The sequence below is a fragment of the Syngnathus acus genome, chromosome 5 (genome assembly GCF_901709675.1).
Source record: "Syngnathus acus chromosome 5, fSynAcu1.2, whole genome shotgun sequence".
In the NCBI taxonomy this organism is placed as follows: Eukaryota; Metazoa; Chordata; class Actinopteri; order Syngnathiformes; family Syngnathidae; genus Syngnathus; species Syngnathus acus.
The window spans coordinates 13,691,299-13,748,291 of NC_051091.1; the positions used below are offsets into that span (position 1 = coordinate 13,691,299).

General features: G+C 47.6%; 1 protein-coding gene and 1 long non-coding RNA gene across 4 annotated transcripts; both read left to right on the forward strand.

The window, feature by feature from the left end:
• Positions 1-19,721: 19,721 nt before the first annotated feature.
• LOC119123402 (E3 ubiquitin-protein ligase RNF123) lies at positions 19,722-35,138 on the forward strand. Of its 3 annotated transcripts, XM_037252482.1 has the most exons (41): positions 19,723-19,891; positions 22,406-22,518; positions 22,805-22,889; positions 23,879-23,961; positions 24,377-24,474; positions 24,550-24,604; positions 24,710-24,795; positions 24,869-24,955; positions 25,027-25,094; positions 25,305-25,431; positions 25,510-25,623; positions 25,714-25,818; positions 25,887-26,012; positions 26,105-26,197; positions 26,343-26,416; positions 26,488-26,605; positions 26,679-26,778; positions 27,056-27,117; positions 27,199-27,270; positions 27,664-27,784; positions 28,208-28,309; positions 28,449-28,549; positions 29,398-29,575; positions 29,681-29,829; positions 29,932-30,015; positions 30,086-30,193; positions 30,262-30,439; positions 30,859-30,933; positions 31,074-31,161; positions 31,240-31,327; positions 31,410-31,494; positions 31,710-31,736; positions 32,133-32,272; positions 32,351-32,407; positions 32,754-32,885; positions 32,956-33,031; positions 33,095-33,179; positions 33,729-33,931; positions 34,000-34,094; positions 34,667-34,752; positions 34,875-35,138. In XM_037252482.1, the coding sequence occupies exons 2-41, from the start codon at positions 22,434-22,436 to the stop codon at positions 34,978-34,980; spliced, it is 4,002 nt and encodes a 1,333-aa protein (XP_037108377.1). In that variant the 5' UTR covers positions 19,723-19,891; positions 22,406-22,433; the 3' UTR covers positions 34,981-35,138. The 3 variants fall into 3 exon arrangements, 2 of the variants coding, with proteins under 2 accessions (XP_037108377.1, XP_037108378.1); XM_037252483.1 differs by lacking the exon at positions 31,710-31,736 and having other exon boundaries at positions 19,724-19,891; positions 25,305-25,430; positions 25,509-25,623; XR_005098050.1 differs by lacking the exon at positions 34,875-35,138 and having other exon boundaries at positions 19,722-19,891; positions 25,305-25,430; positions 25,509-25,623; positions 33,729-34,094; positions 34,667-34,720.
• Positions 35,139-37,623: 2,485 nt separating this feature from the next.
• LOC119123499 lies at positions 37,624-46,637 on the forward strand. The gene is made up of 3 exons (XR_005098090.1): positions 37,624-37,870; positions 46,562-46,566; positions 46,627-46,637. It is a non-coding gene; the product is annotated as an uncharacterized LOC119123499 (long non-coding RNA).
• The last annotated feature ends 10,356 nt before the right edge of the window (positions 46,638-56,993 follow it).

A 56,993-nucleotide genomic window follows, 5' to 3' on the forward strand; every position in this document is an offset into this window, starting at 1 on the left:
AGCATACAGCAAGAACAGGACGCTACGCTGAAAGGGGGAGCGAGTTCAGGATCCTAACAGCCTGGAGTACGAAGCTGTTGGAAAGTCTGGTGGTGCGGGAGCGCAGGCTCCTGTACCGCCTCCCAGAGGGCAGAAGTTCAAACAAAGAGTGAGCGGGGTGACTCACATCACTCACAATCTTGGTCGCCTTGCGGGTGAGATGGGAGGTGTAAATGTCCTTCAAGGAGGGGAGAGAAGCACCAATAGTCTTACTAGCCGTTTTCACAATGCGCTGCAGGGCCTTCAAGTCTTGGTCAGTGCAGCTGCCACCCCAGACAGCAATACAGCTGGAGAGGACGCTCTCAATGGTGCCGCGGTAAAAAGTAGTCATGACGGCCGGAGGAGTCCCCGCTCGCCTGAGTTTCCGAAGGAAGTACAGGCGGCGCTGGGCCTTCTTCGCCAGCGACGCGGTGTTGGTGGACCAGGAGAGATCCTCACTGATGTGCACCCCCAGGAACCTGGCGCTGCTCACTCTCTCCACCACAGCACCGTCGATGGACAGCGGCAGGTGTTGGGCGTGACCCTTCCGGAAGTCAACGACAATCTCCTTGGTCTTGTCGACGTTCAGCAGGAGGTTGTTGTCCCTGCACCACGCGGTCAGAAGGTCAACCTCCAGCCTGTATTGAGTCTCGTCTCCCTTGGTGATGAGACCCACCAGAGTCGTGTCGTCAGCAAACTTCACTATGCGGTTGCCGCTGCAGGTGGCAGCGCAGTCATGCGTCAGGAGGGTGAAGAGCAGCGGACTGAGCACGCAGCCTTGGGGGGCCCCTGTGCTCAGCGTGATGCTGGCGGAGATCTTGTCGCCAACACGTACCACCTGTGGCCTCTGACAGAGGAAGTCCAGTAGCCAGTTGCAGAGGCCGGTACTGAGGCCCAGCTTGTCAAGTTTGCTGATGAGACGCTGCGGCACAATGGTGTTGAAGGCAGAACTGAAGTCCACAAACAGCAACCTCACATACGAGTCCTTCCCCTCCAGGTGGGTGAGGGCCGAGTGGAGGGCAGAGCAGATGGCATCCTCAGAGGACCGTTTGGCTCGGTACGCAAACTGGAAGATCTTTGTGCAACTGTATGTTGCATTGTCCATGCCATTTAACAATTGGGTTAAGTACATGCTTTCTTGAGTGGTAGTCGCTAAAGCAATGTATTCGGCTTCACAAGTCGAAAGAGCCACTGTCGGTTGTTTCTTTGATTTCCAGGATATTGCAAGTCCATGTTTGGCCATGCCAAAACAGTAGCCTGTTGTGCTGCGTCTATCTTCTACTGATGATGCCCAATCGGCGTCACTGAAAGCCACTAGATGTAATCCTTTGTCATTTTTCTTTAAAATTAATTCATAATCCAATGTATCTTTTAGGTATCTTAAAACATGTTTGGCAGCCACTAGGTTGTTAGCTTTTGTGACAATTTGCTCACAATCCATCTGATATCTGGTCTTGTGCAAGTCAAGGCATAAATTAGGCTGCCTACAATTTCCCGGTACTCTTTAGGATTGTCAACCTCTTTTCCGTCCCTTTCTTCATCCACATCTAGTTTTGCTTTACACGGTGTGTACCTTGGTTTACACTCTGACATTCCAAATCTTTCAAGCATCTTTAGAATGTAATTTTTCTGGCTCATTCTGATTTTCTCATCCTCTTGTTCAAACTGGATGCCCAGGAAATGTGATATTTTTCCTAGATCTTTCATGTTAAACCTGGATTTCATGGTGTCTTTGAATCGATTGAGTAAAAGAGTGTTGCTTGCTGCAATGATTAGGTCGTCCACCCAAATGATGACAATGACCAGATCATTTTCCACCTGTTTTCGATATACACAGTGATCTGAGAGATTTCTCACAAAATTGTCTTGTTCTAAGTTGTCATTCAGAAGTTTGTACCAGTTTTTCCCAGACTGTTTGAGACCATAGAGGGATTTCTTCAGCTTATACACTAACTTTGTACCTTTCTGTGTCTCTTCAAAACCCTCTGGTTGCTCCAAAAAAACTTCTTCCTCTATTGGCGCATGTAAATATATTGTCTTTACATCCATTTGATGGACAATGAGTTTGTTTTGAACAGCTATTTGCATCAACGCCCGTATCGACGTGATGTTTGCTGTTGGAGCAAACGTCTTATGATAGTCTATGCCTTCTGTTTGATTGTAACCTTTGGCTACATATCTAGCTTGATATACTTTTCCTCTTCCAGCATTTTAATTTTAAGGCATATACCCATTTCCCCCCTATTGTGCTTTTACCTTTGGGTAAAGCGACCAGTTCAAATGTTTCGTTTTCTTGAAGTGATAGGATTTCTTCTTTCATTGCTTGCATCCATTTGGTTGCCTCATCAGACCTCAGGGCTTCACTGTAGGTCTGGGGAATTCCACATATGGCTCTGTAACAATAATCAATGTTGGTATTGGCTATATTGTTATCTCTGCTGTGTGTTACATAATCGTCTAAATATTTTGACCTCTTGCTTTCCCTTCTTGGATCGCGGTGATGCTCAGTGTCTACATCAGTCTGGTTCTCGTGTTGCACTTCTGCCTCATTATGCTGTGATGCATCTGTATTTATCCATCTCTTGTTCTCAATCATGTCACCATTATCTTCACTATGTGATGTCTCCTCACCAACCCTAGTTTCAGTGGTTCTACTCCTGATGTCCATGGTTTCCCAATCATAGTCGTCATCTGTTTGTATTTGACTGTCAACGCTGATGTTTTTGATGAATTTCACGAGCCTGTGTTTTGATACTTTTCCTGTCTGTGAGTTGTAGACCAGATATGCTGGGCTACTTCTACTATACCCAACAAATATCCCTTTCTCACCTCTAGCATCTAGTTTCTTGTGATCATGCTTGTATATATAGAATTCTGATCCAAACACCCACATTTTGGAAAGATCTGGCATTCTTCTTGTTGGCATATAATATGGGGTGTTTTTGGTCCTGTCATTGTAACATCTGTTACGGATATGGGCAGCATTTTGGACCGCATAAGGCCACAGCACCTTCGGTAACCCCTTTTCTAATAACATACAGCGAGCCATTTCGAAAAGCGTTCTCCACTGTCGTTCAGCGGTACCATTTTGGTGTGGAGAGTATGGTGATGATGTTTCGTGTCTAATTAGTCTATTTCTGAAGAGCGACTGAAAGGCATTACTGGTGTACTCTGTGCCATTATCTGACCGCATACGTTTGACATTACCATATGGGGCGCTGTCAGCTAGGAATTTTTCGGTTGCCAGTAATACATCACTTTTGCTCTTGAGGAAATAGACAGACACAGCTCCTGAAAAGTCATCTGTGAATGATATGGCATACCTATAACCATCTCGACTAGTTGGCTCAATGGGACCTGACAAGTCAGTGTGTACCAGCTAAAGAGGGGCATTCGCTTTTTTATCTGATTTCTTATTTCTTGTGTTTATGAATTTTCCTTCTGCGCACACATTACAATCTCCTCTTGTTTTACCGGTAATTTTCATACCCTTTACCACACTTGGCAATTTCAACACATCATCAACATTACAATGTCCCAAAATCTCATGCCATGTTTGGATATCACAAGTTAACATCACATCATCTTTGGTCGTCATGTCACTGATTCATCAATACATTGTTCGTTTGGATTTACCATGCTCACGTAGTATAGTCGTTCTGGTTCCTCAATGCTGAAGACTGTTCCATCCTTGGTCATCAGTTCGTTTCGTCCTTCTTCAAATGTTACTTTGGCTCCATCACTCGTAACTGCTTTTACAGAGATGATGCTTTGAGGGTACGTTGGTATGTATAAGGCTTTCTTCAAAGTGACACCAACGCATCTTCCTTTCTTGTCCTGAAGGAATACCTTTGCATCTCCTCTCCTCAATGCCACGTTGTTTTCCCTGGTTCCATCAGCTAGTTCCATGTAGTGCTTTGCAGGGTTAAAAATCTCGTCGAATGTTGTGAATTTGTTTTCTTCATTCATGATGTGTGATGTGGCTCCACAATCAACCATTATTCCCTATCTTTTGATGTCCTCTGGTAGGTGTTGTAGATTGATCTTGAAGAGAAATGTCTTTTCCGCCTCGTGGTTGATGACTGCTCCGATGTGCACCATCACGTCTTCCTCCAGCTGCTCGTCACCGGTTTGTTCAAGGGGCCCTCTTGACAGTGCGTCCGCCACTGCCAATGTCTTGCCGGGTGCGTATACTGCTTCTGCATTAAAACGCATCAGTCTCATCAAGAGTCTCTGGCACCTTAGTGGGACGTTATCCAAGTCCTTATTGTTCATCAAAGGCACCAATGGTTTGTGGTCCGTGACCAATGTAAATGTCTCTAGTCCGATCAGGTATTTCTCAAAGCGCTCACATGCCCAGACGCTCGCTAGGCACTCCTTCTCTATTTGTGCGTATCTTGTTTCAGGATCACGAAGCCTCCTTGAGCAATAAGCGATTGGCCTCCAATCTTCACCATGTCGCTGAAGTAGGACTCCTCCGAGCCCATAGCTACTGGCGTCAGCGGACACCATTGTGGGTTTATTGGCATCATAGAAAGTGAGAACCGGTGCAGATGCCAAAGCTGATTTCAGTCTCTGAAAGGAGGATTCCTGTGCCGGACCCCACTGCCATTTCACACTGGTTTTTAGAAGTTCATAGAGTGGTTGTCCAACTGTCGCCATTTCAGGCACAAACTTTGCTAGGTAGTTGACCATTCCAATAAACCGTCTCAGCTCAGCGACGTTCTGGGGTTTAGGGAACTTCTCAATCCCCTCAACCTTTGCTGGGTCTGGCCTCACCCCGTTCTCATCAATGATGTGTCCCAAGAATTTAATCTGCCTCCGTCTGAACTTACACTTGCCTTTGTTTAGTTTCAGTCCGGCTTCCTCAATGACTCTGAGGACCTGCTCCAAGCGTTTGTCGTGCTCCCCCTCCGTCTCTCCGTGGACCAATATATCGTCCATGTACACCTCTGCACCTTCCAGCCCCTGTAGTGTCTCTGCCATCTTGCGCTGAAAAATCTCGGGGGCACTCGATATTCCAAATGGAAGTCTGCAAAAAGCATATCTCCCGAAGGGAGTAATGAAGGTGGTTAGTTTGCGACTGTCTTTATGCAGCGGGATCTGGTAGAACCCACTCGCAGCGTCCAGGGATGTGAACAGTTTGGATCCTGAGAGTCTTGGCATTATCTCTTCCATTGTCGGCAACACATATTTCTCCCGTGCTACGGCCTTGTTTAGTTTTCTCAAGTCTGCACAGCACCTTATTTCAACTTTGTTGGGCTTTAAGACTGGCACCATTGCTGCACACCACTCAGTAGGTTCGGTTAGTTTTTCAACTATGCCTTCGGTTTCTAGTCTTTGTAACTCCTTCCTAACGAGTGGCATGAGTGGGAGTGGGACTCTTCTGGCCACGTGGACTGCGTATGGTTGTGCATTTTCTTTGAGAAGGATCTTTACTGGTTCTGTCTTTAACAATCCAGTAGTTCCGAACACAGCACTGATTTCCTCTACTCTTTTCACCAAACCCATCCTGACCGCCTCTGTGCGACTGAGCAAGCAGCTGTTCCCTTTTATCACGTACACTGGAAAGGTGTAGTTTTCTCCTTTGTACTCTGTGTTTGCCTCGAACATCCCAAAGCACTGGAGTGGACCTCCGGGTCCTGAGAAGGGTGTTGTGGTAGGGGTTAGTTTGTACTTTTTATTGAGTAGACTGAATGTTTTGTCTCCAATGACGCTTGCATCAGCTCCTGTATCTATTTTGAAGGTCAGAGGCATCTCTGCAATGTCCAGTGTGACGGTCCATTTCTCGGGGTCTGCTGAGCCAGTGACTTCACCTAGAAAGTGGTACTGGGTGGCTTCACTGAGTTCGTTCACAACCTTGGTACGGCATACACGAGCCCAGTGCCCCTTTTTGTTGCACTTTTTACTTACACTTCTTGCTGCCGGGCATTTGTTCTTTTCATAGTGCTGTGTGTGTCACGAACGGGGTGGAGTGATGGAGCGAGGACGACCAAATGCAGCTTGGACCAGGGTTTATTGCAGAAACCAAAGGACAAACCCGGCAAACTGACGTGACTAAGCAAAACCAAAAGGACTGACCGCCAAAGCGTGAAACAAAAGACAGGAACAAAACAAACCACGTGACAGTGAGACAGGCATGGTCCGCACATCTCGTGCAATGCTCCGACGGCGAGTGACACGCAAACAGAACTTAAATAAGACACAGGTAACGAGAGGCAGGTGCGTGTGATTACACAAATCAAGGGCACACAGGAAGGGAGGGGCGAGCACACAAACACAGAACTGGGGACGAGGCATGACAGAACCCCCCCCACAAGGGACGGCACCCGACGTCCCAAAAAACCAACCCCCCACGGCGGTACGCGGGGGGGAAGCGCACCAGTCCAAATGGCCCTACTGGCTCTCGAAGTGGTTCGAACGGCGCACGGCGGCGACTGGGGGAACAGAACTGCACGCAGCGGAAACTCGGGGATACAGAACCGCACTCTGGCGGAAACTCGGGGATACAGAACCGCACTCGGGCGGAAACTCGGGGATACAGAACCGCACTCGGGCGGAAACTCGGGGACACAGAACCGCAATCGGCGGCGATCTCAGGGACAGAACCGCAAACGGCGGCAGTTGAGTCCGATCACGCTGGAACCGGCTCGGACGATGGACGAGGATCGGGCGTCGCTGGAGCGAAGTCCGATGGCGCCGGAACCTTCTCGGACGATGGACGAGGATCGGGCGTCGCTGGAGCAAAGTCCGATGGCGCCGGAACCGTCACGGACGATGGAGGTCGATCGGGCGTCGCGGACGGGAGCTGATGGCGGAGGGTCCAAGCGCTGGTCGCTGTGTTGGTCGGAGCATTCTGTCACGAACGGGGTGGAGTGATGGAGCGAGGACGACCAAATGCAGCTTGGACCAGGGTTTATTGCAGAAACCAAAGGACAAACCCGGCAAACTGACGTGACTAAGCAAAACCAAAAGGACTGACCGCCAAAGCGTGAAACAAAAGACAGGAACAAAACAAACCGCGTGACAGTGAGACATGCATGGTCCGCACATCTCGTGCAATGCTCCGACGGCGAGTGACACGCAAACAGAACTTAAATAAGACACAGGTAACGAGAGGCAGGTGCGTGTGATTAAACAAATCAAGGGCACACAGGAAGGGAGGGGCGAGCACACAAACACAGAACTGGGGACGAGGCATGACAGTGTGCCGCATCTACCACAGCTTGTGGACTCTCTTTGAGTATGTTGTGTGGACTTTTTGTGTGGTCCTTTCCGACGTCCTTCTGCGGAAACACTTGCGACCTGGAGCTCCGGTGGGAGACCGCTAGCTTGCATGCTAATTTGCTTGGTGACCTCTTCAGACTGTCGTACCTGCTGTATAACATGCGTCAGGTCTACTGTGAGCTGTAGTTTCAGCGACAACTCCTTGTCCCTTATGCCCACAACGAGCCTATCACGAATGTGCTCGTCCCTCTTGTCCCCAAAGTCACAGTTCTCTGCTAATTCATACAGGACTCGTATGTACGCTTCCGCTTTTTCCCCTTGTAGTTGGTTGCGTTGGTAGAAGCACGCCCTTTCGTGTATTATATTTCATCTGGGTATAAAGTATTTGTTAGAAAAATGTATATATATGTTATCATGCGTTCTCTAATCAATGCTTTACCGCAATATTACTGCAATATATGCTTGCTGTTTTGCCTTGCTGTTTTTATGATGTACCACAGAAGAGAAAAGGTACGGCTGGGCCAGGAGAGAGGTTACAGCTGGGTCAGACAGGACGCAGCTGATAACTCAGCAAAAAGAAGACATCTACCGAGACAGTACCTTCTTAACAAAGACCGCTTTGTTAGACAACATGCCTCATTGCTGTCTTGCACCTCAGATGAACCTACAAGTGACCATCAAAGTCTGGGTTTTCCAAACTATCTTGATCGTTAGATTATGTTAGTGCGTATCCAGTAATTAATAACCTAGCTTGTCTCATCCTACACAAGGTCGTAAAACATCCCTTGCTATGTTTTGGCTAGAGCTCAAGGACTTTCTCTTCTCAACTCAAACTCCTTTTTATCACGTTCTTATTATTTTGCTTACGAGGCAAGGCCCACGGGCTCCCCCCTTCCTTTAGGGGCTTTCGTCTCATAATTGTGGGCAGGGCAAATCCAAATAAAAAGAGCGGGAGTGTACACAGATATTTAGTGTTGTGAGATTGTTGTAAACTATCTGTACTGCACTCCTCGCGAGAAAAGACTTGATATTCTGTCTCACTTGTGGTTTGTTTGCTAATGCTCTTCTCTTAATAGTTGTTCAGTCAGCGATTTAAACCTGACAGAAATTGGGGGCTCGTCCGGGATCTCGACACACCTTGAACGGTTCCAGCGAAAATCCTCGGCCGAGGTAAACAAAAGCCCTTTGACGGGACTGTCTCGATCAGTCCGGCTGGACACCGGGAGGGTTGACGAGGCTATCCGAGGAGGAGAATCAGCAGACCGTGAGTAGGAATATTAATTCTACTAAAAAGAAATGGATGAGCGGTGACAAGAGGTCACCTAATGAATGAGCGGTGACGAGGTCACTTAAAACGAGCAGTGACAAGAAGTCACTTAAAGACCTTGAGAATTCTAGACCCTATCAAGTGCAATAGGAGCAGTTAAATTCCGCAGGGGCGTTGTGGAGCCCCCTAACTTGTACGTTAGTTAAATTCCGCAGTGGGAGGGGCGGACTCCTCTGTTATTCCTAAAAAAACGCGCGTGGTGTGTTTGTGTTTGTGTACGGTTTGACTGAGAGTGATCTCATTTGAGCGCTCCTCTATATAAACACACAGGATTGTAAACAGTGGCTTTGTGTGGGGGCAGAGGCAAAAACTCTCCGCTCCCTTCGGGGAGGTGAAAGGAGACTTACCACACATCGAACTTTTAACCACTGTCCTGTGAATAAAGTTGGTTTTAGGACACTGTAGGTGCCATTCAAACTACCAACTCCAAAATTTAGAAAGATAAACCATGGGAAACTTAAATAGTAAACGAAAGTCCCTACCCCGACATGAACTAAAATGCAAAGATTGGAAAATAATTGAAAGGCAGGATCCCGACCGACTTAAAAAAGATTTCGATAAATGGGTTAAAAAATATAAATTTGAGGGAGAACTAGAAGAAGTACAAGAGCGGGAAGAGAAAACACATGCTACAAATTCAAAACTAAAGATCATAGCGAAGTTGTATCCGCAAATACATGACACACACAAAATTGAGGAATCACCTCCTCCTTATGGGTTGATGGACAGAGCCACTAGGCAGAAAAGCCCGCTAGAAATGGATTGGTCAAAGGAAATCAGAGCAAATTATACAGAAATAGGGAGAACAAAGCAAAATGATAATGAAACCTTTGATGAGTATCGAGTGCGAATGACAAAAGTGTTTAAAACACACAGTGGACTGGTGGAAGATAATGCGCCTCAAGGTGCTTATCAACAGCAATTAAAAAATGCCATCCACGCAGGGTCCAGACCAGCAATACAAGGCTGGGTGATCAAACATTATATAGGCATGAACACCGGAACTTTGGAGGAATACATAAATCATGCCCTCCATGCGGAAAAAGTAGTAATAGACAAACAAAAACGAAAACGAATGAAAGCTACAAAAGACACTTTTCTGGTAGACCAGGATAGTGACACTTTTTACCAAAATGCAGGCAGAGGACAGAAAGGCCAGAGAGGGCGAGCAATGTCTAACAGAGAAGGCTTTAGAGGCCGAGGAAGAGGAGTTGTGCAACCTCCAATAGAATGCTGGAATTGCGGAGAAAACGGTCACATGGCACGTGACTGCACAAATTAACAAAGACAGTTATGGCTAGGCCAAAACCAAATCAAATCAGGTTTCCATGTAATGAAGTGGGAACCTGGCTGCCAAAATTAAAGAGAAATTAGCTTAAATATACAGGAGATATTTGTGTTAAAAGGATAAAGTAAGATAAAGAAACACTGAAGTTAAAATTGGCTAAATAAATGGAAAAGAATTACAAATAGCTTCTAAAAGTAAAATAAAGAATAAATCTGACAAGTAAGACGAGCAAAAAGGTGTTCTTCGTGGGATCTATGTGGTCTTATACGTATGTTGTGCGTCATCCTTTTGTGTTGGTGTGTGTGCGTGTGCGCGCAGAGGATCCTCATGAATGGGCGTGTATATATGTGCGCGAGTGAGATGTGTGTCCTATGGAAGACATCAGTAATGGAGAATGTTCAGGAAGCTGTTTAGGAATAATAGGAAAATTGAGAAGTAGGCGATAATGTGTTTAAGTTGGTTGGAGAAATTGAGATGAGCAGTGTGTGGCAGAAAGTGACTAGAACGGTGGCTTGATAGGACGAGAATAAGAGACAGCAAATGTTGTGTAGAAGACAGTGAAAGATGTCGAATGTGAACATGACGAAGGGCGCAACAGCAAAGCTGGCCTGCCCTTTGAGAGGGCGAGACTGATAAGCGTGCCCACGCTCGCGCGTAGTCGCGGGGCGGGGCTGTGCACGTGGGCCTTTGCTATGCTCGTGTGGGCGGTGGGCCGGCATCATGGTTGTTGCAGGAAATGGCCAGCCTGTGACCAATCAACATTGATGCTGCGCCCCCCCCTCGCACGAGGGGTGCTATGGCTGCGGGCGAAGCAGGGAAAGTGTGAGTTTCTCAGAGTATGTTTGAATATTTGTAACAGGGTGATGCTTAAGGAAGATGTGACAATATTTGCATGAAGGATAATAGACACTGATGAGAAAAAAGTATAACCAAAAACGTCAAAACAGAGGATGATGTTGGCGCAGCGTTGTTTGTTGGTATTGTTTGTGAGCTGTGGCTGCTGTTTTTGTGTTGTCTGTGTGCTGTCAGTGTTATGTGTTAAAATTGGCTAATGTAGGTGCACAAAAGAATTTGCTAGACTGTAGTCTATCTGATTTGCACCGCAAAACAAAAGCAATTTTGTGAAAATAAGAAGAAAAGAAAGGCGAGCAATTTTTTGTGGGCAGAAACTGGTCCACACTGCATTAATGCCTAGCCCTGATGAAACAAAATTTGAGAGATGGAAAGAACTTGCTTTCTGGAATTGGATGACATTATTAAATAACAACATTTCAAAGCTAAATTTAGAAGAAATAGTCGATTGGTTGTGTCAAGACTACACAAGTTTTTACATTTGAGAATAAGAGAGTGATTGAGTTAGTTAAAGTTAAGAAACAACAACAATTGACTATTATATTAATTTACTGGCGGTTATTTTGTTGGTTTTTATCTTGATTGGTTTGACACCTTGAGGGAGAAAAGATTAGGATGTGGAACACGGGTTGAGACAACCAGTTACACACGCAAAGCATGTGTGCACTGGGACACTGAGAAGCATTTTGAAAGGTGTGTCAAATTAAATGAAGATGAAATCATATGTAGTAATACAACACTTTACTACATATGGATGCTCTAAATCATACAATTGACTAAAATAAAACATACATTTTGATTTTCATTCAAATTGCTAAGATTCTTGTGATAAACGATAAGAGAATGATTGAAAAGAAACTACAAGAAACTACAACTAAGCTAGTTGTGGAAGCAGTCCAATCGCCACGAAAAATAGCTATATGCACGTGTGCAGGGCACACATGAGACTGATAAGGTGCCAAGAGGTAACAAGCTTGCGGACGGAACCGCATAGCTGTAGTGCAAAAGACGCTTCAAATTTTGTACACACAAGAAGCACATTAAATTACTGAAACGTTTTTAAAAATGTGCAGCGACAAAGTCCATAGACTGAAATTCGATTATGGACGAAAAGAGGGGCAAGAGTGGAGAATGGTATCTATAAATGACCAGAAGACTGACCTATCCTACAAAAAACCTATACAAGTGGGCAGCAATATGAACCATGGTTGTGTGTCGCATGGCTCAAGAGGGGGGATAATGGGGCAGTTCAGTCAGCTTTATACAACATATGATTTGATTCATATTCAAAACATTTATAAAACAAAATTTTTGTAGAGTTTAACATGTGCTAAACACAATCCACAGGGTTATAATGCCTGGTCATAATAGATGCATTCTCAAAATGGTTTGAATTGGCTTCAACAAAAACACTGAATGCCTTAACAGTGGCAAAAAACGTTATGTAAAGAAATAATGCCGAGATATGAGATTTCAGAAATTAATTCTCATGACAGGACATAAAGTGTGAAAATGTGCATGGAAAAAACTGGAAGATCATGGACAAAATGTTTAGACCCGGTCAAACTGTTCATAAATATTACAATTACTGTGGGTTTAACCCCGTATAAAATTGTTTGGGCGACAATATAGATTACCATGTTTTGGAACCAAGTGGGAAACTAAGGATGATTAAAATTTGGTAGAAATAAAAAAGAAAAAGGAAACAATGTTGTTTAAAAGATCAATTTGACCTTTGCAGGATGATCTGCTGTGTCGGATCTGGACTGCAATGAAAATATGATGTTTATATGTGTACTTTGTCAACAACCACTGTAGATGTTAAAGAATGGGATGATTATATCTAAAATTAATGTGGATATTTTGTTTCAGGTAACTATAAGAGTTACTGAAAAACGAAACAATTGATTGCTAATGGCAAAACAAGCTGTAAAGACAAGAAGCAAAAATTGAATATGTCATATGTATGGATTTGCGACCGATTCTTTATGTTGTATCGTTGCCATTGACCAAAGATTGTGTGAAATCTGTCACATCTACTGATTGTGAAATGTGTGACAGAGCATTCTATATAGTAATATCCATTGAAAAAAGAAAAAAGAAGCCATTGCTTTCAGAGAATGTAGTCAAGCTAAATTGTATATGTATCAACATGCCAAGATCTGGGAAAAAGCTGGAAAAACAAACAAACAAAATGTCTTTAAATTTGAGAGGCGACGATGATCTGACTGAAATTGATGCAATCAGAGTCCCCAGAGGAGTTCCTGATTAATAAGAATTAATTGACCAAATTGTAGCAGGATGGGAGTCTTCCATTTGCTGGTGGTGTACGATGAACAAGAACGTCGACATGATACATTACAACCATTGCAACATGCAGAAATTGGGCAAAGGACACAAGCGGGACTTGAGGCAGTGCACGAACAGCTAGCCACGCCTTCCCTAATGTCAATCCAGAACCGCAATGCTCTTGTTATGTTGTTGTCTGAGAAAGGAAGGGTCTGCGCAATGTTCAGGGAACAATGCTGCACCTTCATCCAGAATGACACCGCCCCTGATGGGAGCCTGACGAAGGCGATTGCAAGCTTGCAATCCCTCAAGACGAGGATGAAAGAGCACAACAAGTGGATGACTGCTTTTGGGAAGTATAAAGCCCTTGTGTCCTCAATTACTGCTATACTCACCTTGTGTGGTTGTTGTTGTATTCCATGTCTCCGTGCTCTGTTTAATCGTCTCATCACTACAGCAATATCGCCCATGGAAGACAAGATGGCCGGGGTATGCCTCTAATGTCTGAATGCCAGCATGTTGATGATAACGATGATGATGATGGAATTTTTGCACTTGGGTCTACAGACTTCTTCCCAGATCTGGGTGTTTCCGAATGATAATATCGCAACGTTTATCCTTTCTTGGTGTAAACTTATTTGTGCTCATACTTGTGATCCTACGGCTGAAAATCTTTTTGAAGTGGCCGGTTTTAGGTGATAAGATGGTCTCTGAGAACTTATGATAATCAGGAGGGAATTGTTAGAAAAATGTATATATATGTTATCATGCGTTCTCTAATCAATGCTTTACCGCAATATTACTGCAATATATGCTTGCTGTTTTGCCTTGCTGTTTTTATGATGTACCACAGAAGAGAAAAGGTACGGCTGGGCCAGGAGAGAGGTTACAGCTGGGTCAGACAGGACGCAGCTGATAACTCAGCAAAAAGAAGACATCTACCGAGACAGTTCCTTCTTAACAAAGACCGCTTTGTTAGACAACATGCCTCATTGCTGTCTTGCACCTCAGATGAACCTACAAGTGACCATCAAAGTCTGGGTTTTCCAAACTATCTTGATCGTTAGATTATGTTAGTGCGTATCCAGTAATTAATAACCTAGCTTGTCTCATCCTACACAAGGTCGTAAAACATCCCTTGCTATGTTTTGGCTAGACCTCAAGGACTTTCTCTTCTCAACTCAAACTCCTTTTTATCACGTTCTTATTATTTTGCTTACGAGGCAAAGCCCACGTGCTCCCCCCTTCCTTTAGGGGCTTTCGTCTCATAATTGTGGGCAGGGCAAATCCAAATAAAAAGAGCGGGAGTGTACACAGATATTTAGTGTTGTGAGATTGTTGTAAACTATCTGTACTGCACTCCTCGCGAGAAAAGACTTGATATTCTGTCTCACTTGTGGTTTGTTTGCTGATGCTCTTCTCTTAATAGTTGTTCAGTCAGCGATTTAAACCTGACAGTATTCATCAAATTTTCCAAGAACAACTCCATAGTCCTTCTTATCGTCTTCCCCCGCGAACTCAAACGAGGCGAAGATTTTCTCTGCTTCACTACCCATCGCGTAAATCAGTGAGCAAACTTGGACCTCACCGCTTTCTGCGTTCAGTTTCGTAGCCAGCCTGTAGCGTGCGAATCTCTGCTTCCACTCCGGCCATTCACTCGGGCGAGCGAAGTTAAACTCAGACGGAAGGTTAAACTTGGACATCTCGGTTCGGTAAAGGCTGATCCCACTTCTGACACCATGTAATGTCGTCCTGACATAAAACAGGCCACGCCGTATGCTGAACAGAAAACTGGTTGTTCTTTATTCCTCAACTCCCGAGTCCCGACTCCAGAAACACACTTAAGCTCTCGCGATAGAGTATGGGCCGTTCAAAGACCAGCTAGTGTGGGAAATTACAATATTCGTTCGTTCATTACAGTGGTCCTCCTGTTTTTCTGCTATTTGTTTTGCATCGTCTTTCCACTTAACTTTTCGCCTGCATGTCTCATCACTGTGTGAGGCACTTTTGTGATAGTTGCACCACTTCTTAAGCCCTTTTTGGGGGCAATCTCTCACAATATGTCCACGATTTCCGCATCCATAGCAGGTTGCTGATGACACATCCACTTTCATCACATTGTCCGTTTTGATATTAGAGTCAAATTTCTCTGTCTCCTCAAAGCTTCGCAGTTTACTCTTAAACTGGGAAAACGTTAAGTTGTTGCTGCTTTGCGTTGTGTGAATGCTGAAAGGCTTGTATGACTCCGGGAGTCCCTTCAGAATCATAGCTATTATCAGCCCATCACTTATTGTCTCTCTTGCATTTCTCAGTGATGTTACTGCTTTTTCAGCACGAATTATATATTCAGTGATAGTTTCTTCCGGCTCTTTCTTTAGGGAAGTCAGTTCCGTGTACAGGGCGATAATTCTGGGCCTACCCTGACTTGCGTAATGGCCGCGGAGTATGTCCAGCGCCTTTCTGCCGTCGTCCGCCGCTTCTCTTATTACCAGGGACAAGCTTGTGTCATCGAGGAACTGAATTAGCTCCGCGTAGCACTCTTAAATCTTCTCTGGGTCCAGTGCGATGGTGGATAGGACAGTGGCTTTCAATCCAAGCATTCGTAAGTGGCCGAGGAATTTTACCTCCCGAAGTTCAGTTGTTTTCGTTTCCATCGAAAACTAACCGCTGCCATTTCCCCGCTTGGTTGCCGCGTCTGGGCCCATAACCTGTTGGGTTTGCAGCTTCGTAGTCCATTTTCTCTCCGACACAACACGACACGATGTTTGGTATTCACTTCTTTATTGTTCCTCGCTCACTCTCATCTCAACACCTGTGCTTCTTGGCGCACTTCCTTATATTCACTTCCTACTTCCCGTTGCCGCAAACAAGGTAAAAGCCAACGTAAAGTGTCCACAGTACATAAAAAAAGAAAAACGTCACGTCACTCCAGTCCGCACAAAATACGACATAAGACACAGAAGAAATAACACATTGACATAAATAATAATACTATTAAAGCACAAATAACTCAACAGTTTCATTGCCTTGTTAGCTAGCCTGTCGCCACATATTATGCAGAGTGGGTTTGGTGCGTCAGAGTCACATGTGGTGATAAATCCATATTTTAAGTTGGACCCCAGGAATTTTCTTTTAAATACAGCTTTCCTTTTTGTAGAAGTCGTAGCCTCTTCTTTTTCCGTCTCCTCATTGGTTTTTTTTCCCTTTCTGAAGAAGCTTTCCAAACATCTGTTTCTTGCTCATTTTTGCTTGCTTCACTAGATCGACTGGGGTGACATGTCACGTGACCGGGACAAGCGTCTTCACCTGAATTAACCTGTGACACGAGACACAGCTGCACCGACGAATGTAATTGAGAGAGAATCGCCACATTTTGTTTTTACATTTTTCAGATTAAATTCTTACTCATTTTTGTTAGCTTTGTGGGCTCGACCGGGGAAACATGTCACGTGACCTGGACGAGCGTCTTGACCTGAGTTAATTGATCGTCGATAAAAAAATAAAATAAAATTCTGTGCGGCTTGACGGCCCGGTACCAAGTGACCCGCGGACCGGTGGTTGGGGACCACTGCCCTAATGTACACCCAACATCACATTGTGAAACGTACCGCTTTTAACATGAACTTCATAACGTATTTTTTGTATGATTTTTTTCTGGCGTGGCAGCAATGCGGTCATGACTCATGACAGGAACGTTCCCTTGCCACAGTTGGTGTTTTTGACCTGCGTGAACCTGCCCCCCCCCCCCCCTACGCAAAATTTAAAGAAAATAGTCTGTTTCATTTGTGCTTCGTTTGTGCTGGTTTGTGCAGCAAAAATTTTCGTTTGTGCTGCTATGGTTTTTTAGTTATGAAAGATTATTTTATAGGTCATCCAGAGTTCACCCAGCCCCCCATCTGCTCAAAATGAACCCAAAATGGTACCGTTCGTTTGTGCTTCGTTAGTGCTGGTTTGTGCCACAAAAACCTTCGTTTGTGCTGCTTCGGTTTCGTAGATATTACACATTTATCTTATAGCGATGACGTCACCCAGCCCCCCATTTTCCTCCAAATGGACCCAAAATGGTACCGTTCGTTTGTGCTGGTTTGTGCAGCAAAAATTTTCGTTTGTGCTGCTTCCGTTTCGTAGATATTACACATTTATTTTATAGCGATGACGTCACCCAGCCCCCCATTTTCCTCCAAATGGACCCAAAATGGTACCGTTCGTTTGTGCTTCGTTTGTGCTGGTTTGTGCAGCAAAAATTTTGGTTTGTGCTGCTATGGTTTCGTAGATATTACACATTTATTTTATAGCGATGACGTCACGTAGCCCCGCCCCCCTATTTACTTCCAAATGGACCCAAAATAGTGCCGTTCGTTTGTGCTTCGTTTGTGCTGGTTTGTGCTGCTCATTTTTCTATGACATGGCCTTTAACTAACCTGTAGTGGCCGATTCGGCCGGAGTTTGTTTTGTTTTCTCTCCCCCCCCCTCCCCGGCTGGGGAGGTGGTTAGGTGGCACCCAAGCTGACAGCGGCTATCTGGATTCTCGTGGGCCAATTCAGGTTGGGGGATCTGCAGCTCAACCTCCACTGCCAGGATAGTAGAGGGCTCCTCCGGCAGCCCTTCGCTCTGACTTGGACATCCACTTTTTTTATTTTGATATTATGTATTATTTGTGCCCTCTCTGCATCCATTACAACCTGGTGATCCTGAAAGGGGGATCCTTCCATCTGTGGTCCCTTCTCAAGGTTTCTCATTTTCCCCTGGCAGGGGTTTTGAGTTTTTCCTTGCCCTTTTGGGAGCTTAAGATCAGGGGATGCTTTGAGAATAATTGTCGATTTTTGTCTATGTGAAGCCCTTTGAGACTGCTTGTGATTTAGGGCTATACAAATAAACTTGACTTGACTTGACTTGCTGCAAAAAGTTTCGTTTGTGCTGCTACGGTTTCGTAGATATTACACATTTAATTTATAGCGATGACGTCACTCAGCCCCCATTTAACTCCAAATGGACCCAAAATGGTCCCGATTGTTTGTGCCGCAAAAAGATTAGTTGGCGTTCAGTGAATCATTCAATTTGTCATTTATTTAATACTAATTTATTTTCTAGAGATGTCAAATCCTTGCTCCATGGATCGTTAATTAACCATTTGTTTGTGCCATTGCAATTTTTCATTATTAAAATCATGCATCTTCATTAACCCCCTGTCATGTATTTTATTCTAACAATTTTTCACTTGACATCATGATAACTCCTCAATTCTTACACATGTATTATCCAACTAATTACCATGCAAAGTGACCTCTGCAGGCCGGTAAGACATATAACAGGGTGGCGAAAAACAGGGTGGCGAAAAACAAAGACGTGCAACTTTTTCAAGCGACAAATGCACAACTATCTCCGAAGATTTGAGAGGCCATACTTGAAAATGGTAACATAGCCACTCCAAGCGCTACTGTGTGGACAGATCTGAGTGACCAGTTGGAAAAGAAGATGTCTGCAAAGGCTCTGTACACCTTTGTAAAAACAAACAGATACAATATCTGGTCAGCTCTGGGAATCAGTCATGATGAAACTGATCCTGAAACTAGCAGAGTTAAATGGGGGCTGAGTGACGTCATCGCTATAAATTAAATGTGTAATATCTACGAAACCGTAGCAGCACAAACGAAACTTTTTGCAGCACAAACCAGCACAAACGAAGCACAAACGAACGGCACTATTTTGGGTCCATTTGGAGGTAAATAGGGGGGCCGGGCTACGTGACGTCATCGCTATAAAATAAATGTGTAATATCTACGAAACCGTAGCAGCACAAACGAAAATTTTTGCTGCACAAACCAGCACAAACGAACGGTACCATTTTGGGTCCATTTGGAGGAAAATGGGGGGCTGGGTGACGTCATCGCTATAAAATAAATGTGTAATATCTACGAAACGGAAGCAGCACAAACGAAAATTTTTGCTGCACAAACCAGCACAAACGAACGGTACCATTTTGGGTCCATTTGGAGTAAAATGGGGGGCTGGGTGACGTCATCGCTATAAGATAAATGTGTAATATCTACGAAACCGAAGCAGCACAAACGAAGGTTTTTGCGGCACAAACCAGCACTAACGAAGCACAAACGAACGGTACCATTTTGGGTTCATTTTGAGCAGATGGGGGGCTGGGTGAACTCTGGATGACCTATAAAATAATCTTTCATAACTAAAAAACCATAGCAGCACAAACGAAAATTTTTGCTGCACAAACCAGCTCAGTGGCCTAGTGGTAGTGTCCGCCTTGAGACTGGAAGGTTGTGGTTTCAAACCCCGGCCGGGTCATACCAAAGACTATAAAAATGGGACCCATTGCCTCCCTGCTTGGCACTCAGCATTAAGGGTTGGAATTGGGGGGTTAGATCACCAAATGATTCCCGAGCGCGGCACCGCTGCTGCTCACTGCTCCCCTCTCCCCCAGGGGATGGATCAAAATCACACGGGGATGGGTTAAATGCAGACGACAAATTTCACCACACCCAGATGTGTGTGTGACGATCATTGGGACTTTAAAAAAAACGAAGCACAAACGAAACAGACTATTTTCCTTAAATTTTGCGTGGGGTGGGGGGCCAGCTTCACGCAGGTGACTATTTTCCTTAAATTTTGCGTGGGGTGGGGGGCCAGCTTCACGCAGGTTTGGTACTGATGTGTGGCGATTAGTTTCGCTGTTGGAGTCTTTCTGGTTTAGCTGAGGCTCCGTAGCGTGGGAGGCGTGGCCAAGCCAAACTGTTGTGGTCGAAATGAGCGACCGGAACCTCAAGGAAATCCACACCCATTCTTCGGTTGGGATTTAAATCACGCAGAGGCCACAACAACATCCCGCGCAAGAACGAGCGGAGTGGAACTGAAGCGGGACAAAACTGGTAAACGTGTGATGATAGTTTTTGTTTTACTATGTTTGAGTTTCGTCATGTTAGCTTGCTAGCTAGTTCGGCCAGCGATCTGCTAGCATGGCCGAGCCATTGCCACTTATGCTCATTTAGTTTGCCATCATTTTTGTGGCCTTTGGTGTTCTCTTTTGCACGAAGGCATGTTTTGGAAATGCTTGGCTCACCTAATGTTGCCACACAGGCTGAAACCCCCATGACGGAATGACGTCGTCACTCTACCTGACACCCCGCTTTTTCTCCAGGAGGCTCGTAATCATCATCATCATCGTAAGACATTTGGGAAAAGAGTCGAACATTTCTGCGAGACTTGGAGCGTCAAGCGTACACTTCACACACATTATACACAAGAAGGCGTGTTACTCACACATAAATCTGCCAGTAAAGTGGTGCCTCGAGATACGAGTGCCTTGACTTGTGAGCCTTTACAAATACGACCATGTTATGCTTGACCTGGAAGCAAAATTTGAGTGGAGCCTTAGATGGCGGCCACCATCGGTTGGTGGCAGTCATGAGCTGATGAGCCGGTCTACCAACTTCCAATAACAGAAGAAAGGCCAATGGATTGGGTACAAAGGAGTTTTGAGGCGAGCAGCAAATGCTCTTAGTTTTTTTTTTTTTTTTTTTTGACACACACCGTGCCAAAAATGTATGTAATGTATCTAATTAATTGATAAGACAATCGTTTCTATAAACATTGGATAGTAACAGCCCAAGTACAAGCCCCTTCATTCATTCTTTTGTTGTTGTTGTGCAACAATGTCATTCAGAAGAAGGCTTCGTCAGGTTTGAGTTGATTATATGGTTTGGATTTTCATTAATTTTGGGATTTACTGGACTGGCTCGACACCTCGAGTGCTGACTCTTGCGCGTAAATGTTTGCTGCTCTGACAAAAACAGTCCTGGAATACATAGAATCACATTAGGGAAGCTGTCGATTTATTCGCACAGTGTACGACTTTTCTAATATCCCAACATCAAGCCCTAAGCGTTAACTTTGCAAACTTGTCCACATGAAATGCAATTCTCAGGCACATTGAATGCACTGCAAATCAACAAGCGGGCGGATGATCAGGCAGGCAAGCTGGCAGGCGAGCGGGCACTTTCTTAACGCTGGCTGCCTTTTCCACCGCTCCAAACCAGTTTGTGAGTGTTTTCTAAATTTAACTGCTCAGTGGCGGTGCTGCTTTGAGAGTGACTTGATACCCTTGGGGGTGAGGGTCTTGTCATGACTTCAGCTCCAGTTGTAATGGAGAGGATGGGAGGCGTATGGGCTGAATTGTCGGGAGTACTTCCTGAGACAGCTCAAGAAGTTCAACCTGCCGCGATAGCTTCTGAAGACCTTCTACACTGCCATCATCCAGTCTGTCCTCTGCACCTCCATCACTGTCTGGTTTGGATCAGCCTCCAAACAAGACAAGCACAGACTGCAACGGACAATCAGGACTGCAGAAAAGATAATTGGAATCAACCTCCCATCTAGCCAAGACTTGTACCTCTCCAGGACCAGGAAACGTGCAAGGAACATCTCTACAGACCCTTCTCACCCAGGTTGCAGTCTGTTTGAACTACTCCCCTCCGGACGGCGTTATAGAGCTCGGTACGCCAAAACCAGCAGACACAGAGACAGCTTCTTCCCCCAGGCTGTTGCTCTGATGAACTCACACCACTCTTAGAGTCTCAGAGTCATTACTGTGCAATAACATCCTGCTCTCCACACCTTTTTTGAATTTGTCTACACTGTTTGTACTATGTGTCTTCTCTGCATCCATTGCAGCCTGGTCATCCTGGATAAGGGACCTTCCCATCTGTGGTCTCTTCTCAAGGTTTCTCAGTTCCCCTAGCTGGAGTTTTGAGTTCTTCCTTGCCCTCTTGGGAGTTTAAGATCAGGGGATGTTTGAGGAAATTTGCCATTTTTCACATGTCCTGAGTGTTGTTAGTCACCTAAATGTTGAACAGAGGCTGTGATTTACCGAAGTCAAATTCCTTGTTTGGCACGCTCAAACATGGCGAATAAAAACTTTTGAATCTTGAGTGAAAGCAGGAAAACGTACAATTGCACCAAAAGTCACAGTTGGGGACCCTCCCACTCCCATTAAGAAAGTGTCTTGGCTTGCTTCACAATGGCTACAAAGACGGCTGAAAATGACAAAAGGCCAGCCATAGATGAGGCACCGGCTGCTCGCGTCTTGCTGTTGTCTCACGGCGTTGGCAACACGGTGAAGCTGACCTGGATGGAAAATAGAGGCTCCCGAGACGTCCGTCCGATTGAGCAAGTCACAGAGATGTCCGCTTCGCTTCAGCGTCAATTTTGTCTCTGTGGTGATTTGAGTTTGAGTTTATTCTTGCTCTTCTGCCGTTGGATCAGCCGTACGATGGAAGAGTCTCGCTCGCGTGACTCGCAGCCCTTTTCAGGACGGGCTGGAAAACAAAGGCCAGGATGCCGCTTGTGTCTGTGGTCATTTTCTTTTCTCATTTGTGTGTCTGCAGCGGTTCGGCCGACTTCCCGGCGAACACCATGAGCTACAAAGGTAGTGGTGGCATGGCGCTGAGCCACCGCGACTACAGGCTGGCCTCGGACACGGACAAAGCCAAGTGTGCTGGTAATGCTTTCCGCCGATTTTGCCAACCCAAGCAGCCATTTTCACAAATGGTGCCATGTCCCGTCGGTCGTGCACAAGACTGGAAAATGCCACGGATGCGCCGAGCCTTAGCGCTGTGGCTTGTCTGAAGGCAACAGGTGCAAGCGACTCCCAAGACAGATGAAAAGTCGATTTGAGTGGCAAGCGCGGTCGTGCGAACGATTCAACTTGCCTGTACGGCAAAAACGGACCTTGTGGCACTCTCTCCCCCCCCTCCCTCTCTCTGGCTATCTCTATCTCTCCCCAGGTATCGTCAACGAGAGGCTGCTGAGCGACTATTTGCATCACGTCTTCCCTTCTGCCGATGAGGCCGCTGTTCTGCCCTTCCTCAGGTTGTCTGTCCGTCTGTCTGTCTGTTGGGCTGGCTGCTGTCCGGGCAGCTTTCTGCTTTTTGAAGGCAATGCAGGCGAGCGCAGCCGAGCATCGCCATGACACCTCCCTCCTTTTTTGGCAACATGGCCGCCCCCGGCCAGGATGGCTGAAAGCTGCTGCGTTTTGCTGCTTCTGTCCCATTGTTGAACTCAGCAGACAAGAGCATTTTGGACTGGACTTCCCGTCTGGTGCAGTTCCCAGAATTCAAAGGCATAGTTAGAGGAGAAAATCTTTGTCACGGCAAAATACGGCTGCAACTTCCATCCATCCATTTTCTGTATTGCTTTGTCCCCACGGGGGTCGCGGGCGTGCTGGAGCCTATACCAGCTGTCATCGGGCAGTAGGCGGGGGACACCCAGAGCCTGTTGCCAGCCATTCGCAGGGCACACAGAGACGAACAACCATCCGCACTCGCACTCACACCTAGGGTCAATTTGGAGTGCTCCAACGGCCTACCAAGCATGTTTTGGGGATGTGGGAGGAAACCGGAGTGCCCAGGGAAAATCCACGCAGGCACGGGAAGAACATGCAAACTCCACACAGCGAGGGTCGGAGGTGAAATCGAACCCGCACCCTCCTAACTGTGAGGCGGATGTGCTAACCAGTGCGCCACCAAGCCACCGTCGGCTGCAACTTGTTTCATGCAAAAATGTGAATTTGAGATGAATGGCAGAAGTACACCTTTTTCTAGAATTTAGGCGTTGCTTTTGCCTGTTTCCAACTTTTGTATGCGGCGTGGCATAGGCTCAGCTGCTGTGTTGTCTCACAGACGCTTCTATTCATAGACACACACACACACACACACACACATGGTGGGGGGGGTCGGGCATGTCGGCTTTGCAGGGCTCTCCAAATGTGAAATGTTCTTCAAGTTGGTGATGATGGTTATTGGTCTTCTTCCCTTTGGCTGCGCAACCCGGACGACTCGCCTACTCCCCCTGGTGTTCAGGAAGCCTTTGACCTTCCAGGATTTGGACACTCATCTGCAAACGTTGTTGTGCGAAGGCGAGACGGCTGACAACAGCGCCTCGGGTACGTGTGCACCTCGCGCTCTTTGGCTCCTCGTTTTTTTCCTTTGTGTGCTTTTCTGGCCCGCGTGTCATTTTGGAGCGCCTCGGAGTTGGCGACCGATCGGCCAGTCAGCGTGTGAAACAGGAACGTGGAATTGTCCCGGACGTGAGCGGAAGGCAGCCTGCCAAAAGGGCAGTCAGAACCCCACCTTGTGTAAAAAGCGATTATAGAGCGTCTGTACGGCCGGCGCCTTCTCTGAAACGTGTCGGCGATGTGCTGTCATCGGCCGGCGCCAGGCCTTGAATCGCAGCTCAAAAGCAGATTTTCAAGGCAGTCTTTGTGCTTGAAGAACAATGCTGCTTTTAAAAGGCAGCATCAATCTTGACGAGGATGTTGCGTTGGCACCTCGAGCAACGCTTGGTGACTTGTCACGCAGACCGTGAGCTGGAAGGTCGTCTGGGTCCCCAGCCGGTGGTCCTGGATCACACCGGTGGCTTCGAGGGCCTCCTCTTTGTGGACGACGACCTGTTGGGGGTAGGTAGGGCGCCTCCCCGTTTGGCAAGTCACCTCGCCACCCGCCTTGACCTTTGCCCGCCACGCCTCCTTCAGGTGATCGGCCACAGCAACTTCAGCTCCATCCGGGCCACCACCTGCGTGTACAAAGGTGAGCACGCGCGGGCCAAAAGCCGCTTTGAAGCCCTCGTCAAACCCTGTTGGCGCTAGAGTGCCAAAGTAGGGCGGGGCCTTACCTTTGACCCTTTGCACGCAGGCAAGTGGGCGTACGAGGTGCTGATCTCTTCGCAGGGTCTGATGCAGATCGGCTGGTGCACGCTCAACTGCCGCTTCAACCAGGAGGTGAGCTCTCGCTGCCGCGCGTTAACGGCTGCTCACTAACGGCCACCCGCTAATGGCCGCCCGCCAACGCCAGGAGGGCGTCGGCGACACGCCCGACTCATACGCCTACGACGGGAATCGAGTGCGCAAGTGGAACGTGGTCACCACCAACTACGGCAAGGTGAGCCATCGTCCTCTGGCTCTGCTGCCAGTGCTGGCGATGACGCCGCCTTTTTGTCTGTGCGCCGGCAGTCGTGGGCGGCGGGGGACATTGTCAGCTGTCTGATAGACCTGGACGATGCCAGCATCGCCTTCTGCCTGTAAGTCGATGATGCTGGACGCGCCCCTCGCCAATCCGTGGTGTTCTCGGGCCGCCCGTTCTGCGGTGGTGCTTCTCCGGGAGATGCCTCTTCCTCCAAGATTTTGTTGCCCTTGAGCGCCAATGCTCTTGCAACACATTGCCAAGTTGTTTTCCAACCTCCGAAAGGGATGCGCTCAAAACGGGCCCTAATGCGTCAGTGTGTGCCCAGGAACGGCCAGTCGCTGGGTACGGCGTTCGCCGACATCAAGACGGGCCCCGGTGTGGCCTACTTCCCGGCCATCAGCCTGTCCTTCAAGGAGTCGGTGGCCTTCAACTTTGGCAGCCGGCCGCTCAGATATCCTGTTGCCATCTTTTGTCCGCCCGCCTGCCTGCCTTGTCCCGCTGTATTTGTTCTTGACATGCCGGCGCTCACGTACCCGTGCGAAGGCTACCTGCCCTTGCAGGACCCGCCCGCTGCCGATCTGCTCAAGGCTCACAAGCTGCTGGGCTTCGTCAAGAATGTCCTGTGCACGCGCATTCATGTGCAGGTCGTTCACCACGCCCACGTGCAAAACATCACAGTCGCGGGCCAGGACAGTGTCGGCCACTCCCGCCGTGCGTCTGCTTGTGTGTCGCAGGAGGAGCGCGTGGCCGAGGCGGATTGCTCCATGTGGAGGCTCGACGGCGAGGCAACGGTCCTGATCACAATGGCGCACATCTTCAAGTATTTTGCTCCACTGATGGTGAGCCAGCGCGTCTTCCTTGGCCTTGGTGGCGTCTTTGTCGACCGTAAACGTACCGCCATGCCTAGTGCCAAGTCTACCTGGTGGAGGACGTGCTGATGAACTTCTTGCTGGGGATCCTGGAGGGCGGCGGTTCCGTGGACGAGCATCCACTCATCCAGCAGCTCCTCGACCTCTTCTGGCTCCTCATGGAGGTAAGTGCCCCCTCGTGCAGCGCGCGCCGTGACCGCCTCGCCCGGCGTGCGCTGTAACTGCCTCCTTCCCTCGCTGTCTTGCTCGCCCGCAGGACTACGAGGTGAACGAGTGTCTGAAGCAGCTGATGATGTCATTGCTGAGGGCCTACCGCTTCTCCCCCATCATCCCCGACCTCGGCTTCCAGGTACCCAGTGCCCCTCGTAGGTTGTCTTGATGCTGTTCTTGCGCCGGCTTTTATCAGCCCGTTTTCATTTGTGGTCTTTTGTGCCTGATTTCTTGCTACTCTTCTTCTAAATCATGTGTGATGGAACTTTTGTATGTCCTTTCAGATCCACTACCTTCGTTTGACGACGGCCATCCTGCGTCACGAGAAGTCCAGGAAGTACCTGCTCAACAACATCTTATATCCTTGCGCGTCCACATGGTGGTGGATTTCCTAGCACCCTCAGTGCATGTTCCTTAACGGGAGTGCACGTTTGATGTGCTGCGCTCGGTGGTGTTCTTTTACATCAAGACTCCGCTGCGGGTGAAGGAGGCAGGGCTAGATGAGCTGATCCCCACCACCTGGTGGCCCACGCACTTTGACAAGGAGGTGCACACATCTTCACCCCCGTGTACCTGTGTACCCCTGCTCACCTGAGCCTAGTTATCCTCTTGTACATCAGGGAAAGGACGAGCGCCAGCCCAAAGACGAGAGTTCTGATGAGCGTCTGCGGAGGCGAGCTTACGAGCGAGGGTGTCAGCGGCTGAAAAAAAGAATCGAAGGTAGAACACGCTCAACCAACCGACGCTTCCTCGCCAACGCGTTGACGGTGCAAGTGCATTGGTGGCACACCGACAACCTCCGCGGGGCAGGCCCAAATGTGCACCGCACCGTTTCCAAAATACTTGACGGAAGCTGTTCATCTGCGGGCACTGCTGGGGGGCGAGACAAGCCGGAGGGCTCCCGCTCACTATTTGGCAACACCAAACCCGCCCCATTCTGCCTTGTCACAAGACTGTGCACGATCAATAAATAAAATGGCTTGTTGTCTCCGTCTAGTGGTGGAAGAGCTGCAAGTGCAGATCCTCCGGCTGCTACTCAACAACAAAGACAAGAGCACGGTAAGTTTTTAGGCTCAGGAAAAAGAATCGTTTTTATAACATATGTGTCTTTTGTGTGGGTCCTGTTCTGACTTTGCTCAGGGCAAAGCCTCGCGTTACATTTTCCTCAACAAGTTCCGCAGGTTCCTGCAAGAGAACGCCAGCAACAGAGGGGTAAGAGCAAGCGCACAGCAGCCGGCTTTGCTTGCAGCCTCGTTCCAAAACGGAGGAAACACGGGGGTTCACGCGGTTTGGGGTTCACGCGGTTTGGGAATCACGCGGCGGCCGATTGGTCGGCGTTGAGTTAACGCGCCCATTGGCTCAGACCACGTCATTGCTGCCACACAAGAATTATTTCTTAGATGGCATTAATTTGGTTTAACTCAAGGAGGGATTTTGAACTGTTGAACCGCTATGATTTGAAAAACGGCTTAACCTTAGTCACTGTGGAGGCAAGGGTCATTCCTCATCTCGTCCGCTCCAATTTGGAAAAGGCTGTAAGAAAAAAAATGCGGTGCTGCCAATGCTTGAAAAGATAATGTGAGCGCTGCGTGTGCGGGCCCGCAGCATCCCACAGCCCTGTGCCCGCCCGAGTACATGCTGTGCTTCTTGCACCGCCTGATCACGGCCGTGCGCGCCTGCTGGGATGAAAGCTGCAAGAAGATTTTGGGCAGCGTCACCAGTGAAGGTAGGAAAGCCTGCCGCAGACACAGCTGCAGATGCAGTCGCAGAAACCGTCTTTGTCAATCCACCTTTTGTTTCTGTCAGCAAATGTCGTCCCGCAGGGCAGCACCAAAATTACTTTTGTGACAGGATAAGAGGCAGTGTCTTCTTTTTCCAAGCGCAAACCTAGGTTGTACAAATGAGAACAAGTGGGGAAGGGCTTTGTGGGCACTGCTATGTTGCCGATCACAGGATGTTGCAAGCGGGGTGCAAGGCTCATTGATGTCATCCCAGCAAAAGTCTTGACATCTTTTCATTTTGGAATTAGCCGGTGCAATGATGCCCAAGAAACATTTCGGATCATTTGATACTTTTGATGGCGGCGTGTCAGTGTCACGTAACCTGTGGCTTCTTGTTGCTTTCCTCGCCGGTCGACGTGCGTCTCTAGCGGCGTTTGTGCCGCCGCAGCTCTTCTACAATGGCAAGGTGGACTACTTTGACCTGCAGCGGCTGGGTGGGCTGCTGTCGCATCTCAAGAAGACGCTCAAAGGTCAGTGCAGCGCAGTGGGCGGCACCAAAAGGCTGGACTGCCGACACGCTCGCCAAAGATTGCCTCGCCTGTTCCGCCCTTGGCCGCCGCTGGCTGACGAGCTAACGTCAAAGGCGTTGCCCACCTTGTGCGCCCGCAGACGACCTGGCCACTCAGGCCAACGTCATCATCGACCCCACCGAGATCCAAGCGGCGTCCATGGATGACTTGGACGAGGATGAGCAGAGCGGCGCCGCGCAGGTTGGTCTTGGCTTTGGAAACGCCGTCAGTCCTTATTTTCCAAATTGAATGCTGTAGACGGACGTATGAAGGGCGAGGCAATTTTCCGTTGTGCGCTTTACAAGTTGCCTCTCTGAGTCAGGGCGTCACAATGGGCACGCGGGCGATGTGAGCTTGGCGGGCGACGTGAGCTTGGCGGGTGACGTGAGCTTGGCGGGCGACGTGAGCTCGGCCGGTGACGGTAGCTCGGCCGGCAACGTGAGCTCGGTGACATGCCACGCCTGCCAAAATTGGCCAGGGTCTGTGTCAAGCGTACCGTTACCTGCCCATGTGCGCTAGCGTTAGCTTCGGGGCATGACTGGCTTCCTTTTTTTCAGGCTATTTTTTGTTATATTACAGTCCATATTCTATGGATGGATGGATTATTCTATCGACAAATCGAAAAATCAGAGGTGTGTACGCAGACAAACCTTCCCCTAACTGCAGTTCCTTGTCTATTTGGCATTATTTTGTGTTTAAAAAACAACAAAGCACGAGCACATAAGGATTGACTTGGTGGTGAAAGTTAAAAAAAAAAGAGCAGCAAAAAGCAGCAAATGTCTGACTTGGATGAAACGCAAAAGATGAACGAGTCTGCTCTCAAGAAGGACTTGCAAAGTCAGTGCAGTGAAACCTACTTACCAAGGCTCGACATTTTCTCGCTTGAGAATATAAAAGTCCTGAGCGAGTCTTCCTTTTGTGTCTGCCACTTCCTGAGCTGGTCTCGGTGTGCGTCCCATGGCATGTTAACAAGTTCATCTTTTGTCGTCAATCACATCTCCTAAGGTAAATGTCCCGCGTACGGTACATTGTGGGCAATTTTTTCCCAGAGGCCAGCGGGCAGCACCCCGGCTCGGCCCGGCTGGCTGGGCTCGCCCACCCCAGGCCGCACCAACCGCTTCCTTGGTGCCGCTGCCGTCGGCCTCGTGACCCCCAGGCGACCCCTCGGTCAGCCTGACAAGGTCAAAGTGCGGGCCCTCGCCATGGAGCGGCGCACCGAGGAGGACAGTAAGTCAGCTGGAGCTTTGCCGTCTTTGTTGCGGGAAAAAACTGCACAAACACCTTGTCCCTTTCCTCGTCATCCTTTCCGCCGCGCTCTCTTGTTCTCTAAAGTTGAAGGGAGCCACGGCGGCGATGACGGCCTGCTGCTGGGCCGACCTGTGGGCTGGCTGCAACAGCCCGTAGCCGACAAATCACTTCTGGAGCTCACCGACGGGATCGTCATGATGTACAACCTCAGCGTGCATCAGCAACTGGGGAAGGTGCGCCCTGCAGTCACCGGCCCGCCCATTGCCGTCTTTTTTTTTTCCCGTTTGTTTTCGTTTGCATCCGCGATTGACGGAATGCTCATGGCCTTTGTGTAGATGGTGGCGGTGGCCGACGACGTGCGCGAGTACGCGGTGGCCCTCAAGGACACGGACGAGAAGATGGTCCGATGTCCGCCCGGAGTAAGTGGGACGACGAGTTAGGGCACCTCCATGTGTCTGTCTCCATGTGTGCTGTGGCTTGCCGCTGCAGAGGCCAGACATCTTGGAGGAACTCGGCAAGAGTCAGAAGGTCTTTGCGGAGAAGTTGAATCACCTCAGCAGGAGGCTGGCCTGGATCAACGCCACTACATACTCCAAGGTGGGGCGGCGCCCGCGCACAGCATGCCGAGCACATGGCTGGCCTCGTCACCGCCACTGTGCGCGCAGGAGAAGATGTTGGATGTGTACTGGCTGCTGCGCGTGTGCATGGGCACCATCGAGCACGCCGACCGTACGGGCTCGCTCTTCGCCTTTGTCCCCGAGTTCTACCTCCACGTGGCCATGTACGCCTACAACGCGCTCAAGAACTACTTTGCTCCCGCCGGCGGCATGGAGCAGCTGCCGGGTGAGCTGGGCCCCAACGGCGACAGTGTGCCACGCGTGCGCGCGAGAGCCCCTGCCACCTGTCTTGCCTTGCCGCCCTCGCTGAGTGTGCATCCGCTGTCTCGGTAGGGCCACGGATGCAGGTCGGCTCAATTTGTGGCCCTCACTTCCCTTTCTCGTCACTGTTGAGTCCTCGGACGGCGGGGGTGTGCCTCAGAAGAGAAGGATTGGAAAACCCGGCTAAAATGCACGTAGTGCGTATTGGTATGAGGTGTGCCGCCCACGCCGCCCTTTTTGCTCCAGACACACAAAACGAGGTGAAAAGAAAAATGAAGCAACTCAAGTTAGTGGGTGGCAACGCAAGATGGTTGCCAGCGGCCTCACTCCTGCCAGCCCATTGTGAGTCTGTCGCCCGCCAACCTGACTTTGTCGTCCCCGTAGGCTACGAAGAAACACTGACCCAGCTGGCGTCCATTCTCGCCAAACACTTTGCGGATCCGCGCATCGTCGGAACAGGTCACGCGTGCGCGTGCACACACACCATTTTTTGCCACCGTTAACCCGCTCAGTATTTGCGGCGTGCCTCTTCTTTGACCAAGGCAGTACGGCGCCCCAAAATCAAAGCGTCACTGGCCTGCGGCGCTTTTGTTTCATAGACATCAAAGACGCACTAATGCAGGCGCTGGCCAGCTACGTCTGCTACCCGCAGTCCCTCAGGGCAGTGGAGAGGATCCCTGAGGACCAGTGAGTGGCTCTCGCGTCAGACAGCCGCGGGCTGGCTGGCTGGCGGGCTGGCTGGCGAGCGTGCGCTTGTGCTTACAGACGCGTGGCCATGATGAGGAACCTGCTGGCCCCCTACGAGCAGAGACCCTGGGCGCAGACCAACTGGATCCTGGTCCGGCTGTGGCGGGTGAGCCGCACTCTTGCTTCCTTCCTTCTAGAATGTATGGTGGTTTTATTTTTGCCCTTGAGTGCCATCGGGTATGTTGCAGGGCTGCGGTTTTGGCTACAGGTACACGCGCCTGCCGCACCTCCTCAAGACCAAACCCGAGGACGCCAACCTCCCCAGCCTCCAGAGTAGGTTGCCCGCCTTGTCACCTCACCGCCGTCGCGTTGGTCCGTCCGTCGCATCCTTGGTCGAAATGGCATGTGTTTTCCACCTTGGTTGGCACCTTGATTGTCTTTGATGGATTCGTGTGACCTCAGTGAGCATCTTCCCGTCCCGCATGCTCATGCGTCATTTGTCGTCATTTTGTCTTTTGTCCTTTTTTCTTTTTTGCATGCCCTTGGAGGGGATTTGACCATTGCGTGTTTACACCGTAAGTTCTCTTTGATGTCTTTGTGTCCAATGAATTTAAATGAGTTAGCCTTTATTCGTGCAGTTGTGTTGCAAGCTTCTCCCGTTATTGATTTCCGTTTCCACAATGATTTTTCCAGCTGCCCTTTTATCCTTCATTTTTCCGAGTCAAAATCCTCCTCGAGTTTAGTTTCCACCTTGATATGTGTTTGTTTGGTTCTCGGTTGAATGTCTTTGTTTTCTTCCTCTGGCATGGTCATTCGCCATCCCCTCCGAGGATGCACGGAAGCCTTGGTCGGGGGGTGAGGGGGACCACTGGATTGCGGCGCCGCCTTTCCCCGGCCAGCAGTCGGTCTTGCGGCGGCTTTTCTTGCTTTTCTTGCCATTATGTGACCTGCGAGCTGCAATTGGTCCCCAGAGCCGTGTCCGTCGCTGCTGCTCCAGAGACACATGGCCCGGCTGCTGAGCACCGACAAAGACATGGCTGCCTCCTTCCTCAACAGCGTCCTCAATCAGCTCAACTGGGCCTTCTCCGAGTTCATCGGCATGATTCAGGAGGTAACGCCTGTTTGCCCTGCCCAAAGACACGCCCACCTTCCATCTGGCCCTCTTTGAGGCATCTTGTCCTCGCTGCAGATACAGCAGGCAGCCGAGCGTCCAGAGAGGAACTTTGTGGACACGCGTCAGCTGAAGGTCAGCATTACCTGTGGAAAAGCGGCGTGTGCGCTCGGGCAGCTGCGCGTGCGCCACAGTTGCACCCCACAGTTGCACCCCACAGTTGCACCCAGCAGCTGCACCCCACAGCTTCACCCCACAGCTACACCCCACAGAAGCCCTCAGTGAGCAAAGGCAGGTCGGCGTCACCTAGCACAGTTTCACCTCAGGCCACAGGAGGCAAAGCTAAGGATAGGGTGGGGCTGCAAACAAAGTGCAGTTGTGTCTGGCCTGGACATTGGTCCTTTGGCGGTTGCAGCTGGCTCATGACGCACAGTGAGGTGATGGATTGCAAGCATCCGCCGAGCGTCTTGTGGCCTTGCAGGTATGCGCCACCTGCTTTGACCTGTCCGTCAGCCTGCTGAGGGTACTGGAAATGACGGTCACGCTGGTCCCGGAGATCTTCCTGGACTGGTCGCGTCCGTCCGCCGAGCTGCTGCTGCGCCGCCTGGCTCAGGTGGGCCAGCTCTGCGCCCGCTGTGGCGTTTTGGCCGAGGTGGTGACCCGCGATTGCACGTACGCCACAGTTGCTGAATCAGGTGTTGAATCGGGTGACAGCCGAGAAGAACCTCTTTGACCGCGTGGTCAACTTGCGACTGCCAGGTAGGCGGCCAACCGGTGGGCCCACCTGAGCACGTACTCATGTTGCCCTTGCGCCCTGGGCAGGTCTGGAGAGTGTGGACCACTACCCCATCCTGGTGGCCGTCACTGGCATCCTTGTTCGACTTCTTGTGGATGGCGACCGGCACAGGTGAGTCCCACCTCCTGCTGCTTTTTTTTCCTTCTTGTTTTTTGCACCCATACCGCACCACAGGCCACGTACCCGCGCGTGGGTTTGGTATTAGCATCGTGTGCGTGAGCCCTTCCGACCGCCAAAGCATTCTTGCTGGATGCTTGCTAATGATGCTCCTGCCGTCCGCTGCTCATGAATTAAGAAAGCGCCACATGGGCTGCAAACGTTATAAAAGGGATACGCGGCTTTTTAGGGTTGAATTGGTGACCGCTACAAACGCAGCCGAAAACGCTGGCTGAGTTGTTTGTTCGTCTTTGGAGTTGTGCCTCGCAGATTTGTTCTTGGCTGAAGATTTGGAAGGCAAAGCAAAGGTGCCACATGGGCGCCAGGACATGGCGGTAGCGGTAATGGCGGTGGGGTGCAAGGGGCCGTGTAATGGGATCGCTAGGGCGCGACGAGGACCGTGTCCGTTTGCTGCGCCTGGGGCTCCCATGTGTGTGTTGGCGGTGAGCTCGTGGTCCGGGCCCTTGGCGGGGGGGCAGGCGCTGACGAGTTGCCTTGTGCCAGGACATGTCGCGCGGCCTGCGTGCTGCTGTCGGACCCGTGCTTCCAGCTTCACTCCATCCGGCACCTTCTCAGCGAGGCCGGCGACCAGGCGAGCCTGAAGACGGCGCCCGCGCTAGCCTCTTCCTTCTCCATCCCGGTGCCCTCGGTCGCTCCACCCCCTCTCGCCGGCCCCTCGGAGCTCAAGCATTTCTCCCTCAACGCTTGTGAGTCGCGTGCGCCGCCACGCCTCTGCTAGTGTGCCTGCTTGCTTTGCTTCGCTTTTGTTTTGCAGACAGCGACTACGTCAGCGAGGACGAGAAGCTGAAGGTGGAAAGCATGCTGGCCTTCCTCACCAGGGAATCGCAGAAGGCAGCGACCAGCACGCAGGTTGTCCTCCGTCACCTCTAAAGCCACTCATGGCAGCGCGTCTGTCCGTTCGCGCCTCCGTCCATTTGCGCGTCCACCTGCCTTTGGCTAAATGGCATTTTTGGTTGGATTCCACCATAGGACGAGGTCGTCAAAAGATAAAGGTCACCTGCCTTCATCTCAACGGGCAAACGATTTGCCAGAGCGCCTTTTGAGTGACAAGCGTGGCAACAGAACATATTGAAATCACATCTGAAGGCGGCACTCTGTCGCAAAGGCCACTCGGGCCATTCTTTCAGGCGTTTCACTCGTCACGAACGCGGCACTTTGAGGAAGAGCTATCCAGGTCCGTTCCTTCGACACCACCGGCCCAAGTTACCCGTCAAAAGCTCAGGCCGCTCGCTTCATGTTGAGCACTCGATTGCTTTGCTTTTGCCAACGTGAGCCTATCCAATCCTCTGTCCGATTGAGTTTTCCACTTCAGCCTGTTCTCTTTTGATTTTGCCTCGTTTTCGGACTTGCCGGGCCTACACGGAGTGTCTGAAGAGCTGCACATGGCAAACGTGCGCCTTTTCTCTTTTGATCTCTTCTAGCCTGCCAGCGAGGATGACCTTTGCCCCATCTGCTACGCGCACTCCATTTCGGCCGTCTTTCAGCCCTGCTCGCACAAGTCCTGCAAGTCAGTTCATAGATAGTAATTAGCTAAGACAAGCGCGCACTCGGGAGCAGGACTGCGGCGCTTGCCACAATGCAGGCTGGAAGTTGTGAGCCCTCCTCCTCCTTCTTGTTTGTTGCTTTTAGGGCCTGCATCAATCAGCATCTGATGAACAACAAGGATTGTTTCTTCTGTAAGACCACCATCACGGCAGTGGACGACTACCGCAAGCCCCCTGCCTCCGGCTCGTAGCACGCACCTCCTTTCACGTCACGTGCACATTTTGATGCCCGCTCGCGTTCAGGACCGTGTGTGAGGATCGTTTCCTTTGTCCATGGAGCCATTGATACACGTTACGTGTGTGACCCTCACTATCCTGTCATGGAATTAAATTATTCATTGCAATGAACCAAAGTCTTGTTCTCATGGTGACATCATCAAAACACAGGAGGTATAATCCACGCAGGAAGGGAGAGGAACTCCAAACCATGTGCGCGCGTGTGTGTGTGCGCGTTTGCGCACGTGTGTTGTGTTTGTGGTTCGTGTGAAGCAGACACCAGCAAGCGCATGGATGTGTGTGTTGGAGGATGCAGGCTTGAGATGTCCATGCATGTGCTTGCTGCGCAATACATACAGGACTGTCTCAGAAAATTAGAATATTGTGATAAAGTTCTTTATTTTCTGTAATACAATTAAAAAAACAAAAATGTCATACATTCTGGATTCATTACAAATCAACTGAAATATTGCAAGCCTTTTATTGCTGATTATGGCATACAGCTTAAGAAAACTCAAATATCCTATCAAAATATTAGAATATCATGAAAAAGTATACTAGTAGGGTATTCAAACTAATCACTTGAATCGTCTAATTAACTCGAAACACCTGCAAGGATTTCCTGAGCCTTGAAAAACACTCAGCTTGGTTCAGTAAACTAAATCACAAGTATGGGGAAGACTGCTGATCTGACTGCTGTCCAGAGGACCATCATTGACACCCTCCATCAGGAGAGTAAGACACAAACAGAAATTTCTCAAAGAGCAAGCTGTTCACAGAGTGCAGTTTCAAAGCGCATCCACAAAAAGTCTGTTGGAAGGTGGAAATGTGGCAGGAAATGCTGCACAACCAAGAGAGAGTAACGCAGCCTCAACAGCATTGTGAAGAAGAGTCACTTCCAGAATTTGGGGGAGCTTCAAAGACAGTGGACTGAAGCTGGAGTCCAGTTATCAAAAGCCACTGTTCACAGACGTGTCCGGGAAATGGGCTACAATAGCCGTATTCCCATGGTCAAGCCACTTTTGAAGCGTCTGACTTGGGATATGGAAAAGAAGGACTAGACAGTTGCAGAGTCCTCTTTTCAGACGAAAGCAAGTTTTATATTTCATTTGGAAGTCAAGGCGCCAGAGTCTGGAGAAAGGCTGGAGAGGAGCAAAATCCAAGTTGCTTGAAATCCAGTGTGAAGTTCCCACAGTCAACGATGGTTTGGGGAGCCATGACAGCTGCTGGTGTTGGTCCACTGTGTTTCATTAAGTCCAGAGTAAACGAAGCTGTGTACCAAGAGATTTTAGAGCACTACATGCTTCCGTCTGCTGAAAAGCTCTATGGAGATGATGATTTCATTTTCCAGCATGATCTGGCACCTGCCCACAGTGCCAAAACCACCAGTAAATGGTGTACTGACCATGGCATTACTGTTCTCGATTGGCCTGCCAATTCCCCTGACCTGAACCCCATAGAGAATTTGTGGGGTATTGTGAAGAAGAAGCTGAAAGACACCAGACCCAACAATGCAAATGAGCTAAAGGCCGCTATTGAAGCATCCTGGGCATCCATAACACCTCAGCAATGCCACAGGCTGATTGCCTCCATGCCATGCCGCATTGATGCAGTAATCCGTGCAAAAGGATTCCCAACCAAGTACTGAGTGCATTAATGGACGTTTTCAAATGTTTGATTTTGTTTTGCTGTTATATATCTTTTTTTTACTTGGTCTGAGGAAATGTTCTAATTTTTTGAGATAGGATTTTTAAGTTTTCTTAAGCTGTAAGCCATTGTGGTAAATGGTCTTTGTTGCTTCGCCGGTCTCCAAAACACTCGGTGGATGATGGCTGGCCCAGGGAAGGTAGCACTCCAGTGACACACGGCTGATTGGGAAAAGATTTTATTCAACCGATGTCAGAGTGATGTCTCTCCAAAAGTTCGAGTGGCCCCAAAAGCAAAGATGTTCGCAGCCCCCAAAAGCAAAGATGTTCGCCCCCCTTCCTGACAGACAAGCCTATCTTATACCTGCCCAAACCGTTGATGTCATGGCTTGGAGTAACAGCTGCCGTTCGCGTTTCAGTCTACTCGTTGCAGTCAATGTCCTAAAAAGGGCATGGACAAGGGTCTTCCTGGTCACGGTCAAATGGCCCTTCCATATTCTAAGTACCTACACATTACTGAAACTAGAGCTTCTCTGTACCGCAGAAATAGCTTATAGTAGTCTCACTGCTGCTAGTTTATCACCTAAAGGCAACATACAAAGACGCATAGAATCCAAATTTCACTACATTCCCCCCTCCGGGACTTTATAATGTCCCGAAAACGGTCTAACAAGAGATGACATCGGTAAACATTCAAAAATCTTCCCCCAACCAAATTACTATTTACTAAATTACAATTTGGCCTATACCTGCACAGCCTAAATCATGCTCGAGGCATGCTACTTAAGCTTATTTTAACTAGGAAAGCTCAAACTACTTTGGTATCCAATTGCTCCCTGACAGCAATCTGAGGCCTCTCAGGAACCACAAATAAAGAAAATTGAAGTCCACATTATCCAAATGACGATAACCACCCCCCTTAGGTAATACCTCAATCCCGTCGATAATTTGTGAAGTAATGAATTTTGCGTGGCCCATTAGAAACCTCAAAAAGTTGCCGGCCCTCCCTCGAGAAAAATCCCTGCCAGTCTAATGACATGGAAAAAGAGGGAGGCCCTTTCTAACATCCCCAGTGATTCCCTCCACCTGGCGTCAGCCGGGTACAAGGAGCCCTGGCACATATCACAATCCACAAAACAGTATGAGCTCACAAAACAGTAAGGAAAAGAAATGACATGTCCACAGACTGCTAAACAGTGAGATTGTGCCGTCACATGATGTTAACATGTGACGAGGTAAATGAATGAGATAAAGTAATGCAGCATGTAGTCATCAGATAAAGTAATGAAGGATATAATATTGACGCAATATCACAGCATACTGCAACGTTGAAGCGCCCTCAGTGTTGCCCCCCTTGCATATGTAAGTGCCTGTCGATGCAAAGTCCAGTCCACTGAATGCACAGTAGTGAATAGCGCCGGGATCACTGCCCAGGGCCTGCCGTCCATCCAAAATCTTTATCTCCACTTCACCGTTCACAGGCCCCGGTCAGCGTCCAGGGGTTCTGCAATAATTGAGAGCCACTGCCAGTATTTAACGATGACAACAGCACAAAACCTTGAGTTGCAATGAAAAAAGCAGCAATGCCCAACGTAGGCCGGAAGTCCTCCCGGCCCCCTTCGGTCACCCCTAGTAGACGACATCTCCATAACCAGTCGTCAGCAAACAAAATCTTCTCTTTTGGGGTTGATTGGGGCACGGGGACGACTGGTGGTCGTCGTCTCATCGAAGTGCTTAGTAGAACCTCCGAGCGTTCCCGGCATCTACTCCTATGATCCAGAGGCCCACGTGATCCCTGAAACAAACAAACAAACAAACAAACAAACAAACACTCCCCCCACGAGTTGTGAATTATCCCCCTTATTTCTCGTCTTGTAAAAGTTCCTTACACTCATGTTTTGTTCTTCATTTGTAAGACAATTGGAAGTTTTTTTCAGCTTCATGCCCCTGGTAGGGTCACCCATGGCAAACGGGTCCTAGGTGAGGGGCCAGACAAAGCACGGCTCATCAGCCCCTTATGATGAAAAAAATTAATGGATCACGTTTTCCCTCGCCCGGACGCGGGTCACCGGGGCCCCCCTCTGGAGCCAGGCCTGGAGGCGGGGCTCGAAGGCGAGCGTCTGGTGGCCGGGCCTTCGCCCATGGGGCCCGGCCGGGCTCAGCCCGAAAAGGAAACGTGGGTCCCCCTTCCCATGGGCTCACCACCTGTGGGAGGGGCCAAAGGGGTCGGGTGCATTGCAAGCTGGGCGGCGGCCAAAGGCAGGGACCTTGGCGGTCTGATCCCCGGCTGCAGAAGCTGGCTCTTGGGACATGGAATGTCACCTCTCTGGCTGGAAAGGAGCCCGAGCTGGTGTGCGAGGCAGAAAAGTTCCGACTAGATATAGTCGGACTTGCCTCCACGCACAGTTTGGGTTCTGGTACAAGCCCTCTCGAGAGGGGCTGGACTCTCTTCCACTCTGGAGTTGCCCACGGTGAGAGGCGTCGAGCAGGTGTGGGTATACTTATTGCCCCCCGGCTGGGCGCCTGCACATTGGGGTTCACCCCGGTGAACGAGAGGGTAGCCTCCCTCCGCCTTCGGGTGGGGGGACGGGTCCTGACTGTTGTTTGTGTCTATGCACCAAACGGCAGCTCAGAGTACCCACCCTTCTTGGAGTCCCTGGAGGAAGTGCTGGAGAGCGCTCCTTCTGGGGACTCCGTCGTTCTACTGGGTGACTTCAATGCTCACGTGGGCAATGACAGTGAGACCTGGAAGGGCGTGATTGGGAGGAACGGCCCCCCCGATCTGAACCCGAGCGGTGTTCTATTGTTGGACTTCTGTGCTCGACACGGATTTTCAATAATGAACACCATGTTCAAACATAAGGGTGTCCATGTGTGCACTTGGCACCAGGACACCCTAGGCCGCAGTTCGATGATCGACTTTGTAGTCGTGTCATCGGATTTGCGGCCGCATGTTTTGGACACTCGGGCGAAGAGAGGGGCGGAGCTGTCAACTGATCACCACCTGGTGGTGGGTTGGCTCCGATGGTGGGGGAAGATGCCGGTCCGACCTGGCAGACCCAAACGTTCTGTGAGGGTCTGCTGGGAACGTCTGGCGGAATCCCCTGTCAGGAAGAGCTTCAACTCCCACCTCCGGCAGAGCTTTTCCCACGTCCCGGGGGAGGCGGGGGACATTGAGTCCGAGTGGACCTTGTTCCGCGCCTCCATTGTTGAGGCGGCCGACCGGAGCTGTGGCCGTAAGGTCATTGGTGCCTGTCGTGGCGGCAATCCCCGAACCCGCTGGTGGACACCGGCGGTAAGGGATGCCGTCAAGCTGAAGAAGGAGTCCTATCGGGCCGTTTTGGCCTGCGGGACTCCGGAGGCAGCTGACAGGTACCGGATGGCCAAGCGGAACGCGGCTTCGGCGGTTGCTGAGGCAAAAACCCGGGCGTGGGAGGAGTTCGGCGAGGCCATGGAGAATGACTTCCGGACGGCTTCGAGGAAATTCTGGTCCACCATCCGGCGTCTCAGGAGGGGGAAGCAGTGCAACGTCAACACTGTTTACAGTGGAGATGGCGTGCTGCTGACCTCGACTCGGGACGTCGTGTGTCGGTGGGGAGAATACTTCGAAGACCTCCTCAATTCCACCGACACGCCTTCCATTGTGGAAGCAGGGCCTGGGGACTCTGAGGCGGACTCTCCAATCTCTGGGGTTGAAGTCACTGAGGTAGTTAAAAAACTCCTCGGTGGCAAGGCCCCGGGGGTGGATGAGATCCGCCCGGATTTCTTAAGGGCTCTGGATGTTGTGGGGCTGTCATGGCTGACACGTCTCTACAGCATCGCGTGGACATCGGGGACAGTGCCTCTGGATTGGCAGACTGGGGTGGTGGTTCCCCTCTTTAAGAAGGGGGACCGGAGGGTGTGTTCCAATTACAGGGGAATTACACTCCTCAGCCTCCCTGGTAAGGTCTATTCAGGGGTGCTGGAGAGGAGGGTCCGTCGGGAGGTCGAACCTCGGATTCAGGAGGAACAGTGTGGCTTTCGTCCTGGCCGTGGAACAGTGGACCAGCTCTTCACCCTCAACAGGATCCTCGAGGGTGCATGGGAGTTCGCCCAACCAGTCCACATGTGTTTTGTGGACTTGGAGAAGGCGTTCGACCGTGTCCCTCGGGAGGTTCTGTGGGGGGTGCTTCGGGAGTACGGGGTACCGAGCCAACTGATAAGGGCGGTTCGGTCCCTGTATCACCGATGCCAGAGTGTGGTCCGCATTTCCGGCAGTAAGTCGGATTCGTTCCCAGTGAGGGTTGGACTCCGCCAAGGCTGCCCTTTGTCACCGATTCTGTTCATAATTTTTATGGACAGAATTTCTAGGTGCAGCCGAGGCGTTGAGGGTGTCCGGTTTGGGGACCTCAGCATCGCGTCTCTGCTTTTTGCAGACGACGTTGTGCTGTTGGCTTCTTCAGGCCGTGATCTCCAGCTCTCACTGGAGCGGTTCGCAGCCGAGTGTGAAGCGGTCGGGATGAGGGTCAGCACCTCCAAATCCGAGTCCATGGTCCTCGATCGGAAAAGGGTGGAATGCCCTCTCCGGATCGGGGATGAGATCCTGCCCCAAGTGGAGGAGTTTAAGTATCTTGGGGTCTTGTTCACGAGTGAGGGGAGGATGGAGCGCGAGATCAACAAGCGGATCGGTGCAGCGTCGGCAGTAATGCGGACTCTGTACCGGTCCGTCGTGGTAAAGAGAGAGCTGAGCCAAAAGGCAAAGCTCTCAATTTACCGGTCGATTTACGCTCCTACCCTCACCTATGGTCACGAGCTATGGGTCGTGACCGAAAGAACGAGATCCCGGATACAAGCGGCCGAAATGAGTTTTCTCCGCAGGATGTCCGGGCTCTCCCTTAGAGATAGGGTGAGAAGTTCGGTCATCCGGGAGAGACTCGGAGTAGAGTCGCTACTCCTCCACGTTGAGAGGAGCCAGATGAGGTGGCTCGGGCATCTCATCAGGATGCCTCCTGGACGCCTCCCTGGGGAGGTGTTCCGGGCATGTCCCACCGGTAGGAGACCCCGGGGACGACCCAGGACGCGCTGGAGAGACTATGTCTCTCGGCTGGCCTGGGAACGCCTTGGGATCCCCCGGGATGAGCTAGATGAAGTGGCTGGGGAGAGGGAAGTCTGGGAGTCCCTCCTGAAGCTGCTGCCCCCGCGACCCGACCCCGGATAAGCGGAAGAAGATGGATGGATGGATGGATGGATATTTCTCGTCGTGCTGTCAGTCTCGCAAGATCCCTCCTGTAGCCGAGTAACTTCTACCTGTTCAAGTTAGTCACTGTCTGAAGTCCTGTCAATCTCGTCTTTGCAATCGCTCTTTCCCAGTCCAAATATTAATTTTTCACTCCAAATTTCCTCTTTGATTCAAATTTTTCTCAGTATTCTCAAATGGGTATCAGTCCCGTCAGTTTTGTTCACCCAATTTGTTTATGTACATTATCTTTGTCTCCCCTTCAAATCACCTCACTGTTCAAATCAGTCACCCTTTTGAATGGACCTGTAATCTTCCCAAAATGATTTAACTATTCAACTCTTTTCAATATTTGTTATGCAAATTAACCCTCTTAAAATGTGTTCTCAAATACTTTCCCTTTAATAGCAGTTTTAATGCATTCATATGTTTAGAAATTTTCCCCATTCCTTGTTTCTGGTCTAGTTTCCTATTTTATTTAATTACCTTCCAAACATTTGTTGTCTATTGTGCTGCAGTCTAATCCCTATTAGCTGTATGATTTGTCATCATTCGTGCTTTTCCATTGAAACATTTTAACCGTTACTGTCGCTAGATTGTTACCACGCTTTGCATCCATTCCAGATTGTTGTCTCCCATTAACTCCTTTCCTTTCGAGATGCTTCGTCTGCTCCTTCCATCACTGCCTGTTGAATTCTGGCACGTCCTGTTAAAGCCTCAAAAATAATTGAATCCGAAAAAACATTGAATGTCACAAATAGCTTTTATATCTACTTACTCATTCAAATGTAACCCCACCCCCCTTTGACATATTCACCCAATGTGTCATTAGGCATTCAAAAAGGAACCGGCAAAATGTCCTACCACATCATCATATGCCTTGCAGCCAGTTTGTCGAACCTTTCACTCATCCAGGACCGTCATCCCCAAGTCGGTCACTCGGCAACCCCAACAAAAATCCTCGCACTCCTGCCAGTGAGCATACAGCCCCGCTGACAGCGGACACTTGTACTCACAAAAACTACACAGGCATCGAGTATCAAAATAAAAAATAGACACACAATGAATCATGGTGCCCGGGGATCCTTTCCTGAAAATCATCAATCATCATAAAAATCAAAAGGGTTAGGGTTAACATTTTCACGTGAATTCAACATAAACTCTCCAAGGCTGCAATCGACAACCTGCAAAATTAATGCAAGTTATAAAACAACCAGCAATCTGCTCCTTGGCTGGCGGTTGATGCTGCAATAAGTCAAGTGACGCACAGAAACAAAGCAAAGCAAAGCTCTTGCCACAAGCAAGCTTAAGTTTCAAATATTTGGTTGTCATCCACATCCCTCATTTTTACCAACACGTGGATTTTCCAACTCGGGGAGAGAACACTCTGGACTTGGTTTACACCAATATAAGGATGCATTCAGAGCAGCCCCCCGCCCCCACCTCGGCTCTTCAGACCACCTATCTGTTATGCTAATCCCTGCATACAGGCCCCTGCTGATCAGAGCAAAACCCACAGTGAAGCAGGTGAGGGTGTGGTCTGAGGGGGCCATGGAGGCACTCCAGGACTGCTTTGAGTGCTCTGACTGGGACATGTTCAAGTCAGCAGCAACATATGACAATCAGATCGACATTGATGAGTACGCCATGACTGTGTCAGCCTACATCAACAAATGCTCCGAGGACGTCAGCACCACTAAGAACATCATCACCCGAGCCAACCAACGACCCTGGATGACTGAGGATGTACGTCATACGCTACGAGCACGGAACTCAGCCTTCAAGTCTGGCGACAAGGAGGCACTGAGGACAGCGAGAGCCAACTTGAACCGTGCCATCAGGCTAGCGAAGCGAAGCCACAGTCGAAAAATTCAGGATTTTTTCCACGACGCCAATAACACCAGGAGTATGTGGCAAGGCATACGGGCGATCACGGACTACAACTTACCCTCCCCCCCGGTGGGTGAGGTTGCTGCTGACTTCCTGAATGGTCTAAATAACTTCTTTGGGCGTTTTGAGGCACTAAACAGCACTCCTGCAGTTAAAACTGTTCCCCACCAGGAAGAGGAGGCCCTCTGCCTTGACTCAGCCGACGTGTGGAAGACTCTGAGAAGAGTCAACCCACGTAAGGCCCCAGGCCCTGACAACATACCTGGGCGGGTGTTCAAAGAATGTGCAGGCCAGCTGGCTGGTGTCATCACAGACATTTTTAACATCTCGCTGGACCAAGCCAAAGTGCCAGTGTGCTTCAAGGCTGCCTCCATCATTCCGGTGCCGAAGAAACCTCAAATCACCTCATGGAATGACTACAGACCGGTGGCACTGACTCCCATCATGATGAAGTGCTTCGAAAGGCTGCTCAAAGATCACATCGTCTCCAGACTCCCCCCAACATTCGATCCGTTCCAGTTTGCCTACCGGCAGAACCGCTCTACTGAGGATGCCATCTCCTCCGTTCTTCACCTGAGCCTGGCTCACCTGGAGGAGAGGAACACCCACGTGCGGTTGCTGTTCCTGGACTTCAGCTCAGCGTTTAACACCATCATTCCACAACATCTGGTGGAAAAACTGGAACACCTGGGCTTCAGCACCCCCCTTCGGAACTGGCTGCTAGACTTCCTCACCAACAGACCTCAGTCAGTCCGGGTCGGACAGAACACCTCAGATGTCATCACCCTCAGCACAGGCTCCCCTCAGGGCTGCGTCCTGAGCCCCCTGCTGTTCACCCTGATGACACACGACTGCGCCCCCAGGTTCACCACCAATCACATCGTGAAGTTTGCAGACGACACAACGGTGGTGGGCCTCATCAGGGACAACAACGACCTGGACTACAGAGAGGAGGTGGAGCAGTTGGTGGGCTGGTGCAGAGGAAAACAGCCTGATCCTGAATGTGGAGAAGACGAAGGAGATCATCGTCGACTTCAGGAAGAACCAGCCTCACCACGCTCCACTGATCATCAACAGCTCAGCTGTGGAGGTGGTCAGCGGCACTAAATTCCTGGGAGTCCACATCACAGACGACCTCACCTGGACTGTGAACACCACAACACTGGTCAAGAGGGCACAGAAGCGCTTGTACTTCCTGCGGAGGATGAGGAGAGCCCACCTGCCCCCACCCATCATGAGGACGTTCTACCGAAGCACCATAGAGAGCATTCTGACAAGCTGTCTCTCGGTGTGGTGTGGAGGTTGCAGCGCCTCCGATTGGAAGAACCTGAGGAGAGTGGTGAGGACAGCAGAGAGGATCATCGGGGCTCCTCTTCCCTCCATTCAGGACTTGTCATCCCAGCGCTGCGTGTCCCGAGCCCGAAATATTATCAGTGACCCATCACACCACCACCATGGACTGTTCTCCCTGCTGCCCTCTGGGAAGAGGTTTCGCAGCATCCGCTGCAGGTCCACCAGGTTCTGCAATAGTTTTTTCCCTGCTGTCGTCAGACAGTTGAACATTCAAACGTAGCATTCCTCTGCACACTTGTAAATACTGCTTTTGTCTCCTGCACTGTTTACATACTTTATCACTGCTGCACTTTGTACTTTATAATTATCTTATTTCATATTTTTATATAGAATGTCACTTTTTAACCAGCCGAAATACCTCTACATTGTTGAAAGCCGTATGCAACGAAATTTCGTTTTGTACACACCTAGTGTTGACAAAATGACAATAAAGTTCTGTCTAAGTCTCTAAGTCTAAGACATAGTCCGTCACCCTGTCGGGTGAGTCCAGGTTTGTCATGTCATATCGTCCATCGTCCTAGTGTTTGATATTAGTCCTGTCTTGTCCATCCGTGTTACTCAAATGGGCCTTCTCCATGAACTATTTTGTTGTTCATGGTGCCTTCGATTAACCATCAGCTGTTAGTTAAGGTTATAACTCATCACTCATCAATCTTGGGTATTCCAGTCTCATGTGAGAGGAATCTTACCCTCAACTGTGACCCTTTCATACCAACTCCAAAATACTTTGGCCTTTCACACTGCCCCCGACACACATACACGTTCCTAACCACACAAGTGCCAATTCATTCGCCTTCATCGCTCAGCTCTCATTCCACAACAAACAAATTTAGTATGTGTTAGTGAGTAGGTAATCAGTGAATACTGAAGGTAACCCTTCATTTCTGGATGTTCTTCACAATTAAATAATTCATACAATCGTACCTCACCTTTACCGTAAAACTGTCAATTAAATGCCTAAAAAAATCAGTTATTTCTACTGCTGAGCCTGTTCATGGGTGAGCATGGGGAAAGATGCAGCCTCAGATGGTCCTTAAACACTTTTATCCTAATCTATCCTTCTGATCGAACAGCTGGGTAAAGATACTCAAAAGGCTCCCTCCGACAGTCTACTCCACTATATTGTTTTCACTTTGCCATGTCAATGCATTTGTTATTAGAATCCTATCACATTTGTCATCTCGTTAACTGTCACTTTGTGTGACTTTTATGCAGCATTATTCTTAACTGTCAAAAGTTTCCATGGCTGTTATTCCTTGAACTTATCGGACTTTCTGACACCAGAATTCCCAGTGAGGTGTAATTAACTTCTAATTTATTAAAGATTAAAAAGATTAAAGTCCCAATGATCGTCACACACACACCTGGGTGTGGTGAAATTTGTCCTCTGCATTTAACCCATCCCCGTGTGATTTTAATCCATCCCCTGGGGGAGAGGGGAGCAGTGAGCAGCAGCGGTGCCGCGCTCGGGAATCAGTTGGTGATCTAACCCCCCAATTCCAACCCTTAATGCTGAGTGCCAAGCAGGGAGGCAATGGGTCCCATTTTTATAGTCTTTGGTATGACCCGGCCGAGGTTTGAACCCACAACCTTCCAGTCTCAGGGCGGACACTCTACCACTAGGCCACTGAGCTTAATTAAGTCCATTGAACAATCTAGCCACCTCTTGACTGCATCCTATTGGGTCCTAATGCCCTATTTTCATCTCCAAAATGTCAATGACTAAATGTCTAATTGTTAAGCTGGATGGGCTAAATGTGATTCTACTCTTATTTCCTACAGTTTAGCCTTATCTGTTTTATCCAAATTTATCCTCTGATTATGATGCTTTTTCCTTTCTCTGTAACACTACACATTTTGCTCCTTATTTATTTATTTATCTTTTATCAAGACTCCTCAGTTGTGTCAAGCTCAGTGTTCTCCAAGCAAGCTTCCATCCACTTTGACCCAAGCTCCACCAAGTTTGATAACGCCTCAGCAAGGAGTCCGGTTTGCTTGATGCACATTTCATGTTTCATGTGTCTTTCGCAGCACCTCATTGTCAAGTTGTTGTCTTTAGTTGTAGCCTCAGAGCCAACTCATTCCTCACTCTGGATGAGTCAATTTTCAACTGAGTCCATTCTCATCTTGTAAGTTCCTTCACTCTTTGTACTCTCCTCCGAGGATGTCGTTTTCCTCCGGAGCGTTGTGCTCCCCCCAAGCACAAATATAGTCTTTCTTTGCTCTTGCAAAAGGTCAAAGGTGCCTCAGAGCCATGCACCGTTTTCTTGTTGTTCTCAGCTGTCGGTGGAGTCTCGGGATCGAGTTTCAGGGTCACTGATGGATACTGGAAAAGACAGACTGGGAAACCAAACTTAAAATATCGTCTTCCAATTAGCCATTAATTTCATAATACCTTTTGTTAATCAAACTTAAAATTCTACTATTAACAATTTAATATCGTTGAGGAAGACGGCGCCTTTCCTTCATTAGCTCTCGGATGTATTGTGATGGACCTCATTTGAACCATTTTAAAGTGGCAGATTACCCCAAACTTAATATTGCAAGTCTTAACTGTGATTTCTCTCAATTATACTGTAATTTCCAGAAGCTCATCCTATTTTCAGGCTACATTCTATCGATCGTTTTCCTGCCTTTGATTTTATGCAATCCTCTCCATCACCTTTCCTCCTTTCCTGATTTGAGCCTTCAATTTCAGATAAAGTTTCCAAATTTTGCATACGGAATGTACATTATTCATAATTAACTCATATTCCAAACATAGCATCATCTCTGTTTTGACCTCAGTACTATTGGTGTTATGCTCACTTACCTACGTATATTCCTGGACTATCTTGAATTTTTAATTCTCTGCCACTACATCGAAGGCCATTTCTCAGCTGTTCACTCTTCCCATGCTCCTGTTAGGCTCCGTTATTCGAATCTAGGATGTGATTTTCATTTGAATTTCTTACTTTTGGACCTCTAAATTGCTCCTATCGCTAATTTATTTGTACCGAGCATACTTTTACAAGGGTATTAAAAGAACCAACAGATTACTACCAAATCCAATATCTCCGCGTTGGCATCTCCTCTATTTTGGACTTACTGCTTTTGACCTTTGAGTCTTGTCACAGTTGGGCGCTGGTCACCCTTGACGGGCCAGTTTAATTTACGAGCAGGCTCTCCGTGCATACAATTCAGTCCTATGTCTAAATCCAGAGAATTCCTTTAATTCCAGCTGCCCCTGTGGCCCTACTCCGATACGTCTCTTGCTCTCATAAATTAGTGTTGACCGGTCTAGTTTTCTTTAGACACCCAAATCATCTATATTTGTTTTGTAATGGTTAGCCCTCGCATACTCCTACTCCACCTGTTAGACGGCTATTAAACATTAATTCTAAGTTCAGTCTGTGTCTCTTTGTCCTCCTGGAGAAAACGGATGTATCCGCCGTCTCAGGTTTTTTATGTAAACAGAAAATCAGAAGTATTGAGGAGAGCCCCAAAGAAACGGAGGAGTATCAATCATTTGTTTTCAATTTTGTCATCCTTTCAGCAATTTAAATTAACAAATTGGGCTTTTCTTCAGATCCAATTTCCCATTCCTCTCAGAATGCTAAAAGGAGCGCCAGCTGGCCCTAGTAGGGTCCCTCCTTATTTACGAGGGGGCCACACTCTTCTGCCACCGCTTGTTGTTGTCCCAGCATATTTTTCTTTAGATACATCTATATTGGTGTCGTATTGGTTAACACACGCATGCTCCTGTTAGACAGCTGTGGAACATTAATTCTCCTGGGTTGCAGTTACACCGGTGTACCCCCACTGTTGGTCATGCATTCTTTTGGCCCTTCAGCATTCCGTCTTCCATCATTCTGTCATAGTTCCTCTTGCTGCTGGCCGCGTAGGCCCCTAAAATGGGCACAACTCCGGCCCCGCGCGCGGCCCCGACGTCACCCGAGCGGGGAGGGTCCAGCCTTGAAACACAGTGGGCAGGTACAGGTTGGCCACCCTGCCTACCTACGTGACGATGCCGGGCGCCAGCAGACAGCGCAGCTGAGAGAGGCGTTGTACATGCCCTCATATCCTCACAACATCTTTTCGGTGGCAAGAGCAACAAATGGAGGAGCGACTATCACCTTCAAGAAAGGAGACAGTCACATAGTTACCAAAGACGGCAGCAGGTTTGACATCCATGAGAGTGATAACTTGTTTTATTTGCCAACCATTGAAAAGAATGTTATTGATAAATGTAAACAATGTGTGAGTCATGATGTGCAAACTTGGCACGAGATTTTTGGACATTGTAACTACGATGATGTACAAAGATTACAAGGTGTAGTGAAAGGTATGGAGATAAAAGGCAGTGCAGTAAAACCCGCATTCTGTGAGGTATGCACACAGGGAAAATTCACCCAGACAAGGAACAGAGAGCCAGATAGTAAAGCTAAAAAGCCTTTAGAACTAGTGCACACTGACCTAGCGGGTCCCATGCGGACACCAAGCATAGAAGGGCACAGATATGCACAGTCTTTCACCGATGACTACTCAGGGACCATATTGGTGTATTTTCTTATGTCTAAAGCAGATACAGTACAGGCTACAGAGCGGTTCTTAGCAGACATAGCACCTTATGGGGAAGTAAAATGTATCCGTTCAGATAACGGGACTGAGTTCACAAGTCGAGACTTCCAGACATTGTTGAGGATAAATAGGATTAAACACGAGACGTCTGCACCATATTCTCCCCACCAAAACGGTACAGCAGAAAGAGGGTGAAGAACACTGTATGATATGGGCAGGTGTTTTCTCATAGAGAGTAAGCTACCAGATACGCTGTGGAACTACGCTATCCAAACAGCAGCTTACGTGAGAAACAGATGTTACAATAGACGTACAAAGAAAACGCCATACGAACTGTTAAACGGCAGGGAACCAAATGTATCCAAACTACAAAAATTTGGATCTGTATGTTTTGCTTACAAACAAGAGAAAGGCAAACTAGAGTCAAGGTGCGAGCAGGGTGTGTTCGTAGGTTATGACAAAAACAGCCCAGCTTACCTGGTGTATTATCCAGATACAGAGAAGGTTCAGAAGCATAGTGAAGGAATAGGGTCAAAAGACACAAAACCCGCCTAGCCACAATAACAGATACGCTCACATCTCTTTGGATAAAGTATATAAGCAGACAAGTATATTCATGGAGTCAACCAATAAAGCAGACATAACTAGACATTCTTTGATAAAAGATAATAACAGAGGTTGCTACAACTTCACAATTCAATATGTATTTCTGTGCACTGCAAAATAAATGTCTTTTGATATGTTGCTTAAATAGCTTAATGACCCTTAAGGAACTGTGTAATGCATGCCTGATGTTTGTTCTCTGAATCATGGACACGGCCAGAGTCGTCTTGACCGTTCAGTACTTGATTATATCTCGTGTTTTGACTAAACGTCATATGTCGCCTAATGCGGGACGCCAGCTTTTCGATTACTACTGAACGCTCTGCACAGAGGGAAAGCATAGTCAGGGAACAGTAATAGATTAATGATGTTACAGCCAAAAAGCTCAAATAAATTCGTACAAAATGACAAAAGTGAAAGAATGAGGTACGACAGTATATGTGCAAGGAATGGAGCAGAATGTTTACAGGAAGGTCACTTGGAGATAAAACCAGCTGGTGCCAGAAGGAGACAGCCAAGGACTCGGCCAAAGATGATCCCCAAGGCCGAAAGACAGGATGGAAGACGGCAGCCCCCACACACACACCGAATCGTCCATACCAGCACCCACTCCCATGGAATCAAACTCTACTGCGAACTCGCCCCACCCCAACAACTCATCACCCATCAAACTCGCCCCACACCGGCATGAGCAACTGAATATAAGCAGACCAAAGAACCTTGAACGTTGCCTTTTCTGAATGGAGACTTTCTGCTCTTGAAAGGCCCAGCGCTGTATTGTACTTTCCTGAAAACAGAGCTTTCTTAACAAGAATTATGATTGAACTCAACCAACCTGTGTAAGTCTAATTTCTGCTTCAGTGTCTTTGCATTTTCCTAAATCTGAAGAAATTAAACGAGCACGCAGTGAGTGAATTGGATAACAGGTGATTGGCAATGGCTTTTGCCGTGAGGCGCAGATAGCGCTCCCTAAATTGTGGACCAAAATCCAACAAATGGTGACCATCCGACGTGATTTCTTCAGAAGGGAAAGTGCATGCTCCAGGAAGGATTCTTCCATCTCCGCTCTTGCTCAACAATATTGCAGTCCGATCAACACAAAAGGTAAGGGGGAACTTTTTTTTCAATAAAATCTCCCAGTTCAGCAATATTGTGGAGTGAAAGCGGAGTAAAATTAAAATTAAATATTAATAATTTTAGCTCTGTGTTCAGGAATTGTGGTTGTATGTATATACTACATTTATGCTTGTATGGGAACTGGTGAAAAAGTGACATTTTGTGGAAAAGAAAAGGAGAAAGGTGGTGAGGACTTCGTCTGATCAGCGAAGGAAACTCACACCGTGGAACTTGTGGGATGCCAATGGCTAGCATATGGGCACCGGAGTGGCCTCAATAGTAGACGCTTAGGGACTTTGTACTGTTGCCTAAGGCCAGGGTCGATTGGATCGGCCAGGCCACCAATACGAGTCGGGGACTCGTGAAAAAAAAAAAAGAAAAAAAAAGGTAAAGGCATCGCTGATATAGCAGGACGGATGCCTGGCGACCTCAATAGTGCGACCTTAGAGACTTATATTGTTGTCTAGGGCGAAGGGTAACTGGGTTAACCAGGTCGCTACATATTTGTTGAAGTGTGACTATGATGATATTGTGTGGAAAGCAGGCTTGGCTGTCAGATGGGACAGCGACGCAGCTGGAGAAGTGAGTGATTAGTTGTGGTGGTGCAGTTCATGGGGTGGAAGTGATGATTTGTGGTTCATGAAGAACAATAAGTTGATTTGTATAAAATTGTTGATTTATATTTGGCATGTGAGTTGGAGTCAGAAAGATGGCTTAAAAAGAATTTGATAAAGAATGTATATATAATTAGCATGAAGGTTATATCCCATTGTGTGGTGGGGTTAAACTGTAACCATTTTTGTTTTCAAAAGGGTGCGGCTCTAAAGTTTGGGCCAAACGGTCAGGTGGGCACAAATGCATATTCTGGACAGAGGTGGGGGGTTGCATTGTGCGACATGGTGGTGGCGAGGCTCTCCACACTTCGGTTGCCCCCCCCACTTGTCATCAACTGGGAAGATTGTCATGTCTATGTTGTGGGCCCGTGTGTTATCTATGTTTGTCTTTGTGTATCAGTTTGTTATAAATGATGGAATTGGGCTAAAATGTTGCACGAAGATGGTGTGCTAGACAATGGTTTATCAGATTGGCATTGTGAAATGCAAACATTAGAAATTATAGAATAATCTGAGGGTTGTGGGCAGAAACAGGTCCAAAAAGGAGAGTGCCCAGCCCTCATAAAAAATGTGAGAGTAAAAGAGAACATACATTGTAGAATTGGATAAAATTAAATCATGATTGCAGATGTTAAATGTAGGAGGAATTATTGATTGGTTATGACATAAGTCAAAGATTTGAATCACTTAGAGTAAATAAACAACAAAATAAAAACGACATTGCAAGAGGGCACTTTTTATTAAAAGAACACCAAGTAAAGTATTAAGCAGGGGCATTCGTGATTGGGATTAAATTAAGGATAAAATTAGGTCAATGATGAGAAATAAATGGTGCTCTGCACAAAAAGGCTAAAATTTTAATGAGGAAACATTTGGAGTACTTGGGTTTATTTTGTTTATTGTTATGTTTTCTTTGTGTTCTTGGGTTAGGGTTCAGGTGTTCTTTGTTATTCTCTTATCGCCTGCATTGTAAATGTTTTCTTTATGCAGATAGATTAACAGGCTAGGAATTTAGTGAGGAGATAATTGATCAATTGAGGGGGGTTAATAATTGTCCTAATTCTAGTCACATGTTTTGAGGGACCATTATTTCGTACGTGGTGACAGTGTCTAGATAAATAGACTGTTTTATCAAAAATGTGAGAGTGAAGTTTTGATTTTGATTTGATTTGTAATCTGGCATTTGGGTGCCACATTTAAGAGTCTGTGCAGGAGCATAGATTGTTTTTGTTTGTTTTTAAAGATATATTTAACAGTTTATCTCGGTGCAGTAAGGATATAGCAATTTTGAAAGACTTAAAATTAAAAGCAAAATTACATTTTAATTCTGACACATGCCAGCTAACATGAGGATGGCAAATAAATAAATGAATAAATACTAGTTCAAATGTGGCATGTGTTTTAAATTGGGCGATAAGATGTTTCAAGCACTATCATTTAGCGCTGCTGACAACAATAACATATGAGATGGTAAATCAAGGAGGAGTGTCATATTTGGAACACAGGCGCTGTATGACCTATAGATTGAACAATAACATTCACCGCATATACAACCATGTTGGTAGGTTGTTAAATTACATTACAGTTTAATACAAAGGATTTCGGAACTTTATTTGATGATAAACACTGGAACAAGGATTTTAGCTGTGTTAATGGGTCGGGTGGATGGATTACTCAGAAAAAAAAAAAAAAAGAAAAAAAAAGCATTTGATAAGGGCGGCTTGATAGTAAGATGATGAGAGTGCGCAACTGATAGGAGACAAAATGTTAATAGGAAGATTTGGGGTGTAAGGAACAAATACTACACAGGAAGACTGATAACACGAAGATAGTTTTGTGAAATTTGTGTCCCAGTGTGTTATGCCCTAGCGTGTGGCACAAGTCCTGAACTGAGTCCTCGTACTCCACTGGCTGTCTCAAAATCAACAGAGGACTGTCCCTGGTCATGAGACACCTTTGACCTTTGGGAGAACAACAGGAACTATTATCATGCTTGAAGGGGGCAAGCACAGCTCTTCACAGGACGAGAACCATACAGTTGGTGGAATACACACAGTTGCAGATCAAAAAGAAAATGGACTGAAAGAACAAAGACAAGATGGACGCATTTGAGAATGGCGGACAATCCAGCCCTGAATCATCATCATGAGAATCTAAGAGGAGAGGCTGCTAAAGACTTGCATGAGGCACATGAAGTCAAACTGGACACATTGCTAAAGACTGCTGAAGCATTACAAAGTTGGTGGAGTAGGGGACAAAAGGGATGGAAGTGTGTTTGGGTGCTGGGGCGGACATAACTGAGGAGTTTTGATAAAAGAGGGAATAATAAGGCTGCTTATTGACACTGAAACGGGGATAAAAAACAAAATACATCGATATGGACAGTGAAGATGCACTAATAATAACAAATCATACGACAGCGTGATCAGAAACTTTGGAAAGTGTACATTGATCGATAAAAATTAAATCATTTGAATCATAAATTTCTATATGTAACATAGCATTTCGAAGACATGATGAATCTAATTGAAATAATGAAATTTTATAATTGGGCCGGTGAAAATTTGGATTCGGGCAAAAGAAGGCTGAATTGCTAAACTTAATTGACCTTTATCGAAACGACAGAATTTAATTACACATCAATTGCGACTGATTTATAGGATGCATATTTGAGCTTGAAGGGGTGAGGGGCCATAAGAAAGTTGGAATTCTGTATAGTCAGCAAAATAGTAATACAGGACACTACTTAATTAAAAAAGAATACAGTAGGGCTTTAAATAACAAATACAGTGACATGACCCTTGCGACAATGGATTTAAATGGCAATTTATGATAGGTACTTGGGGTTAGGATTAACAATCCATCCATCCATCCATTACTGGTGCGGCTTGTCCTTACGAGGGTCACGGAGGATTAACAATAATAACTAGAATGTGCAATTTCTGGAGAAATTGCGTGTGAAGGCGAAATGTATGAATAACTTCTTCGGGGAATGCTGCCGAATGACGTTGAAACGTGTTGAATTACTTGAGAAATGTAGAATTTTTGGAGAATTTGTGTTGAATTTCAAAATAAAAGATGTGAAGTTTTTGGTAAGTGGGAAGTTGTGGAATAGGTAGAAAAATGATGAACAGTTGAAAGTTGGAATGGGTTGAATCGGTTGAAAAATGTAGAAATGAGAAGGGAAAAAGGAATTGGGTGTGAATTTCAAAATAAAAGATGTGAAGTTTTTGGTAAGTGGGAAGTTGTGGAATAGGTAGAAAAATGATGAACAGTTGAAAGTTTGAATGGGTTGAAAAATGTAGAAATGAGAAGGGAAAAAGGAATTGGGTGTGAATTTCAAAATAAAAGATGTGAAGTTTTTGGGAAGTTGTGGAATAGGTAGAAAAATGATGAACAGTTGAAAGTTGGAATGGGTTGAATCGGTTGAAAAATGTAGAAATGAGAAGGGAAAAAGGAAATATTGGAGAATTGGGTGTGAATTTCAAAATAAAAGATGTGAAGTTTTTGGTAAGTGGGAAGTTGTGGAATAGGTAGGCAAAAGATGAACAGTTGAAAGTTGGAATGGGTTGAATCGGTTGAAAAATGTAGAAATTAGAGTAGAAAAACGGAATTTTAGAGAATTTTGGTTGAATTTCAAAATAAAAGACGTGAAGTTTTTGGTAAGTGGGAAGTTGTGGAATAGGTAGGCAAAAGATGAACAGTTGAAAGTTGGAATGGGTTGAATCGGTTGAAAAATGTAGAAATTAGAGTAGAAAAACGGAATTTTAGAGAATTTTGGTTGAATTTCAAAATAAAAGATGTGAAGTTTTTGGTAAGTGGGAAGTTGTGGAATAGGTAGGCAAAAGGTTGAACAGTTGAAAGTTGGAATGGGTTGAATCGGTTGAAAAATGTAGAAATGAGAGGTGAAAAACGAAATTTTGTGAAATGTCGAATGTGACATTAAGAATGAATGGGGAAAAATTTGTCGGAATTCTGGGAATTTTGCGAAAACGGAAAATTTTCGGAACGAGAAAAATGGAAGCGCTCGTGTCGTGAATATTTGGAATACGTGAAAAGTGGAATGGAGTGAATCGGATGAATTTTGTGGAAGAAGAAGCGTGTCGAAAAAGTGTGGAGAATAAAATAGAAGAATAATAATAACTAGAATTTGCAATTCCTGAAGAAATTGCGTGTGAAGGTGAAGAAGAATGATGTTGAAACAAGTTGAATCGGTTGAAAAATGTAGAAATGAGAAGTGAAAAAGGAATTGGGTGTGAATTTCAAAATAAAAGATGAAGTTTTTGGTAAGTTGTGGAATAGGTAGAAAGATAATGAACAGTTGAAAGTTGGAATGGGTTGAATCGGTTGAAAAATGTAGAAATGAGAAGGGAAAAAGGAATTGGGTGTGAATTTCAAAATAAAAGATGTGAAGTTTTTGGTAAGTTGTGGAATAGGTAGAAAAATGATGAACAGTTGAAAGTTGGAATGGGTTGAATCGGTTGAAAAATGTAGAAATGAGAAGGGAAAAAGGAATTGGGTGTGAATTTCAAAATAAAAGATGTGAAGTTTTTGGTAAGTTGTGGAATAGGTAGAAAGATAATGAACAGTTGAAAGTTGGAATGGGTTGAATCGGTTGAAAAATGTAGAAATGAGAAGGGAAAAAGGAATTGGGTGTGAATTTCAAAATAAAAGATGTGAAGTTTTTGGGAAGTTGTGGAATAGGTAGAAAAATGATGAACAGTTGAAAGTTGGAATGGGTTGAATCGGTTGAAAAATGTAGAAATGAGAAGGGAAAAGGAATTGGGTGTGAATTTCAAAATAAAAGATGTGAAGTTTTTGGTAAGTTGTGGAATAGGTAGAAAGACAATGAACAGTTGAAAGTTGGAATGGGTTGAATGGGTTGAAAAATGTAGAAACGAGAAGGGAAAAAGGAATTGGGTGTGAATTTCAAAATAAAAGATGTGAAGTTTTTGGGAAGTTGTGGAATAGGTAGAAAAATGATGAACAGT

Bases quoted from the DNA above. Each gene is read 5' to 3' on its own strand.
- LOC119123402 (XM_037252482.1), top strand. From the start codon at position 22,434: ATGAGCTACAAAGGTAGTGGTGGCATGGCGCTGAGCCACCGCGACTAC. The intron at 32,273-32,350 runs GTAACGCCTGTT...TCCTCGCTGCAG, and splicing joins TCATCGGCATGATTCAGGAG to ATACAGCAGGCAGCCGAGCG. The intron at 32,408-32,753 runs GTCAGCATTACC...GTGGCCTTGCAG, and splicing joins TGGACACGCGTCAGCTGAAG to GTATGCGCCACCTGCTTTGA.